The sequence below is a fragment of the Podarcis vaucheri genome, assembly GCF_965113315.1.
Source record: "Podarcis vaucheri genome assembly, chromosome: 1".
Lineage (NCBI taxonomy): Eukaryota > Metazoa > Chordata > Lepidosauria > Squamata > Lacertidae > Podarcis > Podarcis vaucheri.
The window spans coordinates 121,149,291-121,202,749 of NC_138759.1; the positions used below are offsets into that span (position 1 = coordinate 121,149,291).

At 45.9% G+C, this 53,459-nt stretch overlaps 1 protein-coding gene and 1 long non-coding RNA gene across 2 annotated transcripts; one reads left to right on the plus strand and one right to left on the minus strand.

Annotated features, from left to right (window-relative positions):
• Nucleotides 1-1,873: 1,873 nt before the first annotated feature.
• Nucleotides 1,874-19,245, plus strand: LOC309525515. The gene is made up of 3 exons (XR_014216370.1): nt 1,874-2,013; nt 6,307-6,401; nt 18,236-19,245. It is a non-coding gene; the product is annotated as an uncharacterized lncRNA (long non-coding RNA).
• A 154-nt stretch (nt 19,246-19,399) lies between these two features.
• GORASP2 (golgi reassembly stacking protein 2) lies at nt 19,400-49,977 on the minus strand. The gene is made up of 10 exons (XM_082199150.1): nt 49,654-49,977; nt 41,400-41,480; nt 33,122-33,325; nt 31,717-31,803; nt 31,210-31,340; nt 29,061-29,193; nt 28,690-28,810; nt 28,070-28,147; nt 26,223-26,333; nt 19,400-20,528 (listed from the first exon to the last, which is right to left on the minus strand). Exons 1-10 carry the CDS (start codon nt 49,714-49,716, stop codon nt 20,161-20,163), a joined length of 1,377 nt encoding a protein of 458 aa, XP_082055276.1. The 5' UTR covers nt 49,717-49,977; the 3' UTR covers nt 19,400-20,160.
• Nucleotides 49,978-53,459: the final 3,482 nt, after the last annotated feature.

Sequence of the window (53,459 nt, forward strand, 5' to 3'; positions counted from 1 at the left end):
CCTGTCCTATCGGCTTCCTCTGCTTTCTGTGGGTCTTGGAGAAGACTGTACAGTGGTACCTCTGGTTAAGAACTTAATTCATTCTGGAGGTCCGTTCTTAACCTGAAACTGTTCTGGACTTGAGGTACCACTTTAGCTAATGGGGCCTCCCGCTTCTGCCGCGCCGCCACCACACAATTTCTGTTCTCATCCTGAAGCAAAGTTCTTAACCTGAAGCACTACTTCTGGGTTTGCGGCGTGTGTAACCTGAAGCGTATGTAACCTGAAGCGTATGTAACCCGAGGTACCACTGTATTCACATTACGAGAGAGAGAGACTCAAACTGGGGAAGCTTTTTCTATCCCCCCCAAAATGGGGTGCTACTTTCTGTGCCTTCCAACCACTAAGCAATGCCGCTAGATTTGAGCTCTATTGAATTTCTACTTAGTGCATGATCTAGGATTTGTATTTTCATCTGGACTATGGCATGCATGTTTGCTGCTAAAAAATCATTCCCACCACCACCACATGCCCCCAATAGTGATGTTTCTGTTAAGCTCTAGCTTGGTTCATATAAAAACGACCATATTTCACTGGATTTTTGTTCTTTGCCTAATAAACAACCTGTGAGCTTTGTTTACAGCTGGATGGAATTGGTTGCATTTTTTACTTTTATAGAAAAAATAAGTGTATTATGGCTGCAGGATTAGGGGCAACCTAAGATCTGCCTCAGGACACGGGTGGCGCTGTGGGTTAAACCACTGAGCCTAGGGCTTGCCGATCAGAAGATCAGCGGTTCGAATCCCCGTGACGAGGTGAGCTCCCGTTGCTCGGTCCCTGCTCCTGCCAACCTAGCAGTTCGAAAGCACGAAGTGCAAGTAGATAAATACCGTAGGTACCGCTCTGGTGGGAAGGTAAATGGCGTTTCCGTGCGCTGCTCTGGTTCGCCAGAAGCGGCTTAGTCATGCTGGCCACATGACCAGGAAGCTGTATGCCAGCTCCCTCGGCCAATAAAGCGAGATGAGTGCCGCAACCCCAGAGTCGGCTGCGACTGGACCTAATGGTCAGGGGCCCCTTTACCTTTACCTTTAAGATCTGCCTCACCTAGTTGAGCGATAGCCAACATGATGCTCTCTAGATGTCGTTGGACCTCAGCTTCCATCAGCTCTTGCCCACATGCCCAATGGTCAGGAATTATTTGAGTTCCTTACTTCTGGCCTCATCTAATCGAGACTGCATCGTACGATTTCTGTTTTCAACACCAAATCTGATCTCCCCTTCACTTTATCTCTCCCCCTATCCTACCCTCATCTTGTCATCCGGCCACATGAAGAGTTCTGTGGTCTCAAGAGCTTGCTAGCTTTTGTCAGGACAACGGGGAGGACGAAGAGTATCCCAGTGAGGAGTGTAGCTGGAATTGGGACACACTGGGGCAAGCTGGGGATGGGGAAGGAGAGGTTGGTGTAGGACAGGCATCCCCAAACTTGGCCCTCCAGCTGTTTGGGGACTACAACTCCCATCATCCCTAGCTAATAGGATCAGTGGTCAGGGGTGATGGGAACTGTAGTCCCAAAACAGCTGGAGGGCCGAGTTTGGGGGTGCCTGCTGTAGGAAGTACTCCCAGGGAGACAGAGGATGGCAAGGGGATGGGGTTCAGTGCACAGGAACCAGAGGATCCTGTGGATTTCCACAAACACAGCAGGCTCTGAGGTGTAGGGAACAGTGAGAGGGATATTCTAGGAGGCTGAAGCAGGCAAGAGCTCCCTAGCTGGCCAGGTGGGGCTCGCTATCTCTGGGAGGAGGGGTGTGATTCCTCAGCTGGAGTAGACTTGGAGCAGGTGAGGGTCACTTGCCTCATCAGGCCTAGGTGTTGCAATCAGCCTGCAAAGTCCAACAGGGAAGCAGAGCTGAGGGGCTGTGTCTCCTCAACTGCTGATGTTGATGGGCCTCAGCTTGTAGGATCTCTGCGGGACTAGACTTTGGATCCGTGGCTTGACCCTGGACTGGGGACTTGGCCTACTGACTTGCCACCAGGTAAGCCAGGGTTTCAGGACAGTTTGGTTGCTCCTATGAAGCCCGACCGTAGGTTTTGAAATAATCCTCAAACTGTTTAGTGCAGAAGAGGCCTGTCTGTTTGGTGTTCCTGTTGGGTACGTTCTGCATAATAATTTCGCAACCCTGCAGCTGGAGGGCAGTTAAGAGACCTGGCAAACCTTCTGACATAACGCAGCTTTGGGAAAAGATCCAAGCCACTGGTTGATTCAGGCGATTGAACAAAACATGTTTAAGTAGGTACACGCATGGGAAACTCATGATGTCATGGAGGAAGCCCTGCCAACTCATCTTCAGAGATGCCTCCTTCATGCTCGGTTAGAGCCTGTGGTGAAATAATCTTTAGCAGTCTGATGGTGGGACGTTTTTTTGTTGGCACCTGTTTGTCTCAGGAGACAATGGAGAAGTGTGTCTTTGCGGGGTGGGGTCAGATTGTTGGAAGGCTGCGGCTCCTGTTGTGGCTGTACAGACATGTTTAGTTGCAGCTGGGGCAGATGAGGGCGTCCGGTTGTGCTACTGCAGATGCACTGTGGCATTTCCTGCATTTTCGTGAGGTCTGACGACCATCGTGGTCCCTTCCAACTCTACCATTCTCTGATTCCACATGGAAGGCTCACACAAGGAGCAGGTTGTCTTCAATTAACAATACAGTGGTACCTCGGGTTAAGTACTTAATTCGTTCCGGAGCTCCGTTCTTAACCTGAAACTGTTCTTAACCTGAAGCACCACTTTAGCTAATGGGGCCTCCTGCTGCCGCCACACCGCCGGAGCACGATTTCTGTTCTCATCCTGAAGCAAAGTTCTTAACCTGAAGTACTATTTCTGGGTTAGCGGGGTCTGTAACCTGAAGCGTATGTAACCCAAGGTACCACTGTAATAATAAATTTTATTTATACCCCACCCTCCCTGGCCAAAGCCGGGCTCAGGGCAGCTAACACCAATAAAATTACAATAAAAACATAATAGAAAAAAAGAATAATAAAGCAATTTAAAATACAGGTTAAAATGAAATTTTAAATGCAGCCTCATTTTAAAAGTAGCCCATAGGTCAAAACCGTAAGGGGAGGGAAACGTAAGGGTCAAACTGAGTCCAAGCCAAACGCCAGGTGGAACAGGTCTGTCTTGCAGGCCCTGCGGAAAGATGTCAAGTCCCGCAGGGCCCTAGTCTCTTGTGACAGAGCGTTCCACCAAGTCGGGGACAGTACTGAAAAGGCCCTGGCCTTAAATGAGACCAATCTAACCACCTTGCGACTTGGGACCTCCAAAGTGCTGTCATTTGTGGACCTTAAGGTCCTCTGCAGGGTATACCAGTAGAGGCAGTCCCGTAGGTCCGTGGGTCCTAGGCCGCATAGGGCTTTAAAGTTCAAAACCAGCACCTTAAACCTGACCCTGTACTCCACTGGGAGCCATTTGGGGTTCAGTACGTATTATTACACAGGGAAGTCCAGGAGCTAAAGGGGTTTAGCTCCAGTTGCACTGGAGATGTCGTTGGGTGTCTTTGTAATCTCTCTCTCAGTTACAAATAACCAAGCAGTGCATACCAGGAGCAAATAGGCATGGCTAAAGGACCCTGCAAATCTGCAAGAGCTGCATCAGATTCCCAGAATGTGTCCCCCATCCTCTGCCAGCACAATATGCTTCTGCTTCTGCCAATCCAAACTCTCTTTCCAAACTGCAAAAGTGGGCTTCAAGTTGTTTCTCTGCCCCTCTCGCTGGTTGCTCCTGTTGTAAACAAAAACGGCCCTTTTCCTTTATGGGGTATCCAAGAGCCCATATAGAGTCCTTACATAGGTTCCCTATTGGTAGGAGAAAATAACAGAGGCCAACCAGAGAATATTGAGAAGCAAAGCAGCTAGTAAGCTTGATCTATCTTGATCTGTTGCAACAAGGTGCTCCCCTCACACGCAGGAAAGGAGGACCCAGAAAAATGGTGTGCAAGGCCTTATAAAGACTTTTGAAATTGCCACCCTGTAGATCAAGACCACCCCCAGAAACATCATACATACATCACAGAAGGGGTGTAACCTAAGACCACCCCTCAGATACATCATACCTACATCACAAAAAAGGCGGTCTAAAACAGAAAATTTGAATGTTGCTTTTCTCCTGTCGTTGTTTATCTCCTGTCTGGCAGGTTACTTGATTGGATTGCCTGGGAGCCTGGCCGTTCTTTTGTAGTGATAAATGCTTAGTTCCTGGGTCAGTTCACAGGCTCACACCCTATTCAAAAAAAAAAAAAAAAAAAATTCCTTCCAGTAGCACCTTAAAGACCAACTAAGTTAGTTCTTGGTATGAGCTTTTGTGTGCATGCACACTTCTTCAGATACACTGAAACAGAAGTTGCCAGATCCTTCTATATAGTGAGAAGGTGGGGAGGGGTGTTACTCAGAAGGGTGGTGGGAATGGGAGATAGGCAGATAGCTGGGAGAGCCAGTTGACGACTCTTAACGACTGTAATAGGTCTTACAGGAAAAGGCAAGGGGTGAGGAGGTAAGAAATGGTTTAGTCCAGTGTTTCCCACCACCCTTCTGAGTAACACCCCTTCTGTTTCAGTGTATCTGAAGAAGTGTGCATGCACACGAAAGCTCATACCAAGAACTAACTTAGTTGGTCTTTAAGGTGCTACTGGAAGGAATTTTTTTTATTTTGACTATGGCAGACCAACACGGCTACCTATCTACTACTGGAACCCTATTCAAACACAGACATACCCTTAAGACAGGATTTGTGAAGGAGAAGACAATGGGGAGGCTTTTCCATTTTGACCTTGCAGATAAAATATTTGCTCAGTTTAGGAATCAAAATGGCTTCAGGTCGGTCTTCCTGTGCTGATCTATGTACGTGTGGTTATGAACATTACTATATATCTAAGACCATAACATTCCTATCACACTCCTTTCTGAACTCTGATAGGCATCATATTTCAAATACAGAAAAAGGTTCCTGTATCATCATCTCTTGTTGACGAAATATCAACCATTGCAGGCAATATTGACTGCACAGATGCACTTATGCAGTCCCAACCTCAGCACCACCCTAAGTAAGTCTATGGTCCTGTAATATTAAAGGTAAAGGTAAAGGGACCCCTGACCATCAGGTCCAGTCGTGACCAACTCTGGGGTTGCGGCGCACATCTCACTTTATTGGCCGAGGGAACCGGCGTACAGCTTCCGGGTCATGTGGCGAACCAGAGCAGTGCACAGAAATGCCATTTACCGTCCCGCTGGAGTGGTACCTATTTATCTACATGCACTTTGACATGCTTTCGAACTGCTAGGTTGGCAGGAGCAGGGACCAAGCAATGGGAGCTCACCCCGTCGCAGGGATTCAAACCGCCAACCTTCTGATCGGCAAGTCCTAGGCTCTGTGGTTTAACCCACAGCACCACCCGCATCCCTCCCTGTAACATTATCTTTATCGAATTATCTTTCGAGCTTGTATAACAATGGTCCCACACAAATGCCTAGATTGGCTTGTCTGGTAGTATGCAAATCTGGCCCCTACCCCTCTTCCAAGCATCTGCCCTCTTGTAACTGGGCTACAACGAAAGCAAAACATTTCACCCATCCTTTCGTGTTGGGGACCGTGGGTCTCTAAAGCCATTAAACTCCTTAATTTGCATAAATAAAAACATTTTAATATAGTGAAATAATAGATGAAATAATAGAGAATGATGACTCGTTCTCTATAGTTAAATGAAAAATAGGCTGGGCCAAGCAGCTGCATTTAAAGGCAATTGCATTTCAAAAAGTTAATTTCTGTTGCCATTATTGACAAAACATAATAGGTGATAGTAAGTGGTTCTGCAGGATATGTTGTTCTACGGGACAATAGCGGCTTCCCTTTTATGTCACCAGTTAGGAGCCACACAATACTTAATAAAATTAATAACAAACCCTTCAGTGAGTACACAGTAGTAATTAATTGGATAAGGGTAGGGAAAAATTAATTGTGCCATTAATTTATGCAAAACATTCAGCTTGGCATACATTAATTGCACAATTAATTTTATTCCTAAGCTCTTCCAATTAATTACTGAGCATGCTTGTTGAATGTTTTATTATTAATAATATTAAATATTGTGCTGCACATAATTGATAAGACAAAAGAAAAGTAATTTTTTAAAAAAGAAATAACATAGTTGCACAGGGAGAGTTAATGATGGGGATGTTCTGATACAATGCCCATTGTTCTGCTGTTTTCCGTTATGTAATGAATGCTTTCTTAGGGATAAGACGAAGGCTATATCAAAAATTCATCTTGAATATATTTCAGGTTATAATGGTTTCTGTGTAGAAGAGCATTGCATAACTCGGTCTTTCCTAACCTGGTGCCCTCCAAATGTTGTTTTGGACTACAAATCCCGTTATGTAAGTAAATACTACTTTTATTTATTCACAAAACAATGTCATTTTAAGTTGCAGTACCAGGGAAAATCCAGTCTGCCTCAAACAAATCCTGGATTATTGTTTCTAGAAGGTTAAAACAACCTTGTCTTAGTAAAGGTAAAGGGACCCCTGACCATTAGGTCCTGTCGTGACCGACTCTGGGGTTGCGGCGCTCATCTCACTTTATTGGCCGAAGGAGGCAGCGTTTGTCCGCAGACAGCTTCCGGGTCATGTGGCCAGCATGACTAAGCCGCTTCTGACGAACCAGAGCAGCACACGGAAACGCAGTTTACCTTCCCGCCAGAGCGGTACCTATTTATCTACTTGCACTTTGATGTGCTTTCGAACTACTAGGTGGGCAGGAGCTGAGACTGAGCAACGGGAGCTCACCCCGTCACGGGGATTCGAACTGCTGACCTTCTGATCGGCAAGTCCTAGGCTCTGTGGTTTAACCCACAGCGCCACCCGCGTCCCTTAACCTTGTCTTAGCTTCCAAATTTAAGCTGCCGAACATGGGCAAGGAAGGATAATAACTAGACAATATATTCTCTCCTACTGTAGCTAAATTCATTCCTACAAAGGGGCTGATGGGAGTTGTAGTCTGGAGGACACCATGTTAGGGAAGCCTTGCATAACAGGTTCTCTGTTCCTTCTGTGGCATTTAGGCTGCAATCCTATGCACACTTACCTGGGTGTAGGTAACTCAGTGTGGCTGATGCATGAAGGATTGCATGGTTAGTCACTTGGCTTCCAAATACAGTCAAACTTCGGTTCCCAAACGCCTCTGTTATCGTACATTTCGGCTCCCGAACTCTGAAAACCCAGAAGTCAATGCTCCAGATTTCGAATGTTTTTCGGAACCTGAACATCAGGTGCTGCTTCTGATGGAGTGGAAGAAGCTCTTGCAATCTCGGTTGTCAAACGTATCAGAAGTCGGAACGGTCTTCCGGAACGGATTACGTTCGACAACCGAGGTTACAAATGCCTTGGTGCAGAATAATCTCTGCAAACTGTAAGCAAAGGCCATTTTTGCCTAACCAGCCCGTCAGATAAATTGGTATGCTTTTTAAGTATCCGGCTTAAATCAGTGGGGTGCAAATGTTTACGGATCCAGAATTGGCCTCCACAGTCACTTACGGACTCATTGTTAAAACCGTGTTTATGGAAGACAATCGTACTCCGCTACGAGTGATCGCTAAAGGAGGAGGAGGAGGAGGAGGAGGAGGAGGAGGAGATGAAGAAGAAGAAGAAGAAGAAGAAGAAGAAGAAGAAGAAGAAGAAGAAGAAGAAGAAGAAGAAGAAAGACATGTGCCCCCTGTTGTAGCTCACCTGAGGTGTACTTGCAGGAGACTTTCAGAAGGTATCTTGTTGGAGGGTTAGACTGATGTGGAGGGAAATCAATCCGTCAGCCAACCAGGTCTCAGGCCACAAAGGGCTTCTTAAGTAAGCATTAGCACTTTTCAGAGACAAAACTAGATGTTGCCTTTGCTGTGTAGCTTGGAATGGGACACCTGTTTCTTAAAAGCTCAGTAGATCTGACAAGCCAGAAGTCTGTCCAGTCCTTTGGCATTATTCTTTATTAGTATTAGCATTAATATTATAGATGTATGATATGTCTACTTTGCCCTTCTTCCCAAAGGAGTTTTAAATTGCATTTGGGAGGCCTTTGTTCGCATAGAAAGGTGACAGAACTGAGTTCTTAACCTGAAACTGTTCTTAACCTGAGGTACCACTTTAGCTAATGGGGCCTCCCACTGCCGCTGCACCGCCGCCGCGCAATTTCTGTTCTTATCCTGAAGCAAAGTTCTTAACCTGAGGTACTATTTCTGGGTTAGGAGAGTCTGTAACCTGAAGCGTCTCTAACATGAGGTACCACTGTATTTATAAAAGCACTTTTTATGATTCAGACCACAACAGAGGCAAAGGATTAACCTTCCCACAAGCCACAATTCCAATAATGCTCACCCCATCCTGCTGTGCTGGCTGTTTCATTTTTTAATAAGCAGTGAAAACGAAGAGTATGTTTACTTTGGCCTTGAAGCGTACCTAGAAATGGACCAGGCAACAGTGCCGCTGTTGAATGAAGCACTGACAATATATACAGTGGTACCTTGGCTCTCAAATGCCTTGGTACTCAAATAACTTGGAACCCAAACACTGCAAATCCGCAAGTAAGTGTTCCGGTTTGCAAACTTTTTCCGAAGGTCGAATGTGCTCCGTTTTGCGTGTTATGCTTTTGATTTGAGTGTTACACTGAAGTCTTTGTGTTTTTGCTATTTATTTTGTGTTTTTCTTTTTGCGGCTCTTTTTGTTTTGTTTTTGTGACCATGTGGAACCCAGTTCAGCTACTGATTGATTGATTGATTGATTGTGTGGCTGCAATACATGGTTTATTGCTTTCATGTTATGGATCAATGGTCTTGTTAGATAGTAAAATTAATGTTAAATTGCTGTTTTAGGGGGTTGTTTTTAAAAGTCTGGAACGGATTAATCCGTTTTGCATTACTTTCTATGGGAAAGCGCGCCTTGGTTTTTTGGAATGCTTTGCTTTTGGAATGGACTTCCGGAACAGATTAAGTTTGAGAACCAAGATACCATTGTACTCCCATCCCCTGGTCCCAGTTAGCAGTGCTAGTTTTAAAACTAATGTCAGTTACCATGGCAGCCCCACAAATAACGCATTACAGTAGTCTAACATGGAGGTTACTAAAACATAAATAACTTGAGGCTCAGTTCTCAGTCCAGCTGTGGGGCACCTAGAAATTTATTCGGATTGTTCAGCCGTAAATGCAAATGACTACCTCTTTCAAGCAACAAGCGTTGTCAGATGGAGGGATTTGCTTGCTAGAGGACACTGTTGACTCCTCTGTGATTCCCCTATATGCACAACATTTCCAGAACTGCTCTCTCTATCATTTGGATTTATAGAGCGGGACTTTCTACCCTACGAGGTAAGTTTTTAAAATCTTAACAATAAGCTCTGTGCGGTGGGGGCTGAGGGAAGAAAAGGCCTCCAATATTTAGAAACTAATCCTCTTGGTAAGAGGGAGATTTCAATTGTCTGTTTATATAAATACCGCAGCATGTTAAACCTGGCAAATTATTCTAATTAGTGGCTTTTATGCTTTCAGCCTTTGTATCATGGAGCGCGAGGCATTTTAAATCCATTATTTGTTTGCTCAGCAGCCGCACATGACAACAGATCCCAGGGAAACAGTCCATTAATGACAGCAGGTAGAGGTTCCCCCCTCACTAGACCTCCAGAGCTATTTGTTAAGGAGCCTCACTTAGCGCCATTCCACTGGCGGCTAAACAAGCTGTCTCTAAATCCCTTCAGAAATCTTATCGGTGCCCATCAAACGGGGACAGCTGTTTTGTTACTTTGCATTAGGAAGGCAAATGGCAATTCTTAATTCATTACTAATACCACAGAGGCAGGAATGGAGGGGTGGGGAGAGGCAGAGCAGAATTATAAGAGCAAAATATTAGGATAATAATAGTGATTGTGTTATTATTTATACCCCACCCATTTGGCTGGGTTGCCCCAGCCACTCTGGGCAGCTTCCAGCACATATAAAGAGATATAGTGGTACTTCAGTTTTCGAGCGTCTTGGAAGCCAAATGTTTCGGTTTTCGAACGCCGAAAACCCGGAAGTAATTGCTTCCGTTTTTGAACGCGCCCTGGAAGTCAAAAGGCTTCTGCTCCAAGTTTTTCAATTTTCCCAATGGAAATTGCAGACGCCCCCTTGCACCTCAGATGTCGAATGTTTTGGAAGTCGAACGGTCTTCCGGGACGGATTACGTTCGACAACCAAGGTTCCACTGTATTGCTGTTTCCTCAATTGCTTTTATCTTCCCCCTGTTATGTACTGAGTTGAATAGGATCCAGACTGAAGCAGTCTGATTGGTCCTAGAACAATAGGATCCAAATTGCAGCAGTCTGATTGGTCCTAGAACAATAGGATTCAGAATGCAGCAGTCTGATTGGTCCTAGAACAATGCAGCAGTATGATTGGTTGGCAGGAACCACCCAATCCTGCTCCAGATAGAAGTGAATCCACAACCTGATTGGCTTACAGCAGAATTCCGGAATTAGCCAATCATGTGCAGCCCATTGTGTAAATAATGTATATAAAGCAGATACTGTGAGGGGACTTTCATTCATTCCTCCTCACCACTATGAGCTGAATAAAGAGCATGAAATCACTTTGCGACTCTGAGTATATATCAACCCCCCTTTCCCTACTCTCATGTGTAATCAGAGGGTGCGCCTCTTGCTCAGCAGCTCACAGATTATCCTTAAATCAAGCCCACCTCTTCCTAAGCAGAAGGTGGGATGTACCTCTCAGGAAAAGGACACGCAATATACCTGTAGTGAGCTTATTCTCTGAGTGACGGCTGTCATGAAACCAAAACAGCACCATCCCCAGACAATAGGTAGGTATCAGTCTTAGAGTAGGGTTACCAGACGTCCCCTGTTCCCGGGGACAGTCCCCAGATTTGCAAATCTGTCCCTGGGAAACGTGGCAGCGGCAGCCTCAGCAGCCCAGAGCCAGCCTGGTAGCGCAGTTGGTTCTGGCTGGCTTCAGGAACTGCTCGCTGCTTGCTGCCGCCGCCACTGCTGAAGGGGAACCAGGGACATATCTCCTCCCCCCTCAGGAAGCTCAGGAGTTGCAGGTGGGCGGTCGTTGCCCAGGAGGGGCGCAAGGCGAGTGGTTTCTGTTATGTACTGAAGTTCTCACCCTGGGCCAGCAGGGGGATACTGTAGATAGTTCAGGTCCACATATGCAAATAAGGGATTGAAAGTGACGTTCAGTGATTGGATAGTTACAGAAAGTTGTTACAGTTACGTTGTCCTGGAGCTCTATATAAGCTGGCTGAACCCTTCAGTTCAGTTCTGTTCTGGCCTGTGAATAAACAAGAGCTGTTTGAGGAATCGCTGTGTCATCTGATATGTTCACCCACAACTTAACAGTTTCTCTGTCAGGAAGATGCAAAGCCCTTCAGTCAAAACAAAGGGGGAAGCGGGGAGGAGATTGGGGGAGGCTCGGGAGTCACGGGCAGGTGGCAAACAGTTGCCCATTTTTCAAAATCTCTGTGCATTGATGTTTCACAGGGTGCGAAAGAAGGGCTTTGCACCTTTGTACAATATGCATGTGTGCTTCGGCCCAGGGTCTTTTGCCTCACCATCCCCACTACTGACTCCCTGTTGCTACTCAGCTTCAAAAAAAAAGGGGGGGGAGTGTCCCCGGATTCATTTAAAAAAAATTCGTAACTATATCTTAGAGGATGCCCAAGGTTTTGGGAAAAAATATTGGGGTGGGGAGCCTTTGATGTTACAAAAGTTGCACGCCACCTCTAATCACTACCGTGAGATACCAAAATTAGGGTTGTGTTTTGCTGATTTGGGGGAAAAATTGCCTAAGGGTTTCTACTGCTGGAACCCTTTTTAAATATCCAGGAAAAGTGGGAGAGTCTCTGTTGCCTGTTGTGAGTTGTATGCTGATAGAGAGTTATGCCAAGATCTGCCATCAATTGTACAGAGCAAAGGAATGACAGTGGGATGCAGTTTTTGAAAACAAGTAGTCAACCATAATACAGTGGTACCTCGGGTTACATACGCTTCAGGTTACACTCTCTGCTAACCCAGAAATAGTGCTTCAGATTAAGAACTTTGCTTCAGGATGAGAACAGAAATCGTGCTCCGGCGGCACAGCAGCAGCAGGAGGCCCCATTAGCTAAAGTGGTGCTTCAGGTTAAGAACAGTTTCAGGTTAAGAATGGACCTCCGGAATGAATTAAGTACTTAACCCGAGGTACCACTGTACTGCTAAAAAGTAACTTGAGTGGTAACAGAATTTCCCGCTCCATTGTGAGTAACAGCCAGCTCTTAGTTATGAGATCTCACACGTATCTCTGGAACAGGTAGTAATATTCATTTTGTTATAGTTAAGAGGTGCATAGAAACACAAATATTCAGAAGAAGTTTCTCTTCAGCCAGGCATTTGGCTGATGAATATTCTATAGTTGTTTAAATGTGTCTGTAGGAGGGGAGGTTGTTGGTTTATTTTGCTTTTGCTTTATTAAGTACTTTGAGTTTTCATCTGGTATGTTTATGTTGGAAGTGAGAGCTGGACCATAAAGAAGGCTGATCGCCGAAGAATTGATGCTTTTGAATTCTGGTGCTGGAGGAGACTCTTGAGAGTCCCATGGACTGCAAGAAGATCAGACCTATCCATTCTGAAGGAAATCAGCCCTGAGTGCTCACTGGAAGGACAGATCGTGAAGCTGAGGCTCCAATACTTTGGCCACCTCATGAGAAGAGAAGACTCCCTGGAAAAGACCCTGATGTTGGGAAAGATGGAGGGCACAAGGAGAAGGGGACGACAGAGGATGAGATGGTTGGACAGTGTTCTCGAAGCTACCAGCATGAGTTTGACCAAACTGCGGGAGGCAGTGGAAGACAGGAGTGCCTGGTGTGCTCTGGTCCGTGGGGTCACAAAGAGTCGGACACAACTAAACGTTTATGTTGTGCACCACCCTGTGATTTTCGGGTGAAGGGCGGTATACAAGTTTAAATAAATAAAGAAGAAAAAGCTAAGGAGTAGACTCTACACAAATCTGGAGTGGAGTCCCTAAGACTGTTGGGTGGTGCCTTGTACGCCTCTTTCCAGCAACTCCTGCAGCCAAGCTTGGTGTCAAAAGTATTGATTTGCTTTCCTTTGAAGACCAAGAGGGTCTGGTCATCTGGGCAGCCCAAGACCTCCATACACACTACCCAGGTTTGCTCTCCAGAGAGGTCTCTTCAGTGCTACTAATGCAGCAAGAACAACATGGGAGGCAGCAGTTACAAGTTACCGGTCTCTGCAGCCACAGCAGGCGCTGTGATTCTCCAGAGGTTTGACTTCACCACTAGAGGTGCACTCCATTGTCTCTTGCGACAGGCAGATGCCAACAACAGCTGCCAGGTGAGTGTAGGGTTGCAGCTGAAGTGCTTTAGTTTGGTTGGATCACGTACTTGCATTTTAGAGAAACAAAACAGTGGTAAATTGGGTCATGGCGAGGTTTCCTTGCATTGCCCAAAACAAATAAGCACAAAGACTATTCCAACTAACTTTGCTGGGCTCGGGGCCTTAACTCCTAACCCTGAGACTCTGGGATAAATTTCTAACAAAGGCAGCCTTATGTCTAGTTCAGCATGTTTAAGGACAGTGTGTAAGCGTACCCATAGACTTTGCACCATCCAAGTAAAGGTAACAAATGTAAAAGCTGATCCAGCAAAGCTGGAATCTCCTGGCCCATGGCAGGGTCATCTAAAATGACTGGAAAGAAATTCAGTCGAGACAAACACATCTAGGAGGATTTACTGACCAGACTCATTAGGTGGTTCTTATTTAGAAATTACAGCTGGCAGCAAACAGCTGAACTTACTCCTTTTGGAATTAGGAAAATATCTCTCGTGTTAATTTAATATCGGCTATTGCAAAAATGCAAACTTCTTCTCTCTCTCTCTCTCTCTCTCTCAGTGTTAATTAAAAACAAAACAAAACATGGGCATGACTACGTATCTGGATAGCTTAGTTCGGGGATAGACAAACTTGGCCCTCCCAATGTTTTAGGACTACAGTTCCCATCATCCCTGACCCCTGGTCCTGTAAGCTAGGGATGATGGGCGTTGTAGTCCCAAAACAGCTGGAGGGCCAAGTTTGGCCAACACTGGCTTAGTTGGTTAGAGCGTAGTGCTGATGATGCCAAGGTTGCAGGTTCGATTCCCGTACGGGGCAGCTGCATATTCCTGCATTGTAGGGCATTGGTATAGATATTCCTCAGGGTTCCTTCCAATTCTATGATTCCAAGTCCCAGCCACCTTGCAGTAAATTCATATATTTTTACTGCCTGTCGATGCAGCAGCAATCTTTGAACTTAACATGCTTACAGGTGTTAATGGCTAAAGAGGCCAGAGTTCACTTGCGTTCAACAAAACACAACGACTATTTTCCTTCTCAAAATGATGACGGGCCTAAGTTTCCTCAGAAATCCTTGATACATTATTCTCCATAGCCTCATTTGATACAGATTTAAACACAGCTCAGGTTTCTGAGAAAAACCGCACACCACCAGTCTTTGCAGAGGGAGGTCTCCTTGCAAAGCAAACTATGCAGCGCCACCTAGTGGTGTGATAACTTTTTACTCTTTCTCTTCTCCCAACTTTCTACAAGGGGCAAAGATTAGAAGGAAAAGCATCCCTAGCTCACCAGCAAGATGGTTGTATCCTGCAAACAGATCCACAGCACCTTTTGCTTGCAAGCTGCAGTGCCCACTGCTTCCCTAGGCGCATCTTTCAGCACCAATGACAATTTGAATCTGTGACTTGCCTCCTGATGAGATCTGAAGTGAAAATTATACAGCTGCGTTATGCAACGTGCCAGAAAGATGCAGCCTCCCTTGAGAATTTTCATATAAATTCTCAGTACAGTGGTGCCTCGCAAGACGAAAAGAATCCGTTCTGTGATTCTCTTTGTCTAGCGGTTTTTTCGTCTTGCGAAGCAAGCCCATTGACGGATTAGCGGATTAGCGCTATTAGTGGCTTTTAGCGGCTTATCTGCTGATCGGATCAGCTGATAAGTGGCTTAGCGGCTTAGAAAAAGGGGGGGGAAGGAAAAAAACCCCGCAGGAACTCGCAAGACATTGTCGTCTTGCGAAGCAAGCCCATAGAAAATTCATTTTGCGAAGCACCTCCAAAACGGAAAACTCTTTCGTCTAGCGAGTTTTCCATCTTGCAAGGCATTCGTCTTGCGGGGCACCACTGTATTATGAACATGTAAACCAAGGTATTCAGGAACATATTTTTTTAAGCAAGTGACTGAGACACAAAGCAATGGTGGTTGGGTTCTTGTGAGGAGAGCTGCGTGTACGAGGTCCTGTGTTTTTCTGCGAGCATGAAAAACCTCTAGAATTTGGCATTAATCACTGAATACCCCCCCAAAAAAAGAGAGAGCTTGAATCTATATGAAAGCATGGAAGAAAATCCTGCAAAACCTCCTGAAGCTAAGTGGCGACTACACAGATTTCTTTTACTAGGTGGGCTGGAATTTAGTGCTTCTCCAATGAAAGCCGACTAAATGATGGGGAATAGACCGAGTGCTTAGTTAGCATAGTTTATACAGGGCCGCAAAGCCTACCTTGGGGTTAAATTGTGATAATGTGTTTAAGTAGCAGAGACCGCAGGGCTCATGTTAAAACCCGTATGTTTTTAAGAATATAAAAGGATCCCTGACCATTAGGTTCAGTCGTGACCGACTCTGGGGTTGCAGTGCTCATCTCCTTTATTGGCCGAGGGAGCCGGCGTACAGTTTCCAGGTCATGTGGCCAGCATGACTAAGCTGCTTCTGGCGAACCAGAGCAGTGCACGGAAATGCCGTTTACCTTCCCGCCAGAACGATACCTATTTATCTACTTGCACTTTGAGGTGCTTTCGAAGTGCTAGGTTGGCAGGAGCAGGGACTGAGCAACGGGAGCTCACCCCGTTGCGGGAATTCAAACCGCCTGATCGGCAAGTCCTAGGCTCTCTGGTTTAAGCCACACCTTACCTTGGGGTTAAATTGTGATAATGTGTTTAAGTAGCAGAGACTGCAGAGCTCATGTTAAAACCTGTATGTTTTTAAGAATGTATGTTTTACTAAATATATGTTTTCTTTGGTGAAGGCTGCTCCTGTCTTACAAACAGAATGCTGCTTAGACTAGTATGGAGTGATTTAAGAATATAGGAAAATAGCAGATATTAGCAGCGTTGAGGGAGGTTTCAATGGTACATTATCGCATCCAGTTTTTCCAAATGTTAAAAGTGTGGCACTGACTTATAACAATTTTGTGGTGAATGGAGGTACCCTTTTTCTTTTAAGAGCACTGATTGTATCTCTACCAAGTAAATCCAATCCCCTCTGCAAAAAAAAAGTACGACACATTTGTTTCTGGCTTCCACAGAATGTACCGTATGTATAATCTGAAAGGAAGCATGTGGCATGTCTTAAATTGTGTGTCTGTAGGAGGGGAAAATCTGTAGAAAGTTTATTCTCCATGAGTGTGGCAAAACTGCCTTTAGCAAATAGATTAGTGAAAATATTTTGACCTACTTCATGGCTGCTCAACAGCTTAAGTGTATTAATAGGGTTGCCATATTTCAGAAAGTGAAGTTGTGTCGAAGTCGTTGAGCATTTATTTTTTTTTGCAAAATCTCCCCCCCAAAAAAGTTTTCCTTTTTAAAAAAAATGTCAAAATATCAACATTTCTAATTTTAGCCACCCAGGTGCCATTTTTGGTGGACAAATTCTGGCTATGTCCAGGGAATTCTGGACATATAGCATCCATATGTATTAATCCTGATAATGTAGTGTGTATGAAAATGGAAAGGATCGCCAGAAGGGCATGTTTGCACCATGTCTCCAGGACATACGCAAACCTGTTACTTTGCAAAAGATCAGGTTGAAATGCTGTGTAGAAAGATGATGGGCTGCTTGGTAAAGACTCCAAAGCCTCACAGGCAAAACTATGACTGTACCTAACAGGAGGCAAGCTGTTAAACCACCTGGCCTCCAGGACCAGAGGACCGAAGGACTTTCTGGTACTCCACGCAGCTCAAGGGCCAGCATGGAGGAGCAAGGAGATAAGGCAGGCCCTTTACCGATTGCACGCTAATTTATAGAGATACGCAGAAGCCCAATGCGAGGTTGGGGGACCTGGGACCTTTGAGAAGTCGCTTGCCCACAACTCCTGCCACCTAGGACCGTTGGCCGCTGCTGAGGGTAGAGGCAATGCAAGGCCTTTTCATTGGGCAGCCATTTCAGAGATGCATAGTGGCTTTGCACAGATTACCTCAAAAAATGGGACTATGGCAACACCATGTTTGTGACAAGTCTCCCTTGAGAAAGGATTTTTTTTTTAAAGCACTACTTGGACATGAGGGGACAATGAATACACACACACACACTTTCTCCCCATTGTTTGCATAACTGTGCATCATTCTTTATAGGCCTATTCCTGACCTGAGGCCACCTGTAAAGGGTAAAGGGACCCCTGACCATTGGGTCCAGTCGTGGCCAACTCTGGGGTTGCGGCGCTCATCTCGCTTTATTGGCCAAGGGAGCCAGCGTATAGCTTCTGGGTTATGTGGCCAGCGTGACTAAGCCGCTTCTGGCGAACCAGAGCAGCGCATGGAAACGCTGTTTACCTTTCCGCCAGAGCGGTACCTATTTATCTACTTGCACTCTGAGGTGCTTTCGAACTGCTAGGTGGGCAGGAGCAGGGACCGAGCAACAGGAGCTCACCACAGTGCAGGGATTCAAACAGCCGACCTTCTGATCGGCAAGTCCTAGGCTCAGTGGTTTAACCCACAGCACCACCCGCGTCCAACAGACCTAATGACAGCACTTCCTCCCTCCAGATTAGCTTTCAGAAGCAATTCAAAACAGAAGCGTGGGGGTGGTAAAAAAAAAAGTTTAACCAATCCCTGCTGTGCAGGACATTAGGCTGTGCAAGCATAACTCCCTCCTTAACTCAAAGGACTTTGAAGCAAAAATGCAGAGGCTTAGGCCTCTAGTAAGCTAGTCTCCTATTGGACCATAAGGTTAAAGCTGAACTTGTTACTCAACTTCCAGAGGTTACCAGCCTGTATTTTTTTTTAATAACAACTTTCTTTTAGTCATAAGAATTTAAATTTTTTAAAACTGCAGGCTGCAAGTGCATCTTTCTCCATTTCTCCTTACCAGACAGAAGCAAAGGAAATGAGTCCTTAATTTTTATTTTTATTTTCTGTTGTAGGGAAATCCTGCAGCTCCAGTCCAGTGCATCATCTTCACACAAGCAGAGTGCCTTTGGGTCCATGGTGGGGGCAGCACTTGCACAGAAACATATCAGGCTAGTGGAGTGGAGAAAAGTGCTGTTTGCTACCCGGATCGGCTTCTATACTGGCTGTGGAGGAAGCCAACAAGGCTGGCAAAGCAGAGCGTCTTTTCTGCTTTGCCAGGGGGAACCAACCATCTGGAGGGCCTTCCTGACTGCCAATGGTAACCAGGCCCATTGGTTGAAGACAGGGTAAGTTACACATTGACAAGCTGCCCTATCTTTTCCTCCTCTGTGGAGCCAGTGGTAGTGTTGGCACTGAATGATCTCTGCAGCTGAGACACAAGAGTTTGTTATTCATTACATGCTGCAGTCTGTTTGAAAGGAATAGATGTGACCTGGACAGCTCAGTTGGCTAGAGCGTGGTGCTGATAACACCAAGGCTGAAGGTTCAATCCTTGTATGGCATAGCAGTATGTTCCTGCATTGCAGGAAAGTGGACTTACGAGTTGGAAGGGACCCGGAAGAACATCTATGATTCTATGACTGGGCAGGCAGAGGATCCTCTTTCTCTCTGCGAGGTAACACCCCTTCCTTAAGAGAGCAAAAGCTGTAAAGCACCTGTTTGCCCAACAAAGGAGTAACGGGAGCCATTTGGCGTGCCATTCCTAGTTTCTGCTTGCCGCGGTCCATGCAACGTCCAAGCCAAGCAAAGTTCAGGTACTTGTCAGCAAGTGTAGTCAGCATCTACTGAACTTGACACAGCCTTCCTTTTACATGAACCCTTTAAAAAGGTGGCATTTACACTCCTGTTTGGAGTAGACTTAATTTGACATTTGAAGAACTGCGAGACTGGTTTGCACTGCAGACAGAAGGGACACCAAAGCTATTTATTCAGCAGTTAGTTGTCCTCCCACCTCGAGTATTTATTGCCTAGAAATCAATTTAAGGTGGACATCCTACAAATACTTACTTAGGAGCATGGCTCGCTGGAATGGTGGTAGGTTTGGACTTTGCAAATCAGTCATCGGGCTTTAGAACAGATTCTCCATCTTCTGGACCCGAGTCCAAGTTAAATCCAGCTATAGTGAAATGTTTCTTCACCCCCAAGGATCTAATAAAAGGTCTCGTCGTGTCAAAAGATAAAATTCTCAGAATTTATTGCCATTATGTAAGCTCTCTCCATACAACTCTTTTTTGTTTTTACAAAAGTCAAAGTTCCACCCCTCCTCCCTTTGAGCTATGTCCAATGTTAACGGGAGCATTTTCCTTCTGATTTCTTCAAAACGCCTTTCGACAGTGGGCTTTATAAAGCAAAGCAGCAGAGGTTAAGGGGTAAGGGCTGGCAGAAGCTCAACAGAAAGTCTGTGTACAGGCAGATTTAAAATGATGCTGAATTGACAAGTCGCACTCTGTGACATTTTTAATATAAACAGCTTTAGTTTGAAGGACTTTATAGAGCTAAAATGTACATCCTGGACAAAAGACCTCTGTCCTCTCACAATTCTTGCAAAGTACAAGAATAATGGTTCTCAAATGCCACAAGCATGAACTGCTTCTTCCTTTTTACAGAAGCAAAACTTGGAGGCAGGAGGGAGAAGCAAGGAGGCCTACAAAATTCAGGTTAGATTTCTTAAAAAATACCTCAATTTTTGGCAGTTGAGGTCTGCATATTCTGCTACCTTGATCTTTTTTTGTTTTTGTTTTAAATATAAGCACTCCCTTCCTGTCTCCCCATCCTCACACCAAGCTCCCTGTAAAAACCCCAGACCCTTAGTATATTTACAGGAAACCTAACTGCAAAATACAAACTAGCATGAAATTAATGGTAGTTTGCATTTCTTTTAATATTTATCCCACAGCTGAATAAATACACCAAGCCTGATCCAACTAAACATTTGAAGTTATGATGATTCAGAAGCAGCTGCCTCCGTCACCAAGGATGCTGGTTTTTCATTGAATGTGGATGACCCATCCCCTCGGTCTTCAGGAGTGGACGCCATGGCAGCAGGAGCACTGAGAGGAGGAGTGGTAGTAGTAGTAGCCATCGTCGTTGCAGTAATAAGAGGAGGAGTATCCAGGATAAATGTGGAGATTTGTTCCACGCCTACTGTAGTGCCCGGATTAACAGGTAAGCTCCCTATCTGAGGAGCGGAGGATAGTAGATCTGCAGGCCGGGTAGACACCTCAGTCACCATTGGAAACTGTGCGAGAAATTCTGGTGAGATTCCAGAAAGGTTTAGGGAAGGCAAGGAAGGAAGCGGTGGCAAACCTAAGAATGTGGAAAGGCAAAAAACAGATCACAAACACACATTTTACACCAGGGTATTATATGCATATGCATTTCCTCCTTTAGTTTATGAAACAGATACAGTGGTACCTCAGGTTACAGACTCTGCTAACCCAGAAATAGTACCTCAGGTTAAGAACTCTGCTTCAGGATGAGAACAGAAATTGCACAGCGGCAGCGGGAGGCCCCATTAGCTAAAGTGTTACCTCAGGTTAAGAACAGTTTCAGGTTAAGAACGGACCTCCAGAACAAATTAAGTACTTAACCCAAGGTACCACTGTACTTAATTCGTTCTGGAGGTCCGTTCTTAAGTACAGTGGTACCTCGGGTTAAGTACTTCTTGCCATGACTCCCGCTAAAATCTTGTAGTCTACATTTAGTAAGGAGATCGGCCTGTAGTTTTTGATTTGTTCTAGTTCTGAATCTTGCTTTGGTATTAATGTAATCAATGCCTCCTTCCACGTCTCCGGTATTTCTCTTTCCTTCAAACATTTAAGTATCTTTTTCATTTCATTGTATATCATTTCCCAGAAAGCCTTAATCTTCGGGCATGTCCACCAAAGGTGATAGAAAGTACCTTCAGTTTCTTTACATTTCCAACACTTATTATCAGGCAAATGGTAGATTTTTGCTAGCTTGACTGGGGTCATGTACCACCTGTAAATCATTTTTATAATGTTTTCCTTTAAGGCATTACATGCCGTGAATTTAATACCGGTGTTCCACAACCATTCCCAGTCAGCAAACATAATGTTATGACCAATGTCCTGTGCCCATTTAATCATAGCCGATTTAACTGTTTCATCTTGTGTATTCCATTTCAGCAGCAAATTATACATTCTTGACAAGTTCTTAGTATTGGGTTCTAACAGTTCAGTCTCTAATTTTGATTTTTCCACCTGAAAGCCAATTTTCCTGTCCTGTTTAAAGATCTCCATTATTTGGTAATATTGAAGCCAATCTTGTACTTTAGGTTTCATTTTCTCATGACTTTGTAATTTCAATTTATCTCCCTCCTGTTCCAAGATTTCCCAATACTTCGGCCATCCGACCTCCATATTGAGTTTCTTCAATGCCTTAGCCTCCAAGGGTGACACCCATCTAGGGGTTTTGTTCTCCAACAGATCTTTATATCTTATCCAGACATTAAACAATGCTTTTCTGACAATATGGTTTTTAAAGGCCCTATGCACCTTGATTTTGTCATACCATAGATATGCATGCCAACCAAATGCATTATTAAAACCTTCCAAATCCAAAATGTCTGTGTTCTCGAGGAGCATCCACTCTTTCAGCCAGCAAAATGCTGCTGCTTCATAGTACAATTTTAAGTCTGGCAGGGCAAATCCCCCTCTTTCTTTAGCATCTGTCAGTATTTTAAATTTAATTCTGGGCTTTTTGCCCTGCCAGACAAATTTCGAAATATCTTTCTGCCACCTCTAGAAACAGTCCATCTTGTCAAGAATCTGCAGAGTTTGAAACAAAAATAACATTCTAGGCAATACATTCATCTTGATCACTGCAATTCGGCCTAACATTGACAGTTTCAAATTTGACCATATTTCTAGATCTTTTTTAATTTCTAACCAGCATTTTTCATAGTTGTCCTTATACAAGTTCAAATTTTTAGATGTCAAGTAAACCCCTAGGTATTTCACCTTCTTAACCAGTGTCAGACCTGTTTCTTCTTGAAATTTCTCCTTCTCCGTGACTGTTAAATTTTTTTCTAAAACTTTAGTTTTTTGTTTATTCAGTTTAAATCCAGCTACCTGGCCAAATTGTTGAATTATCTCCAACACCCTTTTCGTACTAGTGGTTGGCTCTTGTAGGGTCAATACTAAGTCATCTGCAAATGCCCTTAACTTATAATGTTTGTCTCCGACCTGTACACCTTTAACCTGCTGGTCATTTCTAATCATATTCAGCAACACCTCCAGAACCGAAATAAAAAGCAATGGGGAAATTGGGCATCCCTGTCGTGTTCCTTTTTCTATCTTAAGTTCCTCAGTTACCACATTATTTACAATTAACTTGGCTTTTTGTTCGGAGTATATCGCACCCATACCGTTCTCAAATCCTTGGCCTACCCCCATCCCATGAAGATTCTTTTTCATAAAACTCCAAGAAATATTGTCAAAGGCTTTCTCCGCGTCCACAAAAATCAGCACTGCTTTAGTGTTAATTTTCACCTCTAGCAATTCCAAAATGTCTATTATATTCCTTACATTGTCTGATAGGTGTCTTTTTGGGAGAAAGCCTGCTTGGTCCTTATGAATCTTCTCCATCAACACTCTTTTAAATCTTTTTGCCAAAATGTCTGCAAAAATTTTGTAATCCACATTAAGTAATGATATTGGGCGGTAGTTCTTAAGTTGAGTCTTTTCAGTCTCTGTCTTTGGTATGAGTGAAATATACGCTTCTTTCCACGATTCTGGTGCCCTTTCCCCCTCTAAGATCTCGTTGCAGACTTCCTTTAGCGGATGAACCAACCACTCCTTCAAAGATTTGTAATATCTGGAAGTCAATCCATCTGGCCCTGGAGATTTGCCCAATTGCATGTCTTGAATGGCACCCTCTATCTCTTGTTCTGTTATTCTCTGGTTTAGATCCACCTTGCTTTGATGAGAGATTTTTTGTAATCCATATTTATTAAGGAATTTATCTATATCCTCTTCATTTTGTGGTCCTTGAGAATAAAGTTTTTTAAAATAACTCAAAAAACAGTTTCTAATCTCATTGGGTTTAGATATGTTCTTTCCGTCCACTTCTAGGCTTGTGACTGTATTTAGTTTCTGCCTTTTCTTCAATTGCCATGCCAGAAGTTTGCCACATTTATCTGCCGATTCGAATGTCTTTTGTTTCATTTGCTTTATCTTCCATTCAATCTCTTGATTCATCAATTCCATATATTGTGTTTGATATAACTTAATCTCTCTCAAGATCTCCTGGGACTTCGGTTTTGATCTTAGTTTTTTCTCTCCTTTTATCTTTTCCAAAATCTTTTCCTTCTTCTCATTCTGCTTTCTCTTTTTAATTGAGTTTTGTTGAATCAAAAATCCTCGCATCACAGCTTTACTTGCGTCCCAGATCACTCTTTTTTCCACATCGGCCTTTAGGTTTATTTCAAAATAGTCCTTTAGAGTTTTTTGGGCCTTCATGTGGATCTCTATCTCGAAACAGGGTGTCATTCATCCTCCATCTGAATTGACCAGTTGTTGTAAGTTTCATTTCCATCTTCAAGGCGTTATGGTCGGAGCAAGTTTTTGGGCAGATTTCTATTTTCTTGATCTTTGGAGCCATCCCACTAGTGATCCAAATTTGGTCGATTCTGGTTCAGGTCATCATTGCTTGGGAGAAAAAGGTTCCCTCTCTCTCCAGAGGGTTCCTTGTTCTCCATATGTCTATTAGGTCCATATTTTCCGTCATCTCAAAAAAAGTCTTCGGAAGTCTCCCTTCATTGGAGATTGTCAGTCTTTGTGCCTTGTCCATATTTGTAGAGACTACACCATTCATGTCTCCCATGATTATCATATTGTAATCCAGATAGTCCGTCAAAGTTTCATGGAGTTTCTTGAAAAAATCCGCTTTGCCCTCGTTTGGTGCGTAAATTCCAACTATTAAGTATTTTTCTCCTTGTACTTGTATTTCCACTGCGAGATATCTTCCTTGTTCGTCTTTAAGCATCATTTTTGGGGCCCATTTTTCCTTTACATAAATCACGACTCCTCTTTTCTTAACTTTATCCGATGAGATGAATTCTTGTCCTAATCTTTTATTTATTAATAATTTCCTGTGTGCTCTAGTTATATGGGTTTCTTGTAAGCAAATCCAATCCAATTGTTCTCTTTTCAAGATATGAAATACTTGGCGTCTCCTCAAAGGCATGTTCAGCCCATTACAATTCCAACTAAGGAATTGCAGGGCCATCTTGTTATTTTTCTGTTACTCCTCCGACCGCTCCAAGTTTTTGCTCTTCCTCTGATGGTGCTGAGTCAAGTCCATACGATAAATTAAGAATGTCTATTGCTCTCCTTTGTTCTGCAATTGGGTCCACCGTTCCCTTCTGTAGATCCTCTTGATTTCTTTCCAGGAATCTTTCTTTGTCTTGTATGGTCTTTATTTTCACCTTCTTTCCCTTATAGTCGAAAGACAGTCCTTGTGGGAACTCCCACCTGAAAGGGATGATGTTCTTCTTCAGCAAATAGACCAAGTCCTTGTAGAAAGTTCTCAGCTCCAAGATGTGTTTAGGGATATCTTTAAAGATCTGTATAGATGAGTTTTCAATTTGCAACGCCCTTCCGTAATGTAATTTTAATATTTTGTCTCTTTCTTCCTTCGATCTAAGGGTGATCAAGCAGTCCCTCGGGGTCTTTCTGTTCTGTCTTCTGCCCAGTCTAAATGCTGTTGTTATTTTAATTTCTTCGTCCTCCAAGTCTTCCCAGAAATCAGCAAACTCTCGTATTAGGAACTCCACTAGATTGTCTCTTTCGCTCTCGGGAATCAGTCTTAATTTCAGATTTCTTTCCTTTCTCTGTAAGTCCCACAAAGCCAGAGTTGTATCATGTTCGTAGACTTTTTTAGCAATCGGTTGCAAATTCTGTTGGGTCTCTCCAGCAATGGTTCTGGCTTCCTCTGCAATCTTACGTGTTGCGGAATTTTCTTGAACGAGCTTGTTTATAGATTCTGTATTTAAGTCCAATCTTGCTGTTAGCTCTGTTAATTTCTGTGTATTTTCTGTACTCTGCTTTGTCAAGTTCTCCAAAGACTGATTTATCTTGAGAAGCGCTTGTGTCACTGACTCCATGGAAGCAGCTGTCACTTTTTCTTGTCCTGTTGTTCCTGTAGGAGTTGCACCAGTAATTGAGCCTCTTTTTTTGTTGTTGTTGTTGCCAATGTGAAATTTTGGGGCGGGGTTCTTTTGCTTCACAGCTCGGTCCCCTAGCCCTTTTACTGAACTAGACACCTACCATCCTATACAGAGATGGTCATGTCTCTCAACCCCATGCTGCATAAACTCTATCCTCCACCAGGGCCAGGGCTTTCTCAGTGATGGCTCCGACCTGGTGGAATGCTCTGTCCCATGAGACCAGGGCCCTGCAAGATTTAACTTTCTTCCGCAGTACCTGTAAGACAGAGCTATTCCGCCTGGCTTTAAATTTGAAATTAGCCCTTTTTTATTCCCTTTCCTTCCCTCCCCTCCCCTTTTTACGAAGATTACCCGCTCTGGGATCCCACAGCTAATTCTCCCCTGGTCTCCTCGCTGGCCTAAATAGGACTAATTTAGCCAGCTAGCCCTGGTGATCATCGAATGTTTATTGGATGGATTTCCCCCCTAATTTGATTTTTGAATTCTGAATTTATTGTTATTCACATTTTATACTGTTTTTTGTTGCATCAATTAAGTGTTTTAAATTTGCTGTTAGCTGCCCTGAGCCCGGTTTTCTGAACCGGGAAGGGCTGGGTATAAATAAAATTTTATTATTATGACTGTATTTATTATCCTGCTTTTTCTGAACTCTTTGCAGAACTGTGGACTGTCTTCATATCAAACGTCACGACACTATGCTCACTGCACTTCAGGCTGTGCGGTGGTGAGCTGAAAGCACTGCATAACTGTACCGTACTTGTTAAGATTTGCTTTATCAAAAGCCAATAAACAAGTCTGCAGAAACTTACCAGGATGTCCTATGTCTGCTAATCCAGGACCAGGAATTAAGTGTGGGGCAGGTAAGTTAAGGTTTGGGATATTACCCAGGTTGGGAAGTCCAGTGGGTAATGGCATCAGTCCTAAAAATGAATGGGGAAGGAGAAAGGGAAATGAGTAACCAGGTACAGTATGGCCATTAAGATTTCAAAAGCTTGACAAATCAGATTCAAGGCAGAGCAAAAACCCAAACTTTACGAGACTGAATTTACGTGTCCAAAAGTCACTGGGTCAAAGGAAGCATGTTCAGTGAATACATTCTCAACTGGATCAGGAACCACGTGGATCAGATGGTAAAAATTTAGCTCAACAAAGATGGCTGCTTCAAGGGATGAGTGTTTCTTTGAGGGGCTATACTAAGACCTCCCCCACTGGTTCTCGCGAACAGGCAATTGGTGCTGTCAGAGTTGACAACCTCAACTATCTGCTGGAGATGTGGTGCTGCAGAGGCACATAAAAAGCCAACGTGTATCTGTGCATCAGCTTAACAAGCAGTGTGCAAATCTGTCTACCATGGAAACAGCTGCATTCTGGCAATTTTTTTTGCTGGATGACGTCTGTGTGAATGTTATACATACTGTTGTAACTCATGTCGGGAAGGTACCGTATTTTTTGCTCTATAAGACTCACTTTTTCCCTCCTAAAAGGTAAGGGGAAATATGTGTGCGTCTTATGGAGCGAATGCAGGCTGCACAGCTATCCCAGAAGCCAGAACAGCAAGAGGGGTTGCTGTTTTCACTGTGCAGTGATCCCTCTTGCTATTCTGGCTTCTGAGATTCAGAATATTTTTTTTCTTGTTTTCCTCCTCCAAAAACTACGTGTGTCTTGTGGTCTGGTGCGTCTTATAGAGCGAAAAATACGGTAGTTTCCTTTGTGGCTGTTGGAAAATTATGTGTGTAGGCCAACAAACAAAATCAAGGGTTAAACACAGTTTTGACTCCCAACTAAAGCTTGATGGATGGCAATGTGGTCCTGGCCTTCTCCGTAGCAACATCTCCCCTCGTGCAATCCCCTGTATTTTAGAGTTTTTAAACAACAGATTTTATCTTTTTATGAATTCAAAAATTTAAACACATTGCAGGAGCACCAGGAACATTTCATTCAAAAGCCAGTTAAGTGTTCTTACAAGCCTTGCTTCACTGCAGACCCGTGTAAGACAGCAACTTTTAATTGGGCCTAAATGGTGGAGAAGCTAAAGCTTTTCCTCATCAGTCGGTAGGTGCCACTATTAAGTGGTGTGACTGTGCTTAAGGGCCTTCGTATTTTTACGGTTATTCTGGTTCTGGCATGTTGGTGAATATCAAATGAAAATATTTATTTTCCTATTTCTGAAAATCAAATCAAATATCACCATATTTATTAAAAACAGGCTCTTATTAAAATTACAATTTTGCATTTCCCAGCACCTCAAAAAGGTGCCTATAATGCGGCAATATGCAAATGTACATACATTTAATTAAAATCATATATTGGGTTACTGCTCTGATTTTTTAGAAATATTGTGCGCATCACCGACATTAAATTAGAATCAGTATACCTCTAGCCCATGGATGTGAAAACCAGTACATTTCAAACTACAATTGTAGAGGGGGAGGAGATAACCTCAAATTTAACCACCTATATTTGCCAGTTAGAGCACTGGCAGAATTAGTGACGGCAATACACTTGCGGTTTGAAGTTCTAGTACAGCATCTGCCTACCTGCAGTGGAGAATTTCCATCAGGTTGGAGAAGGTTGTATTAATGCACCGAACAAGGAAAAACCCACACACTTGCGCCTCTTGAAAAGATTGCTTCATTTTCATTGTGTTACCACTTACCTGGCAAAGTTACTGCTGGGTTAACTGGAGGAAGAGTCTGACCTGACTGGGGAGGCAATAATGGTACTGTAGGAACACCTAAAGGAAAAAAAAGAAAAGGCCAACTTTCATTTCAGATGCCATCTAGATTATACCAGACAAAACTATTTGTCTATCCAGTCTAGCATCATCTGCTTCAGAACTCTCAGGGGTTACAAGCAGAGGACTTTCCTATCACCTACATCAGGCATAGGCAAACTCTGGCCCTCCAGATGTTTGGGACTACAATTCCCATAATCCCTAGCTAACAGGACCAGTGGTCAGGGATGATGGGAATTGTAGTCCCAAACATCTGAAGGGCCGGAGTTTGCCTATGCCTGACCTACATGATTTCTGCACATTGCTCCCTGTTCTTTCACTGAATTCCACCTATGGGAATCAGGATCCCACCTTTCCTGAAGAACAGTTCCATTCCGCAGCCCCAGGAATGTCCCACTTTGCAATGTCTTGGCACAAAGGTTCGCGAGGCCTTGGGTTGTTGCTTTTTACCCCACGGATCTTGAGTAATTGGAACAATAAACTAAGCTCATCTCTGCTTGCTCTTTCATTCGGAAATATCCTAATGACATAAAAAGACAAACCTGTATTGAGCACGTTAGGGATGGCAGGAGTCGAGCTAATGGAAAGCCCAGCCAGAGCCTGTTCGGTTCCTGTGGTTCCAGGTGGTAATGAAGGTGGAGGGTTCACCGAAGACAGCTGAACCTTATTGAAAACGAACAAAAGACGCCAAGTTGTAGAATTGCTGCTTTAGTGGGATTCCCAAGAGCATAAAACTCTCAGTAAGGATTCAACTTCAAGAGAGCAATAGCAAATGTATATGCTTGGAAAGGGTCATGCAACTGTGTCTCTGCAGTATCACATTTTACACTGCTCCTGCAGGGATGGAAATCTGACACATCTGTTAAGGACTGGAGTGCAAGTTACAAAAATAAAATAAATCGCTGCAACTCACTTCTGTAAAGCCATCTTTGAGTGGGGTAATAGGTGAACTAGACAACTGTCCTGGAAGAGAAATCTTCTTTCCCTCTTCAAAAGGGCGCGTCGGTATTCGATGCAAGTAACCATAGCCAATGCCACAACCGAGGCTTTTAAAATAGAAACATATAAGGTAATAGAAAGTACAAAACAAGGTGTTTTATCCTGGGTCCTTTACCAAAGAGTTGCTGCTTTGGAAATATACATGGTGCTTTGTCAGTATTCAACTCTAAATAGATCTAGTTCATTTATGAAGCTAGTGCACGATGTATGTTTGCCACTGCAAGCCATAGATAATTCAGTGGCTGCTGCTCCAAGCCTAGTTCTCAAAGAGACATATAAAAGACAAGATGGTAAAACAATATGAAAAACATCTGTAAACACTAAAAAGAATGACTAGGGTCAACTGAATGTCTGGATGTAAAGCAACTCTTGACCTGAGCTAGGAGCCAGAAGAACAGCCTTCTATAGACAAGGCCTTCTCAGTGGTGACACCCCATCTCTTGTCATTGCTTGCCTAATCTCAAATGACACGGGGAATCTGAAGGAGGACATCTGATGCAAATCTGTAATGCATGGGTAGCTTCTTGTGGAAGAAAGCAGTTACAGTGGTGCCCCGCAAGACGAATGCCTCGCAAGACGGAAAACCCGCTAGACGAAAGGGTTTTCCGTTTTGGAGGTGCTTCGCAAAACGAATTTCCTATGGGCTTGCTTCGCAAGACGACAATGTCTTGCGAGTTCCTGCTGGTTTTTTTTCCTTCCCCCCTTTTTCTAAGCCGCTAAGCCACTTATCAGCTGATCCGATCAGCAGATAAGCCGCTAAAAGCCGCTAATAGCGCTAATCCTTCAATGGGCTTGCTTCGCAAGACGAAAAAACCGCTAGATGAAGAGAATCACAGAACAGATTCTTTTCGTCTTGCGAGGCGCCACTGTACTGAGGTCCCCAAACTATGTATTCAATGATTAACTGAGAGACAAGATTCTTGAAATGAAGCACATGCACACACCCATTACAGTGGCACCTCTAGTTACGAACTTACTTCATTCTGGACGTCCGTTCTTAACCTGAAACTGTTCTTAAGTAGAGGTGTGCTTTCGCTAATGGGGCCTCTTGCTGCCGCTGCACCGCCAGCACACAATTTCCATTCTGATCCTGGGGCAAAGTTCTCAACTCGAAGTAACTCTTCCAGGTTAGCGGAGTTTGTAACCTGAAGCGTTTGTAACTTGAGGTACCACTGTATATGAAATGCTGTTGTACAATTAAAAAGGGACCCCTGACAATTAGGTCCAGTTGTGACAGACTCTGGGGTTGCGGCGCTCATCTGGTTTTATTAGCCAAGGGAGCCATTGTACAGCTTCCGGGTCATGTGGCCAGCATGACAAAGCCGCTTCTGGCAAACCAGAGCAGCGCATGGAAACGCCATTTACCTTCCCGCTGGAGCGGTACCTATTTATCTACTTGCACTTTGACGTGCTTTCCAACTGCTAGATTGGCAGGAGCAGGGACCAAGCAAGGGGAGCTCACCCCGTCGTGGGGATCTGAACCACCGACCTTCTGATCGGCAAGTCCTAGGCTCTGTGGATTAACCCACAGTGCCACCTGCGTCCCGTTGTACAATTACAAGAGTTATAAATCACTCTCCCATTTTGTCTCCGTTTGCTTAATATACAATCCCCTTTCCAAGTTAGATATCCCAGAGAATCCAGATATCACAAACCATTGCCAAGCTAACTCTTAACCCAATATGCTGGGGGGGGGGGGTCCCTATTATTACATTATCTTCAATGTACGTGAAATATGTGTTAATAAGTGTTTAATAAATGAGAACATGGAAGGGCATGGGTATCCCCTCAATCACTCATGTTTCTATACATTAATCCAGGGAGAAATTCTGGAGCATATGAGAAATTTTGCTATGCAGCAGATTTGCACACCTGCTCTTTCCTCCCACAATTGTCATGGCACACCTTTGTCTATATACAGACAGCTGTGGAAAAAAGGTGTTGGGAGCCTCAGCGCTCTGCCACCTGAAGCAGAGGACAGAACTGCATACCTATGCAACAAGTGTTCACTTAGCATGGAAACAATCCATGGAAACAATTATTTTTCTATTAAGTCAGCTTACCTTCCTTCTCCACCCCAGGCCGTGTTTGGGGTAATGACCACTTCCCGACAATTATCAGTGTCTGTGTTGTATACGTAAAGTTTTAATGGTTTGCCTTCGTGAGTTTCGATAAGGGAGAATAAATCCTCGGACTGGAAGGAGAGGAAAAAACCAGTTATTTTTCTTTGACGTAAGCTAGTGCCCTCAATATCTTAGGTCTACTACAGTCCTTCTAAAGCCACTAAGCAATGCTCTAGATTCCGATGTTGAGAACTGAGCCTGCCGTTTATGCGGAAATAGAGACTGGAATGCTGCAGAGCTGCAAAATGAATCTCCTCGGGAGTTAGTGCTAGCTCCACACAATTGCAGTGAAAGAGCAAATTTCGAATTCCCAAGTTATTTATGTCTACTCAAAGGGAAAGATCTGCACTGCAGGACACAAGGCAATGCTGAAACCATTCTCAGAACGACTTTCGAGTTAAAAATAGCCCCCGCCCTGGTTCTTTAATAAAGGAAATGTGTACTTACCTCATTCATGACAGTATCTGCACCAATGATGTAGTCACTATGAGGTCTGAGACCTGCAAGAGCAGCAGGCGAGTTGGATTCAACTTCCTGGTTTCAAGACATAAAATTGAGAGAAGCAGTAGAAGTTAAAACTAAAGTCGGAAAAGTTACAGGAGGCACCACCAATCTTTGGTTAGAAAACAAGCAAACCAAATCTTCAGACCGATTATGTGGGGTTTTTGGGGGGGTGGGGTCCTCCCTTCTCCCTTTTCCACTCAAACTCCCTGGGCAACCTCTGGCTCACAAGTTAAGGGTGCCCTTCAGTTCATGCAAAGGTGTGTGTGTGTGGGGGGAAACCCCTCTGTTTGAAATGTATTTTACTAAAAATGCATCCTAGACCTGCTCTGGGCACTGATCCGTTGCCACTGCTCACCCAGTTATCCAACAAGATTTACTACACTATCCTTAGCAGTAACGAGAAAAATGGGCACATGCAGGGTATAAAAAGCTGCCCCAATATACAGAACCATGGCAGCAACTGAAAGCCGTATGCACATAGACCTCTGCATGTGGAACCACACATGGGCAGCACACTCCGTTTGCTGAAACGATGTACAGTGGTACCTCGGGGGGTTAAGTACTTAATTCGTTCCGGAGGTCCGTTCTTAACCTGAAGACCACTTTAGCTAATGGTGCCTCCTGCTGCTGCCGTGCTGCCGGAGCACGATTTCTGTTCTCATCCTGAAGCAAAGTTCTTAACCTGAAGCACTATTTCTGGGTTAGCGGAGTCTGTAACCTGAAGCATATGTAACCCGAGGTACCACTGTATTGTTATTGGTTGCTTGCACACAGTCTTTGCCAACAAGAACTGCATATGGAAACCTCATTTCAGCTCAGATACAGGCTGCTTGACCTGGTTGTGCATTAAAGCGAAGGATGAAAATCCTCCTGGCTTTGACGACCAATAACTTCACTCAATGAAGAAATAATTCAAGGAAATGGGCCTAATTCAGAGAAAGCTGTTGGGCTAAATGGATGGAAGTTGCATTACACTCCAACTTCCTCTAGGACTTGTGCAAACTCCCTCTGGACTGCTCCAACAGCAATCCTACTCGCTATTAAAAACGTGTAAATCCCGTTAGAACTAGAAGCATCTGCGCATCCAGATTTGCAGGGATTTATGTTTGCAAGCAAAGCAAGCGCTCTGCTACTCAGCCACAGAGAGAGCCATGGTTCAGTAGTAAAGCACACACATCCTTTTACATGCCAAGGGTCACGGGTTCAAACCCTGGTCTCTCCAGGTAGGACCGGGAGAAGCTCCCTGCAGAGCTGCTACCAGCAGACAATATTGAGCCAAGAATGTCCTCTTGCCTGACTTTCTCTATGGCAGCATGATGTAGAAAAGCCTCTACCTGCTTCAACTTACCAGAACATGCCACACATTCTCGTTGGCCCCGTCAAAGCTGCAGAAACGAATGCTGACTCCCAGTAGGCCTTGCCCGCCCCAGAGGTTGCTGGGAGTTACCGATGTCTCTCTGAGCTCCAGGGTTTTGCTGCTATATACTAACATCTTCACGGGCTTCTCCACGTTCGCTTTCAACAGATCCTTGAGCGTGTCATTGTCTTTGTTCTAGGAAAGGCATATAGGTATTGTTTTCAGAGTTCCTTTGCAATTACATTCTTCGCTGTAGCGGCATATAAGCACTTTAAAGTTTCAGGTTGGAAAATTATAGAGAGAAAAAATGATTTTTTAAAAAACACATTCGGCTATTGGGATCCTTGCTCATGACAGCAATGTGGAGTCTAGCTCAATGCCATGGACAATGATGGGACATCTGCGCAACCGGGGAACTCTGTGGCATGGCAAGAAACAAAGCTTGGAGCCACAAGCATGTCACGTACCCCACCCCAAGTTCCCAGCGCATAAGGTTCTAGTGGCAGAAGTATTAAGCTCCTGCATTTTAAGAACTTGGTCCTCTAATTAAAAGGCTTCTTCTAGGACTGCGGCCAGTCCCCTTAATGTTTTGTCAATTCAAATTCTCAAGTTCATGCTCTGAGCTTGAATGAGGCAGATCGCCACAAAAGTTGTACTCCGGCGACAAAAATATTGGGTTGGATCTAGACTAAATTAGATGAAGTCCCATTGGCTTCGAAAGGACAAGCCATGATTCTAGCTGCAATGATTTCAAAGGGATTTAAGTGCAGCTAAGTGTGGAGCCAATCAATTCTCTCAGTTTTGAAGACAGCTATCATTGGATTTGTATGCTTTGTTATTGTCAGGGCTGCTACCCAGTCCCAGCTCACATAGGACCACGCTAGCCAGCGTTCACGTTATAAGAGTCTTTATTGGTTTACAGGTTCCATTTCCGAACTGCAATGTGCAGCCCTACGTCTTCTATGTCAGACCGGCGAAGACCCGTCTGAGTCTCCGCCTCTTGCACACCAGCTTAATACCCTAGCCTTGCTCCACCTCCTGCGCCTTTCCTTCCGTCTCTGGGTCCTTCTGCCCCCCGGGGTCTCCTCCCTCCTACTCTCTTCTGACGCTGACCCCCCCCGGACCCTTCCGCCTCTTTGCGGCGGGCTTTGGGACCTGGCTCACTCTCCGGGCTGCTTACTGCGCCAGCTTCCGCTGCATTTGAACTTGGCGCGCGCGCCCAACTCTCTACCTTCCTCTTGACCGTTTCCTCGCTTCCTGATGAGGGCGTGACTACTCCTGACTCGTGCCCTCCCTCCTGCTGAAAGCCTCCGGACCCCGATGTCTGGTCCCCTTTCTCCTCGCTGCTCCCAGCTGGGCACGTTGGTCCCGATTTCCAGCTGCTGCTCTCTGATCCCTCTCTGGCCCCTTCTTCCTGGGGTGTCCCCCTGCTTTTCCCCCTTGCTCTGACCGCTGGCGCTCCCTTCTGGGAATCCTCGGACTCACTGGACAGGCTCGGGGATCTCGGGTCGTCATCCCCACTCATCCTTCCTTCGTATTCCTCCCCCTCGCTCTCTGTCTCCTCCCTTCTCTGCGTCTCTGCTCCTGAACCCCTGACATCCACCCCCCTCGAAGCCCCCCCTTCCCCCCTCCCCGCTTTCCGGTGTGGGTGCTGGGTGCTCCCTCATCACGGGAGTGAATGCCGGATACAGTTCGCTCCCCGTCGCTGGCCGCCAACTGAAGACCTCCGAGTCTTCCTCCTCGCGTTCGTCGACGCTGATCTGCTCCGCTTCCATTTCTGTGCCGCCGTGCTCGAACCCAAGATCCTCCCCGAACACCTCCATGTCAGTCTCTGCGTCGGTCGCTCGACCTGGCATCTCCAGCCACTTCCGGCGCCACTGCTCCTCCGGTCGATCGTCCCACCAATACGGGATGTCTGATGCCGAACCCTCTGGTGACCCCTCTGGGGAACGGGTGCCCTGTGCGGGTTCCCCGTCCGAGTCGAATCCATGGAACGTGCTGGATGAAAGTGTGGGCGTGAACAACCAGTCGTCGAAGAAGTTTGCTGGCATGGGTCTGTGTGGGAAAAGGGCATGAAACTCATCCTTGAGCAGGGGTTCCTCCAAGGCGTAGTCTTTCACCCAGCTATTAGCACTGGCCCGGGTGCCCTCTCTGGCTAGGAGGTATTCTACTCCCTCTTCCCCCCATCTGGAGTCCAAAATCTCCGTGACTTCGTTGATGGGGTCCTGCTGTGGCAATCCCCCCGTCTCCGTCCTCTCCCGGAACGGACTCGGTGCCGTTCCTGGCTCCTGGAATCTGTGAGGTGCCTTGTAGGGAGTGAGCACCGACCTGTGGAACACCGGATGCATTCTGGAACCCTCCGGCAGCACCAGCCGGAAAGCTACCGGATTGATCTGTGCTTCGACTTGGTATGGACCTAGTTGCTTGTGCCCCAACTTCTTCTTGGCTAACGATCTGGTCGGCACTGCGTGGGCTGCCAACCAGACCCAGTCTCCCACTCGGATCTCTTCGCCAACCCGCCTGTGCTTGTCAGCTTGCACCTTGTATGCGTGCTTAGCTAGCTCCAGCTGCCGTCGGAGTTGATCGTGGACCTCCTGCAACTCTGACGCGAAAGCGTCCGCCGTCTGCGGCTCCCCTTCCCCCACTCTCTCCAGTCCCGGGAAGGTTCTGGGATTCCTCCCATTGTTGGCGAAGAACGGCGTCACCCCTGTGGACACGTGCTTCGTGTTGTTGTAGGCGAACTCGGCGAGCGGCAGGTAATCCACCCATGTCGCAGGCTGTTGATTGGCATAGCATCTCAGGTACTGCTGCATGATGGCATTGACCCTCTCCGCTTGCCCGTTGGTCTGCGGGTGTCTTGCTGATGCCAGGTTGATCTTGACGTTCAGAAAACCCATCAGCTTCTGCCAGAAATTCGAGATGAACTGGCGTCCGCGGTCGGACAGTATAGACCGCGGCAGACCGTGCACTTTGAACACGTGATCTATGAACAGTTTGGCAGTTTGTTCCGCCGTGGCCACCTTCGCACACGGGATGAAATGTGCCATCTTGGTGAACAAGTCCACCACCACTAATACAGCAGTCTTGCCTCTCGAGCTGGGTAGATCCGTGACAAAGTCCAGGGCCACCCTCTCCCACGGTTCAAACGGCGTTTGCAGCGGTTCCAGCAGTCCCGCCGGCGGTTTGTGCACCGCCTTGGCCCTCTGGCAGGTGTCGCACCTCGCGACGTAGTCCGCGACCTCCCCTCTCAGTCTGGGCCACCAGAAATCCCTTGCGACCAACTCCACGGTTTTTTCTGTGCCAAAGTGTCCAGCCGTGGGTGCGTCATGCAACTGTTGCAGTACCTTGGCACGAAGTTCGTCTCCCGGCACGTAGATGGCCCATTTACGTATGAGCAAGCCGTCTCGTATCTGGAACTCGTCGCTCTTCGCTGTGCCCCTGTGCACCTCGGCCATCTTCGCTTGTGCGAATGAGTCGTCCTGCAACGCCCGCCGCACCGCATCCAGGTCCACTGTAGCCGAAGCGCACGCCCACACTGTTGGTGCGAAGATGTGCATGGCCGCCGCTGGCGTCACCTCTTCGAGGTATTGTGGTTTTCGGGACAGCGCATCCGCCATGACGTTGGTTTCGCCTGGGACGTACTCTATTCAGAAATCGAAGTCCGCAAAGAACTCTGCCCAACGTATCTGCCTCTGGTTCAGGAACTGCGCCGTGCGCCAGTGCTCCAGATTCTTGTGGTCCGTGCAGACTTGCACTGTGTGCTTGGCGCCGATCAGGAAGTGCCTCCACGCCTTGAACGCAGCATGAATGGCCAGCAACTCTCTGTCCCAGATGGTGTAGTTCTGCTCCGACTTGCTGAGTTTTCTGGAGTAGAACGCTCCCGGCCTTCAGACCCCCTGCAGGTCACGCTGCAGCAGGACAGCTCCCACGGCTCTATCGGACGCGTCCGTCTCTACCCGCATCGGTCTGCTGGGGTCAATATGCAGCAGTTGCTCTTCCGACGCGAAGAGACGCTTGAGCACTTGAAAGGACTGCTCCGCCTGCTCCGTCCAGATGAACTTCTTTTTCTTGGAGCTGAGCGTGTCCGTAATGGCCGCCGTCTGCATCGCGAACCCCTTGATAAATTTGCGATAGAAGTTGGCAAAGCCCACAAACCGCTGGACCTCCTTCCGGTTGCGCGGGCTCTTCCAATCCAACACCGCGCGAACCTTGGCGCTGTCCATGGCTAGCCCCTTGTCCGACAACTTGTATCCCAGGAAATCCACCTCCGTCGTGTCGAACTGGCACTTCTCCAGCTTGGCGTACAGTCTATGCTGCTGCAGCCTCTTCAGCACCTCCCGAACGTCTTGGTCGTGCGCTTGCTGCGATTCAGAGAATATCAAGATGTCATCCAGGAAGCAGACGCACTTCTTGTAGAGGAGCCCCGCCAACACGTGATGCATGAAAGCTTGAAAACAGTGGGAACCATTTTGCAATCCAAACGGCATAACTCTGTATTCGTAGGTGCCCAGAGGCGTGAACATGGCTGTCTTCCACTCATCGCCCTCCCTCATGCGGATGAGGTTGTACACCCCTCTCAGGTCCAACTTGGTGAACACGCGTCCCTTGCGCACCGTCGCTAGGAGGTCGTCAATCCTGGGCATGGGGAAATCAGAGGGCTTGGTCATCTTGTTCAAGAGGCGGAAATCAACTACCAGTCTTTTTTGGGGCGTGTCTTTCTTCTTCACGAAGAAAACAGGGCTGCCCCCCACTGCCTTGGACTCCCGTATGAAACCGCGCTCCAAATTGTGATCTATGAACTGTTTGAGTTCCTGTAGTTCGTCCTCAGACATGGAATACAGCTTTCCTTTCGGCAGCGTCACCCCTGGTAGGAGGTCAATCTTGCAGTCATACGGCCGGTGAGGGGGTAGCTTGTCCGCCTCCTTCTCGCAGAAGACCTCCAGAAAGTTTGCGTATTTGTGGGGGACCGCTTGCAACGTTCCCAACTGCAGCTGTGATTCCTCCTCCTCTCCCTCCTGTCTGGGCAGGATGCAGTGTTCCGCACAATAAGAAGAACCGAAGATCAGCTGTCGCTGGTACCAAGCCAGCGTCGGACTGTGCCTGTCCAGCCAACTCATGCCCAAAACAATGGGCGTGTCCGACAGTCGGGTGACATTGAAACTGATGACTTCCCTGTGGTTGCCAAGTCGCATCATCATTGGCGGCGTCTGCTTCACCACCTGCCCCCCCAGCAACTCTCTGCCATCCACCGTGACGACTTGCAGGGGCAGAGTGGCAGGTAGTAGTTGTATAGCGTGCTGCTCCACAAAATCCTGCGCTATAAAGTCTGCGTTACTTCCAGAGTTCACAGAGAGTGGCACGTCAATTGTGATGCCATTGGGTAGCTGGAGCGATGCGGTGAGCTGCACTACTGGTTTGGGTGGGAGGGGGTCAGTGGGTTGCAAGATCTCTGGGGACTGCTTCACTGATTCGTCTGGCTGGGCCCCAGTGCCTCCGTTTCCAGCCAGACGTCGTCGTTTCCCTGCTGGGGTTCCCTGTGCTGCGTAGCTGCCGTCACCGTTGCAGAGGCTGCAGTGTGCTTGGAGTTCCTCCGGGGACACTCTCTCGCCATGTGTTGAGGGCTGTCACAGATGTAACACTTCCGGTTCCCTCTAGGAGGCTTAGTTTTGGCTGCTCCTGGTGCTGGGTCTCTGGAAGCTGACTGAGCCCTGGCACCTCCCACCTCCATGGGTTCCACCCCCCCTCCTGGCGGAGGTGTGGATTGCGCACGCGCTGCCTCCCTGGGAACGAAGGAGAAACTTCTCGCTGCTTCGCGCCCCCCACGTCCTTCGTCTCTGCACCATGGGCGTTCCTCCAGCCGCACTCCCACAGTCAGCGCCCTCTGGACCACCTCCTGCGTGCTCCGGGGCCTCTCCCCCCTCGCAATTTCGTCTTTAACTGCACTGCTCAGACCTTCCCAGAACAGGTCTCGGACTGGAGGCGTATCCCTGTCCCATTCCAAGGCACTGACCAGTGCAAAAAAGCGGGCGTGATACTGCCGTACACTCGCCCTCCCTTGTCTCAGTCCGTGTATCTCCCGTCGAGCAAGATCCACGTCAATGGTAGATAAAAAGCACGCATCCATCGCTTTGATAAAGGCATCTGCACTCCGAAGCGCCGGATCTTTATCCCTCCACAAATTGCGCAGCCACGCTTTAGCATCCCCATGCAAATGGGATAGTATAAACCCCACCTTCTCTTCCTCATCTCTAAAGTCTTTTGCCAGCAGTTGCAGTGCGCACATTACGTCTGCTCGAAAATTGGGGTACTGTTGTAAATTCCCATCGAAGTGAGCCACCAGCCCTCCTGCTCTCCGTGCCAACCCGACCCCCTCCGGTCTGGGTCCCGGTTGCCCTTGCTTGGCAAACGCTTCAAACCTGGCTTGGAGATCTCTGTAGGCGGCCGCAGCATCCTCTTCCCGTTTCCTGGAAGCCAATACCTCTGCGCTCAACTGGGTCACTGCCTGCTGCAGCGCTGAAATTTTCTCTCCTTCCGTCATCTCTGCCAACTTTTGTGAGCTTGCTCCCAAACACTAATTTCCTCCCCTCGCTGCTTCTGCCTCCGCTGCGAGGTTTCAGGTGTCTGAAGCTTTTTGAGACGGGTCTTACTGTCAGGGCTGCTACCCAGTCCCAGCTCACATAGGACCACGCTAGCCAGCGTTCACGTTATAAGAGTCTTTATTGGTTTACAGGTTCCATTTCCGAACTGCAATGTGCAGCCCTACGTCTTCTATGTCAGACCGGCGAAGACCCGTCTGAGTCTCCGCCTCTTGCACACCAGCTTAATACCCTAGCCTTGCTCCACCTCCTGCGCCTTTCCTTCCGTCTCTGGGTCCTTCTGCCCCCCGGGGTCTCCTCCCTCCTACTCTCTTCTGACGCTGACCCCCCCCGGACCCTTCCGCCTCTTTGCGGCGGGCTTTGGGACCTGGCTCACTCTCCGGGCTGCTTACTGCGCCAGCTTCCGCTGCATTTGAACTTGGCGCGCGCGCCCAACTCTCTACCTTCCTCTTGACCGTTTCCTCGCTTCCTGATGAGGGCGTGACTACTCCTGACTCGTGCCCTCCCTCCTGCTGAAAGCCTCCGGACCCCGATGTCTGGTCCCCTTTCTCCTCGCTGCTCCCAGCTGGGCACGTTGGTCCCGATTTCCAGCTGCTGCTCTCTGATCCCTCTCTGGCCCCTTCTTCCTGGGGTGTCCCCCTGCTTTCCCCCCTTGCTCTGACCGCTGGCGCTCCCTTCTGGGAATCCTCGGACTCACTGGACAGGCTCGGGGATCTTGGGTCGTCATCCCCACTCATCCTTCCTTCGTATTCCTCCCCCTCGCTCTCTGTCTCCTCCCTTCTCTGCGTCTCTGCTCCTGAACCCCTGACAGTTATGCTTTACATTAAAGACATAATACAATATGTACAAAGAAGTCCTATTTGAATATTTGGTGCCATTCAAAAAATACCTGACTTAACGTTCCTGGAAGGGGGACGAAGTGGTAATACTGGTAATGTTGCAAGTAAGATATCACAAGTTCATCGTCCATATCTGTTGCACCTGCACAAATTCTTCGCTGCTAATTATTCCCAATATCCTTCATTTCAGCTACCCTGCTGCTTCCTGCAACTTTCACTGGTATAGTGAAAATGAAACTGGGATACTGCTTGCCTCTTCCTCTCCAGAAGGCATAGGGAAAAAATCCAGACAGAACCACTGTCTTTCAATCAGACACCCAACTTTGTTCTAATACAGGCTTCCTCAAACTCGGCCCTCCAGATGTTTTGAGACTACAATTCCCATCATCCCTGACCACTGGGTCCTGGGTGCTAAGGATCATGCGAGTTGTAGATCAAAAACATCTGGAGGGCCGAGTTTGAGAAAGCCTGTTCTAATATAATCATAAGAAAGGTTCCAGGGCAGGAGCATAGGAACCAAAAATATATTCTTTCATCAATGACCCATTCTTATGGATTTATGCCTGGAGTGATGTGCTTAGGTTGGCTACTTCAATTCGAAAGCCATAGAGAGCCTGAAATAGTTAACATAATTTGAACCTCACTCAAAAATACTTTTAAGGTGGATCACGGCCTTCTTTTTTATTGCGAGGAGCTCTCCCTGGGCTAAATCCAGCAAAAAACATAAAATATATATTAACAGGTTGTAAAGTTAAGAGAACTGATTTCTGGTTCTCTGATATGCACCCTACAAGCCTAAAACCCATGGCAACTTTACTTCAGGAATTAACTTACCAGTCTCGAACCATTAATTGAAACGATGAAATCAAAGAATGGCTCCAGTCCAGCTCTATGTCCTGGTGAATTTTCTTGCACCTGCAAAAACAAACATTACAAGAAAAATTAGGAAGACAATTCAATGGGTTTGAGAGCCAGTGGAAAAAGCCTGAAATTTCCAGCCAGGGAACCCATAAGACAGTCATTAGATTGCTGGAAAAACCACCAGTAAGCTTACTACAAATGTAAATGTCCACCACTCTTTCTCATGTCAAACTCTTTCCCCCAGGCATCCACTATTAAAGGATACTTCACCTCAACAGAGCAGGCAGCAAGAAATCCAACCTCTATTGTTTGTTAGAAAGTATGGCTGACTACCAAGCCCGGCCAAAATGTACGGTTCCCTATTCTCAAGCCACCAATGTCACAGCGACCTTCGTAAATCCAGAATTGGAGATGGCAGCTCAAGGATATTGGCAGCCTTTGAAAACCAGCTCTAATTAACTTTTAAAGAAACGTGGCCTGTGCTGTGCCTCTTCTGTCATCAGGCCCTGACAAAAAGTTACAGTACTGTAGATTAAAGCATACAAATTAAAGCAAACAAAATACAGAAGGCTGTTGGTAATTTGTGTGCCACACTACAAACTGTAGAATCCATTACACCCCACAGAATATTTTAAAAATAAAGAACAAGCTTCCCTCATCTGGATAGCTGTTCGTAGCAAAGGAAGGCAATCTCAGGGAACCTCCTAGCATCAGGAAGTAGGAAAATTAAAAGCAAAGATGGACCCAAATAATTCATTTTGGCAATCCACAGTGTATGCTGGAATGACAGGACAAGGCTGGCTTGCATGTTAGTCTAATCTATGTAAATTATTTTTAAATCTCACAATTCAGTGAAGCAGCTAAAGAGACATGACTAGCAAAATACTGACCTTAATTAGACTGAGTAAAGTGTTGCCCAGAGAACATTCTCAATCGAAAAATAAAGGGATCTAATAGGGATAGCAAAATGTTCCCAGAAAAATGGACAAAAGCTTACTTTCAAAGTGTTGGTGCTGACCTTTAAAGCCCTAAACGGCCTCAGACCAGTATACCTGAAGGAGCATCTCCACCCCCATCGTTCAGCCCAGACACTAAGGTCCAGCTCTGAGGGCCTTCTGGTGGTTCCCTCCCTGTGGGAAGTAAGGTGTCAGGGAACCAGGTAGAGGGCCTTCTAAGTGGTGGCCCTGTGGAACGCCCTCCCATCAGATGTCAAGGAAATAAACAACTATCTGACATTTAGAAGACAGCCCGGGTTAGGGAAGTTTTTATTGTTTGATCTTTTATCGCTTTTACAGTGGTAACTCGGGTTAAGTACTTAATTCGTTCCAGAGGTCCGTACTTAACCTGAAACTTCACAACAAATTCTGTTAGAACTGACAAGCTGGTAAAGTGGATTTAATTAGATATCTGTCTTAAAGATGTTTTCTTAAGAAACAGATCTATTAATTTCAATGCGACTGTGTTAGAGCTTTAGAGTTTTTAACTGCTATGCATCTAGAATGTGAGAATTTGGAGTTCAGTTCAAGCGACTCAAGTTACCACCTTCAAAAAGCTTTTAAAAGGAATTTTCCAGAACATCTATCAGCTGCAAAATGCTGAAGAGAGATTTTTTTTTGTAGTGCAGAGGAAGCTGAGTGTAATAAAATGTTTCAACAAAATATCTGCAGTAAAGGCAATTCTTCAGTTAGTACCATGAAAATTGATTGTCAGATTGCTTTAAAAATATATTAAAATATTATAGGATTCCAATGAACACTTTCAGAAACAATCTATTTTTTGAGGAGAAAAGGCTTTGTAAGTGAATTGATCCAATAGTTACAAGAAAATAAATCACCTATACTGAGCAGTGATCTCCCGCCCCACCGGTACAGCTAGTCAATTGTTTTAGCTTATTTTATAACCATTCCTTTCTAGACCAGTTGTAACAGAAGAGCTGATGAAAAAGCAAAAAAACAAACCAACACAAAAACTTGCATTAACGTCCTTCTTCTAAACCTCTTCAGCATAAAATCACTTTACATGCAAGAAACCTGAAGCCGTTATTTTTCCCTACTGTTAAGTAATATTGCAAAATCAATATAGAATATACACATCACTTTTTAACTACCACAAGGAGGTCTTATGAGGACCTCTGGTTGCTTCACTATTCCATTTGCAAAGTGCAGATATGCATATATTTCAATACTGTACAAGACTGTATATGCAGTAATTAAATATTGCATACAAGCTAAATATTCTTCAATCACTTCTTCCAGTTCCTCACAAGTTTAACAAGTTTTATTCCTAGCTTGCCAAATAAACACTTGTTTTAAGTTCAGGCTCCAGAGAAAAGCATCAAAGGTAGAACATACACATGCTCTCTCTGAAAATCAGCTCCTTGCTCAGCTGGGAGCTGGTACACATTCTGCAAGCATGGATGGAACAGCCTTCCAAACAGCTTACCCCGGTTGTACCTATTTTAGATGTCTATGGAACAAAAAGTGGAAAATCACTCACTAAACAGGATGGGCAAAGAGTAAAAAGGTAAAGGTAAAGGACCCCTGACAGTTAAGTCCAGTTGCGAATGACTCGGGGGTTGCGGTGCTCATCTCATTTTACTGGCCGAGGGAGCCGACGTTTGTCCACAGCCAGTTTTTCCGGGTCGTGTGGCCAGCATGACTAAGCTGCTTCTGGCGAAACCAGAGAAGCGCACGGAAATGCCATTTACCTTCCTGCTGTAGTGGTACCTATTTATCTACTTGCACTTTGACATGCTTTCAAACTGCTAGGTTGGCAGGAGCTGGGACTGAACAACGGGAGCTCACCCCGTCACGGGGATTTGAACCACCGATCTTCCGATTGGCAAGCCCTAGGCTCAGTGGTTTAGACCACGGCGCCACCTGCATCCTGGTACTCCTGGTTAATGCCATGACTGAGATTCCAGAGCAACTGAGCTGTGAGCTCAGTCTGATATGACAAGAGTAAGAACTGCTGAACTCCATCCATCCACTTTACAGTAACATTTCCTTTTAACAGTGCCATTGCAAGAAATGAAGCCTCTCCAAAGAGCTGAGCTGGTGGTACCATATTAATGCCATATTAATCCATAACTTCACTCAGCAGCTTCACAAACATGAAACAGTAAAGGATGAGTCTCCCCTTTCTGTCCTGACCAAGTCTCATAGCGGATTCCCAGGCATTAACTGGAACCTCACCGCCAAGTATGAACCTCACTTGTTTAAGCAGAAGCAAACATTGCCTTCCGGGTTCTACTGTGTTGTTAATGCTTCAGTCTATGAAACTTTGGTAATGTCTATTCAGTTACTGCCAATTTCTAAGCAAAAGCACTCCAGATCTGGAGCTGGAAAGCAGCAGTTGGGAGAACGTCCAACTTCTTATTCTCAGGGAGATGCTGACAATCAAGAGCACAAGAGACACGGCGCCACCTCGCAGCTTTCCTGCAACACACCTCTTCGTACTGGTGTATGAGTGCTGCAACCCCATAGTTGCTTTTGACTGGACTTAACTGCCCAGGGGTCCTTTACTTTTTACCATATTGTAGAAATACATACAACTAGCAGGGCTAAGAAACTTGCTCCTGATAATTTCTGCGATAAAACGCAAAATCAGATTTGGTGTCTTAAAGAAAACAAGTAATGTGTTCAAGAACACGTTCAATAATGTTCAGTAATGCATCAAGATTGCAGGCAAGAATTCACTTAAGTCCCCTCAGCCTTGAACAAGAACTTCCGTTTGCGCAATGGGGTTCTCCTCTCCCGGTTCCCACTGGCTTGGCAGATGTAGGAGTCTGGATAACCCCTGGAACGGTGTACAGGGGTAGGAGAGGGGCAGTTATGGAAAGCAAAAATGCTTGCACCAATGAAAAGTGCAATACTGAATTTCCTCCCTTTCTCTTTGCCAGAGGGAAAAGAATTAAAGAATGCTATCATCTGGAACAAAATGTAATATTTTAACAACATATGTCCATATGAAAGAAATCAGATGAACATCAGAAGCACCTTCAACAGTATACTGTAACAATAACATTTTTCAAATTATTATGCATTATAAAGGATGAAATTAAATATAGAACTATAGCCATTAGCGTCCGGCATTAGGGCTCAAACAACACATTAAGATTACTTCTTGCTATCTCAAGGGCTCAGGGCAAATTATAAAAGACCCTTCTCACTTCATTCTAAGAAGGCAATGATATGCATTAGGTAGTAACCAAAGTGGCTTGCTCATATCTCAAGCAAGGCTATGAACCTAGTCGTTCCCCACCAACTACACCACATTAGCTCACAAACACACTGTGAGCACCTATACACACTGGGACAAGACTCTAGGTATTACTCTTCTACAGACTCTAGGTATTACTCTTCTACAAAACAGAACTTTACTATGTGGCAAACTATTTTGGTGACTATCTACAGTACCATACAAGTCAGGCAAGAACATCTTGGTAAGGTAGATCACATCAGTAATTAAGAAGCAGCTTTCAAAATGTGACTCAATGAATGGTGAGCCATAATTTCTTTCGACAAAATGACAGGCCTTGAGATGCTGTAAACTGTCAAACAACTAAGCAAAGCAGGTAAACAGAAGCACACATCGAAGTTGCTTGAATGCTTTATTGCATTTTTTGCAATGGTTTATTGATGCTGTTTTAAATTTTGTTTCTGCCTACATTTCAATAGTTATATTCCCTGTACCGCATATAGCTAACGAGGGACACGGATGGCACTGTGGTCTAAACACCTGAGCCTCTTGGGTCTGCCGATCGGAAGGCCAGCAGTTCAAATCTGCGGTACGGGGTGAGCTCCCGTGGCTCTGACCCAGCTTCTGCCAACCTAACAGTTCGAAAGCACACCAGTGCAAGTAGATAAATAGGTACCGCCGCGGCGGGAAGGTAAACAGTGTTTCCGTGTGCTCTGGTTTTCGTCAGTCTTCTGTTGCGCCAGAAGCAGTTTAATCATGCTGGCCACATGACCTGGAAAGCTGTCTGTGGACAAACGCTGATTCCCTCAGCCTGAAAAGCAAGATGAGTGCTGCACCCTATGGTCGCCTTTAACTGGATTTAACTGTCTAGGGGTCATTTACCTTTACCATATAGCTAACAGCTATGGGTTTCTTCAGGTGGAAAGTGATTATTCCAAATAAAAAAATAAATGAGTTTCTGCAGCACTGTAACATTCCTTTTCACACTTATAGCTTTTCTTCAAGACTCAGGACAATACAGTATCAAACAGTCATTGGTCATACAGTGGTGCCCCGCAAGACGAATGCCGCGCAAGACGAAAAACTCGCTAGACGAAAGGGTTTTCTGTTTTTTGAGTTGTTCCGCAAGACGAATTTCCCTATGGGCTTGCTTCGCAAGACAAAACGTCTTGCGAGTTCGTTTCCTTTTTCTTAAAGCCGCTAATAGCCGTGTTTCGCAAGACGAAAAAACCGCAAGACGAAGAGACTCGCGGAACGGATTAATTTCATCTTGCGAGGCACCACTGTATTTGAGTGTGCTTTGAAGCACCAAGGGTAAAATGCTATGAATATAACACACCAAAATTGGTATATAAATTATATTCATGTGCTACCAATTAACTTTTTCTGGGAGATTTGCTTTTAAGTTAACTGGATTGTCCACAATCAACAATGTGATTATGGCTTACCTGGTCTGCATTGGACTAAAACAATGAAGTAGCAAGGATCTTACAAAAGATCCTTATCTCTCTTATACTTCCTCACACAGTGAAAAATGAGTAGCTGAAATCAAGCAAAGTTATTCATCTTGAGATGAAACACCTGATAAATGAGCTCTACAAAGAAGCTTCAATGGAGTGAAAGTTCTGATATTGAAATCAGCCACTATTTCCAACTTTCGTAGTTAGCATGAAGACAATGAACTAAAAACTGGACAATATATTTATCTTCAAATACACCATTATTTGTGCAGGAAATAAAGCAAGATTTTCTAATGCAATTTTAGAAATATAAAGATGCAACTTCTCCATTATACTCATGAAAAGAACACTCATGATGTTTACAGTGGAGAATCTGAGGTCTTCATATTAGTGAACAACTAAGAAAGGGAATTAACTTTTTAATCTTCAGTGATGAATATTCACTTGTATCACTTTAATGACTAACAAATCTACTATAGCACAAATGTCTGTGAACTATAGTCCACTTCATCAGATGCATTTTTTGAGTTACAGATATATATATTTCTATACACACACAGTTTGGAGGGAATGTAAGCAATGATATCAGAACAAAATGTTATGTAGAAAGCACTGAGAGTGGTAATTACATTATTAACAGTGGCCACTGTTGAAGGTTAGTAACATAATTATCACCGTTTGTACTTTCTGCATTTCACTTATTTCACACCAGTGTTTGCACACGCCTAAACATACCCCAAGCATATATATATACACCTGAAACTCAGGATGACACTTTATGCAGCTAATGAAGTTGGCTGTAACCCAAAAATGCTTCTTATATCGTTTTTAAAAGTGTTAGTTGTTAAGGTGCCAAAATACCCTTTCTAGGGGTATTTCTAGAACGGACTTCTGGAATGAATTAAGTACTTAACCCAAAGTACCACTGTATAATCACTGAACGACACCGTGAAGTTACTCAAGTGATGGAAATAAAGATATCCAACATGTAGACTATGCAGTAAAACTGAATGCATGAGTAGCACAATCAAAATAGGGACCAAGGCTAGACAGAAGCAGCAAATCAAAGGTGGGCTAGTTTGGGCTAAGAAAACTCTGGACTATTTAAGTATATAAATAGAAATGGTGTGGGGGATAGCACGCCATTACACTCCCAATCCTAAATGTACTCGACAAGCAGCGCAACCTGCTTCTGAAAAAGGCTATATAGGAGCACACCGGTGGTCACTGTTCAAAGTGACTGTGCCCCAATAGTTAGAGAAGTGCAGAAGGCTGGCAGGAGATTCTCTCCAAGAGAATCATCAATGTAACGGATAAAATCCTGCTTGCAAGTTCTTTACCCATGTGGTTCCCTCAAAGCGCTGATGTGGGGTAGCATGTACAGGGTGTCCAACTAAGGCCTGGAAGACCAGGGTTCAAAACCTGTCCTCTGCCACAAAGCTCACCGGAGTGACCTCGGTGGGCCAGTCCTCTATCTCCCTGCCTTAGCCAACCTCACCGAGGGAGGGAGGCGTAGCTGTCAACTTTTCCCTTTTCTTGCGAGGAATCCTATTCGTAATAAGGGAATGTCCCTTAAAAAGGGGGGAAAGTTGAGAGCTATGGAGGGAGGCAGGGAGAGAGAGAACCACTTACCAGCTTCTTAGAAGTGAAGGTTCTTAGAACAGTGGTACCTCGGGTTAAGTACTTAATTCGTTCCGGAGGTCCGTACTTAACCTGAAACTGTTCTTAACCTGAAGCACCACTTTAGCTAATGCGGCCTCCCGCTGCGTCTGTGCCGCCACCAAGCGATTTCTGTTCTCATCCTGAAGCTAAATTCTTAACCCGAGGTACTATTTCTGGGTTAGTGGAGTCTGTAACCTGGAGCGTAACCCAAGGTACCACTGAAAACACAGAAACAGCGACAAGGAAAAGACGACGTTTCAACCCACCTGAACCCCCTTCTCTCCCCAGCAGCAAGTACTCGACCACGCAGCCCAACCAAAGCGGCTCTCTCTTCCAAGTTTAAAGGAAGGCCGCTCCCCCCCCCCCAAAAAAAAACCCCACACCCTGTTCTGGAAAGGCAGTTGAGAAACGATCAGCTTTGCAGAGGCCTGGGCTGGTGCGGCGGGAAAGGCATTTTTGTTCCTCGGCCTGTCTAACCCCGGAGGGCACAAGGAGACGATCTGCTGTGGTGGCCACGATTCCTGCACTGCAGAGACGGTGTGTGTGTGGGTGGACTAGATGACCCTCGGATCCCCCTTTCCCAACTCTTACGGGTCTGCCCTATTTTATCCTCCTCTCTCGCCCCGTTCCCAGCCAGCCAGGCCGAAGCCCACCCCACCACCCTGTCCCGGGTGTCTTACTCCCGCGCGCATTCCCACGTACACACCTCCCCTGCCCGCGAGTATTCACACGTACACGCCTCCCCTGCCCGCGAGTATTCACACGTACACGATTCTTCTGCCCGCGCCCATTCCCACGTACACGCCTCCCCCGCCCATTCCCACGTACACGCCTCCCCCGCCCATTCCCACGTACACGCCTTTCCTCTCCCCCCCTCCCCTTGCACGCCCAGCGCCTTCTCTTACTCGCAGGACGTGGTAGCCCTCGGTGCCCCCGCCGGGGATCTCCACGCTCTGAGAGGAGCCCATGGCTCAGGCCCGGAGGACGCTGAGGGAGCGGCGGCGGCGGCTGGAGCGGGGAGGGGGCGGTTGTTCTCAGCACACACGCCCTCGCCCGGCTCCTCCTCCTCCTCCTCTTCGCCGCCACCGTCACAGTATTAAGGACGTGGCACTCCGTCGGGCCGGGGCCGCCGGGTGCGCAGTTGGCTGAGGGTGGGGGGAAGGAGAAAAAGGGCACACGCCGCCGCCGCTCCTGCGACAGCGCCACCTGCTGGGCCCAAGCGCGCGCGCTCTCTCTCACACACACAGACACCTATGCACACCAGCAGGGCAGGAAGGAAGACGGCTCACCCGTCTCGCCTCGCGGTTGCTTATGGGAAGTCAACCGGAAGAGGAATTAAATAAAAGGGTCCGTTTCTACGGATCCCCGCGAGGGACGCAAGTATCGACAGCTGCGTCGTCGCTTCGCTAGCCGGAAAGGGGTTCTTACCGTAAAACGCCGTAGAGCGGCGCGGTTACCGTAGTTGCTGCTTCCTCCGCCGCTGTTGGCTGGGGACTACTAATGGACCACAACTGGGATCGATTCTTCTTCCCGTGACTTTTGTTTGGGGCTTAATGTGGGATTATTATTATTAATTGGATTTTCAGATTTTCCATAACGGAACAAGGGACACGGATAAAGGGGGAGGGAGGGAGAAGGGAAGAAACGTTGGTTACCAAAGCAGGACAATGCACAACACCATTACTGGAAAATCAGGCAAAATCAAAGCCAAGAATCAAAAAGGAGAAATGGGGAGACGTGGTCAGATAGGCGCGGGAAGGCTCTGGCATGGACCATATTATGCAAATAGCTCCAGCCAGGGGCGCCAGACCCCAGAAAAGTAACTTTTTCATCCGCTGCAAGACAGGAAATATACCAGACTCCTCCTGTAAATGCTGTTCGTGCCTTCCAGTGCTGTAAAAAGGGTTGCGTAGCCACCAGAGAAGCGTGCAGGGTCTAGCCACAAGGTCCCTCCTTCAAGAACATCACAAAGCTCACTTTAGGATCCCAATAGAGTGGTACCTCAGGTTAAGTACTTAATTCGTTCCGGAGGTCCGTTCTTAACCTGAAATTGTTCTTAACCTAAAACACCACTTTAGCTAATGGGGCCTCCCGCTGCCGCTGTGCGATTTCTGTTCTCAAACTGCTTTGGGATTTGATCTTTAAAATTGAAAGCGGTATAGAAATGAAATGAATAATAATAATAAAAATTCCACTAAACACACACACACACACGGCACCTAGGTAGTCCATTGTGGCAACCGTAACTAAGGTTTAGTGATTAGATCATATATCTGAGGGTCTAACACTGTAAATGACTTGACTGCTCCCATGGGCCAGAAGTTCTCCACCTCTGAGCTAGTTTCATGGTCTGAAGAACTCTCTGGCTATGGGGTCACAGTGGTGATGACCCCAGGGCCCTGATGCAATTCCTCTCATCATCAACATCACCACCATCTGCGTCTTCTTCTCCCACTGTTAGAGGTACCTTCTCGAGATCTTACTCATGCCTGGCCAGCTCCCTAGGCATGGCGACGTTGTGGAGCATGGCACAAGTCACAACCAATTGAGGCATCTCCTCAGGGGAGCGTGTCCATTGCGCATTTACTAGTGTGATGCAGGCCTAGGAATCACATCTTCACCAGCCCCAGTGCCCTCCCATTCACCATCCTGGAAGCACGGGTGTGCCCTATGGTATGTTCCTTAGGACCAGGGACCTCTGTAGGGTACAGCAGTGTTGTGGGGTTTGGAGGACAGGACTTCCCCACGGGGTTGAGGTTCCAGTGCTGCCATGTGTGTTCGTTTGTGATGATGGCAGGGTGTGTGGCAGGCGTTTCTGTGATTATTGGCTGCATGTGTGGCGAGCTGCACGGCTGTGCATGCTAGAAGCTGTGTCCAGATTGGCTGTTCTGTGCACAGAATTGCTATGGGCACCGTGGGCACTGGCCCCTCCAGGTTGGCCCCAAGTGGGGATGCCGTAGAATTTCTATGGGCTGATTCCCAGCGGCTAAAACAGCAAATCTATATAGTGGTACCTCGGGTTACAGACGCTTCAGGTTACAGATGCTTCAGGTTACAGACTCCCCTAACCCAGAAATAGTACCTTGGGTTAAGAACTATTTTTTAGGATGAGAACAGAAATTGTGCGGTGGCGGCGCACTAGCAGCAGCAGTGGGAGGCCCCTTTAGCTAAAGTGGTACCTCAGGTTAAAAACAGTTTCAGGTTAAGAATGGACCTCCAGAACTAATTAAGTTCTTATCTTGAGAAGAAGAGTTTGGATTTGATATCCTGCTTTATCACTATCTGAAGGAGTCTCAAAGCGGCTAACATTCTCCTTTTCCCTTCCTCCCCCACAACAAACACTCTGTGAGGTGAGTGAGGCTGAGAGACTTCAGAGAAGTGTGACTAGAGGTACCACTGTAATATAAAAAGAATCTGAGTAAAGCAGATCAACATTTTTATTAATCCAAAACTTCAGTGGAATTACATGGGGTTGGATATTATGAACAATTCCATCCTCATGACTGCCTGGTAAGTGTACATATAGTTCAGGCACAAAAGTTCATTTTGATATTATTATTATTATTATTACAATTATTATACTCCACCCATCGGACTGGGTTTCCCCAGCCACTCTGGGTGGCTTCCAGAATATACAAAAACATAATAAATATGAAACATTAAAAACTTCCCTACACAGAATCTAGAATCATAGAATTTTAAAGCTGGAAGAAACCTCGAGGCTCATTTAGTTCAATTCCCTGCAAAGCAGGAATCTAGAATTGCTTGGGTGACAAACATAAATCAACAGCAACAGTTCATATTTGAACTGCCAAAGGAAATCCCTTGTTCAAACTGAAGGGTGGTATATAAATTTAATCAAACAAACAGATATGCAAAAAGAGCCACAGGATAATTGATATGGAAGGGGGGGGCATGTCTTCTTCACCTCCTTCTTCGCTACAATATATCCATTTATTTCCAATTGTCAATGTCAAAAGGGACTAAAATCTATAAAATTCATAGAAAATCAACGTGCCAATTTGCTCAATTTCTCTAGGACTCCATGACACCTCCCCTGTCCTCCATAATCCCTCAAGCAAGGTGTCAAGACCCTAATCCTGCCAAGCTTTTCCTCCGGGCAAGGCCAGGTGGCAGACCATGCATACATGGACCATTGTCTTCTCATCAGGTACTCAGGATGTGCTTATCTGCGCATATCTCCAGCTCTGCATATTTCCCCCTCCCTCCTCCATATGTTAATCCTGTGTGACCCAACCCCTTCTTAATGTATTCATGATGTAATCTGTGTAACCCAACCTCTTCTTAATGTATTCATGATGTAACTGGGATGTATTTTGCACTGTATTCTGGGACATGGAGGGAAATTTCAAAAGTTCATGTCACCCCCTTTCTCGCTGTTCAATCTCGCCTTGAACCTGTTGCGCAATAAACTTGGACCTTCTGCAGTTTGCTCCTGTCTCCGGCTGAGCTCATTTTCTTCCGCAGGGACCCGCGGACCTAGTCCGACGAGCTGGGTGGCAGAGTAGCCCCGCACCCAGATTTTACCGTAACAATAATTTTTCAAGCAGCTGAAGGAAAGCTTGCATCAGAACGCTGTTTGTATCCTTGCTTCTGTGCTTGGACATTCTGGGGCCCAGGTTCCTGTGAAGGGCCCCATAGCACTGAAAACAGAAGTAGCTCAGTTTTGGAATGATGTGCCTTTACATTT

What these genes read in the sequence shown, in the direction of transcription:
- GORASP2 (XM_082199150.1), bottom strand. Translation starts at nt 49,716, where the DNA reads ATGGGCTCCTCTCAGAGCGTGGAGATCCCCGGCGGGGGCACCGAGGGC. An exon ending in CAGATACTGTCATGAATGAG is followed by an intron (nt 31,341 to 31,716) that starts GTAAGTACACAT and finishes CTCTCCTTCCAG; the next exon opens with TCCGAGGATTTATTCTCCCT. An exon ending in AGCAGACATAGGACATCCTG is followed by an intron (nt 20,529 to 26,222) that starts GTAAGTTTCTGC and finishes CCACATTCTTAG; the next exon opens with GTTTGCCACCGCTTCCTTCC.